At 50.2% G+C, this 67,549-nt stretch overlaps 2 protein-coding genes across 4 annotated transcripts in view; one reads left to right on the top strand and one right to left on the bottom strand.

Moving 5' to 3' along the window:
* TMEM9 (transmembrane protein 9) overlaps positions 1–4,454 on the bottom strand; it is an 18,550-nt gene extending 14,096 nt beyond the window's left edge. Inside the window, exons 1-3 of one of the 2 annotated variants that reach the window (XM_079106036.1) lie at positions 4,409–4,454; positions 3,803–3,904; positions 2,728–2,819 (exon numbers count right to left, since the gene is read on the bottom strand). In XM_079106036.1, the coding sequence (XP_078962162.1) occupies positions 2,728–2,819; positions 3,803–3,868 (158 nt within the window). In that variant the 5' untranslated portion in view covers positions 3,869–3,904; positions 4,409–4,454. Of the gene's footprint in view, positions 1–2,727; positions 2,820–3,802; positions 3,905–3,996; positions 4,152–4,408 lie in introns of those variants that run through there. The other variant, XM_079106037.1, reaches the window with a different exon arrangement.
* A 28,954-nt stretch (positions 4,455–33,408) lies between these two features.
* IGFN1 (immunoglobulin like and fibronectin type III domain containing 1) lies at positions 33,409–66,501 on the top strand. Of its 2 annotated transcripts, XM_079107423.1 has the most exons (25): positions 33,409–33,481; positions 35,922–35,972; positions 36,455–36,577; positions 38,037–38,176; positions 39,596–39,695; positions 40,926–40,970; positions 41,163–41,208; positions 41,800–41,977; positions 43,529–43,642; positions 45,072–45,240; positions 46,396–46,668; positions 48,020–48,071; positions 54,102–54,217; positions 54,669–54,793; positions 55,701–55,842; positions 56,201–56,500; positions 57,143–57,442; positions 57,969–58,142; positions 59,162–59,290; positions 60,784–61,086; positions 62,004–62,092; positions 63,458–63,653; positions 64,382–64,681; positions 65,355–65,681; positions 66,466–66,501. In XM_079107423.1, exons 2-25 carry the CDS (start codon positions 35,966–35,968, stop codon positions 66,477–66,479), a joined length of 3,762 nt encoding a protein of 1,253 aa, XP_078963549.1. In that variant the 5' UTR covers positions 33,409–33,481; positions 35,922–35,965; the 3' UTR covers positions 66,480–66,501. The 2 variants fall into 2 exon arrangements, with proteins under 2 accessions (XP_078963549.1, XP_078963548.1); XM_079107422.1 differs by lacking the exons at positions 33,409–33,481; positions 35,922–35,972; positions 36,455–36,577; ... (7 more) ...; positions 46,396–46,668; positions 48,020–48,071 and having other exon boundaries at positions 52,309–54,217.
* Positions 66,502–67,549: the final 1,048 nt, after the last annotated feature.

Here is a 67,549-nt window from a genome sequence, read left to right as displayed (position 1 = left end):
TCTGGGCCTCAGTTTCCTCATTTACAATGGAGGCTAAACTCCATTATACTTTCAAATTGTGGCCTTTTGGGTAGCACAGGAAACACTATGTAGGAGGGGGCAGGTGGGGTTGAGGGACTTCTCAATCAGAGTAATTCTGATTTCATGGTTTACACATTTGGTGTTTCCGTAAGAGAATTTGTTTGCAGAGGGCTGTGTTTTAACAAGTCCAAAAAGCAATGAACTAGCCAACCTACCATGTGCCTTCCTGCTCTGGAACTGTCTCCGTAAAGCATTTTGCCAGACACACCAACAGGGCAGTATGGATGGGCTTTCTTTTTTTATGCCTGTGATTTTAGACTCTCAACACTAGATGGCACAACACCAGCAACACAGGAACACCCGTGGCTAGACCATTAAGTCAAAGGACTGAGCTCTGAAGGTTCTGGTTTTACTCAGCACGCGGAAGAGAAATGGGCAAGTGCTCTTTCCACGGAGACAAAAGCAGCACCAGAATGAAAATGGGGCAGAGCTCTGAAGACCCAATCAAAGCGATTCCCACTTCTAGCCCCAGTCCTGAGGTCTAGGATCAGTGTCAAGACCATACCCAATCCCTAAGAGGCTCCAGGCAGGAGTTTGATGATTTCCAAACTGGGCCAATGTTGCTGGGTACTGGAATCCTAGACTCTTACCTCCCAGCCTTAGTTTCCACCCAGCACCCTTAATGGAACTGTCCTGAGGTTCCTGATGTAAGATTGTTCTTCAAGCAGCTCCCTAATTCCCATTTTTTAAGAGGAACAAAGAGATTGACTACCACAGCCCACAGGTCTAGACAGGATGCATCCAAGCTGCAGTTTTCAGGCAATACCATAACCCCAGGTCAAGGACAACACTACTAAAATCTGCCAGTGTCTGCGCGACCAAGGGCACGAGATGCAGCCTTGATATATAGTGTGGGGCTAAGAGAGTTCACTGGTGTTTTTATTGATGCTATTTGAACTATGACCATAATATATAAAGAGGTTACTGGGCCCCTCCCAGGCCTTCATGTCATAGGGCTTGTGAATTCATTAGGACAGCAGAAGCAGAGGAAAAGGATTAGTGCTTTGGGAGGAGCCCAAATTTTCCAGGGTTATGGTATAAGTTTGATGATAACTATCCTTGTGGCCTCTACTACAGCATAATAAATTAATAATATCAGCTAACATTTATGTAGCACTTATTACATGCTAGGTGTCATTCTAAGTACTATACTTAGTTCTGTGTGCATACACACACACACACACACTTCACACCCATACTGCCACTATTTTATAGACATGGACATCAAAGTACAGTGGAGATTAAGTAATTTGTCACATAATTAACAAGTGGCAAAGCTAAACTGAAAATCAGGAAGACCAGATCCAAAGTCCTATACATCCACCTAGATTGCTTCTCAGAAAACTACCGTCCAACCATTTCAGAGCTGGAAATTCAACCAGTTCTAAAATTCTCAAATACTGCTCTGTATCATCTATATCATAAGCACCTAAGGAACTTGAAGAAAAGGTAACTGCTGAGTCAAAATCTTGGGGTGGAGGAAGCAGGCAATCTGTAGTTTCTCAAAGCTTACCTGATGATCCCAACACAAGCAAGCAGATGCGGCACTGATATCATCCCCTCTACAAGAACCTCACCCTTTGTCTGCACAGATCCCTCCAAGGATGGGGTTTCCAAGTCCTGAATCACCTAGATTAGTAATGTTCCTTTATCATGCTCACGTCTGATGCCTGCAGCTTTCATCCACTGCTCCCAATTCTGTATCAAGAAACCACGGGCGAACCTACTTGGTCCCCATAAGCACCCAACCCCATGGGTCCCACCTCCGATAGCATGCCGGCCTTTCTCCCAGTCTTGGTCAGTCATTGAGTACCCCTGGTCCTCTCCTCTTCAGGTTAGCCCTAGTTCCTTATACCATTTCTTCAAGGACAGTGTGTGGAAAATTCCTTTCACCAAGTTGGTATCCTTTACCTGCATGAATTCTTGGTTATTTTGCTATTTATTTACTTATTTATTTTTGGTACTAGGGATTGAACCCAAGGGTACTTTACCATGAGCTACATCTCCTGTCATTTTTTTTTTTTTTATTTTGTATTTTGAGACAGGGTCTTTCTAAGTTTCTTAGGGCCTTGCTAAATTGCTGAGGCTGGCCTCAAATTTGCAATCCTGCCTCAGCTTCCCAAGCTGCTGGGACTTCAGGAGTGTACCACCACACCCAGCATTATTTCTCTTTTTAAAAGTGAGGCAGCAAGAAGTGAATTCAAGACTCTACAAGTATAATTTAAATTCTTTCTTTGAACCTCAGTCTATACAATAATAAAATGGAGAAAATACCCCTCTTATTTACTTTATAAAGTTGCTATGAGACCAGTACAGAGTAACACAAGAGTTTTTCAAAAGCACTGAACATTGTATAATATGTGGCCATAATACCTATCTCTCCCAATTTCTCTATCATTTATGCATATATCAAGAAGGATCCAAAATCAAGCAAAACAACAAAGTCTAGTCATTTAACCAGGAATCCCTCAGATGAAATGAAAGAAGCCTGGGTCCTGTAGCCAACTGGTTATACACTAGACATTCCTTTGTAAAGCTCTCCGCAGAAACAGGAGCAAGCTCATCCTCCAGTCCAAGTACCCTAGTAAATACCCATAATTTCAACTAGGTGTAGCAGCCAAGGGCGAGCCCATGGAGGTGCCTTACCAGTCCTTCTGAGACACATTCTGGTTGTAAATGTGCCCACTGATGTTTCTATAAGGTGGACAGATGCATTTGCACCGGATATCTTCAGAACTCTGGAAGAGAAAACACCTATCAGAAAGGCAGGACACCTGCCTGAGTTCAGATTCTAGCGAGGCTGCTAAATTTTAATTCCCTGTTCTGTAATGTGACTATCCATATGCTCAAGTTTAGCAAGGACAGCTTCCGTAAGAAGGATGCTATATCACAGCGTCCTTAAGACGGAAACTGTCCAGCTGGCAAACGAAACTCAGAAAGTAGCCGAGGATGCCATTCCCTAACTGGGGTGCTGGCAGGGGTGTGGCAAGCCAAGTGACAGTTTTCTTCCCTGGACCCCACGCTGTGTGCATACTTCTGTCCAATAGGCTGGGTGGCCAGCCTCTTCCCCTAATCCCATCTCTAATCTTCAATGTTAAGAATGGGGGAAAGAAAAGGGTTCACATGGGAATACTCAAGCAACCCCTCTGAAAGTTCTTCCCCTCTGGGATGGGTAAAAGACAGCATCGCATACATTTTTACTCCAATTAGGAATTCCCTGGAGGGCACAAAAATTAACCTGACTCAATTTTATTTCAAAGTCTTAGTGATCACTGGAATCTCAGATCCACAGACACACCCCAAACACAGCTGGGAATGGGAGTTATCTCAGGAGTCCATCACTTATGAGGGTCTCCCTTACAAAAGAAACTTCTGTCTGTACAGGGCTTTACACTCAACATTTTTATATAGATAGGAGACTTGATTCTCCCTGAGCAAATATGACCACTACTATTTTACCCAGGACAAAGGAAGGTATGGAAAACTTCCCCCAAACTTGCCAGAATTCCAGCACAAGTCGTTCTGATCCAGAAGCTCTGCTCGGTGCATTGCTCTCCCCCCACCCCTCCACCCTTAGGGAAGACTGCAGCTTCAGTCTGAGAGAACACCCCAAGTATGGGCCATAGAAGTGAGGGGCGGACTCCTGCAGCAGTCACCTCTGGAGAAACCCTGCAGGCGGGGTTGCAGTGCAAGGGAGAGGCTGTTGGTTCACCTCCCTCACCTTGTTGGCTTGAGCTTGGGGCACCAACAACCCCCCCACCAAGACCACCAAAGACAGAAGCTTCATGCTTATCAGGCTTGCTGAATCAGCAAGATCGGACACCTGAAAAAAAAAAAAAAAAAAGATACGATGGAGTCGGAAAGCGGCCACACCACAGCCAGCAGCTCTGCCCCTTAACCCTCTTGACAGGACACCTGAATGGGGCTCAGGACTGGGCTCCAGGATTCCAAGGCCTCTTCCAGCCGGTCGCCAAATGCGGCTTTCCGACTTTACCCAACACGCTGGCTCTCCACTGGCCACTGGTGTGCCAGGCAACGGACCTCACGAGGATACAGCCACCCGGAGCTCCCGGAGCTCCCGGATGCTCCGTCAAGGCCGGGCTCTGACCCTCGCTTCGCGACCCACCGCCCTCCGCCATCTCCGCCTCCGCCGCCTCCGCAGCTCCTCCCCGCTCAGGCCCGACGGGAACTCCAGGTGTCAAGTCTGGGAGCCCGGAACCGAAGGCGAAAGCAAGTGCCCTCGGCGCTCAGGAATCTGGGGCCGGGTTGGGACCCCCTAGACCCCCAGCGAACCCCGCGCCCCTCCCCCAACGCCGCATCCACAAACCTGCAAGCCCGCCGCAGCCGCACCAGAATCGGCTGGCCACGCCCCGGGCCAGTGTCTATTGGCTACCGGAGCGGTCGCTCAGCCCAGTCTCGCTATCACCAAGGTAACAAGACCCACCTTCGCCTCGGTTTGGAGATTCCTGCTCAAGGGAGAGGCATGCATTTCTCAAACTCGATCAAACAAGAAAAGGGAACGTCGAGCTTACGTACTAGGAACCGGAAAGGGTCTTGCTTTTCTGTGACCCGTAGAACTCTTTCCCCCAGCGCTTCTTGTGTTGTACCGCTCATCTTGCTGAAGAGAGAGCACTTTATAAACTATAAGCTAGCAATAGCAGTAATGATGAAAAGAGCTTAAGAGACCTGGCGCGGTGGCCCACCCCTGTAATCCCAGAGGCTCGGGAGGCTGAGGCAGGAGGATCATTTGAGGCCAGTCTTAACAATTTAGCGAGATCCTGTCCCAAAATAAAAAAAACAAAAAGGGCTGGGTTCAATCCCCAGTACAAAAAAGAAAAGAAAAAGAAAATATTAAGGGGCTTTGTCCACATTCACAATCTAAAATTTTTTTTAGGAATCTAAAGCTACGGCTATGCGGCAGAGACTTTCGCAGCACTGACTCGCCCCTCTACACACACATACTGCTGCACCTTGAGGAGAGAAAATGTGAGGCAATGGCAGGGGCACCCTGCGGATAGTGCACAATTGCCCCCGTAGCCTGGTCCTCTGCCTTACATGTAGGTCCTTAGGTCTGGCAAATTAGGGCAGTATGTTCAAGGACAGGCTTCAGGAGTGGAGGTGGAAGTTCCAAGCTGCTGAGGGACAGATGTGAAGGAAAGAAGAGTCCTCTGAGTCCAGGGCCCCAGACCTGGTGTGAGGTGGCCAGGGCTTTGGTTCTGGCTCTGCCATAAGCAGCTGTGTTACCCTGAAAAAGACACCTCCCCCTCTGGGTCTCAGCCTCCTTAGCTGAAATATGAGCTATTTACATTCTAAGATTCCCTTCACCTTTGGTAGGTTGGAATTTTTAAAGTGTGGATTAATATGGTTCATACTTGAGGAGCAACCATATGGTCAGAATGTTAATTTAATATAGAAAGTGATGTGTCATAGAAGAGCAGGTATTATTGTGCCAGGCACTGAGCTAGATGCTGGGGATGTAGCAGTAATCTTGTAAATCCTGTCCATGCTGTCATGGAACCTGAGGTTTATTGCAAATTGAATTAATGACAACCAATGATTCCAGTTCAAGGCGGAAAGAGCTTTGCTGGGGAAGACTGGTGAGAAAGCAAGATCAAGGGCCAGGGAGCCCTGAATGGTGGAGAAGAGATTTTGACCGGGGTAAAGAGCTACTTGAGTTGGGCCAGTGTGGTGGGCAGAATAACGCCTCCCCAGAAATGTCCACATGCTAATTCCTGGAACCTGTGAATATGTTAACCTTATGTAGCAAAAAGGGACTCTGCAGATGTGATTAAATGAAGCCCTTGGTATCCACGTGGGCCTAATCTAACCAGATGATTCCTTAAAAGAGGATTTTTTACGACCATGGAATCAGGGTCCGAGAGGTGATGTGCTGCTGGCTTTGAAGATGGAGGAAGGGGGCCCCAAGGCAAGGGTGTGGGTGCCCTAAGAAGCTGATAAAGGCAAGGAAACAGAATCTTTCTAGAACTTTTAAAAGCTTTGCAAACAACTTGATTTTAGTTGTTTCACTTGTGACCTATAGAGCTAAAAGATCATAAATTTGTGTCATTTAAGTTATAAGGTTTATGATAATTTGTTATAGCTGTAAAAGGAAATTAATAGTCAAGATGGGTGGGTGAGACTTGGGACAGATTCCAGGAGCAGGGTGATGGTGAGGAGGACAGAGGAAGTGCAGAGCTGGCCCTGGGGAAATGCATGTAGGGAAAGAGCAAATGGCCCAGCTTGGCTTCCACCCAGGGCAAATGAATAGGAAGAGAGGGCAGGAAGATGGGCCAGACATGCTTGACTTCAGAAGCAGGGATTGAGCCAGAGCCACTGGCTTAGAGCTCCCTGACAGGCTGGGGACAGGTAACCCTGAGAATGTACTCTCTCCAGCAGAGGTGGCCAAATAAAACTCTGGGACATTCTGCCCTCTCCTCTGGGACTATTAATTTCCATCCTGTCACCTTGCTCCCTATTCCCAAGTTTGGAGTGTTAGGACTGAGTCCGAAACCCATTCCTCTGGCCTGTACCTGCTTTAATCCAGCAATCTCAACTTTGACCTCGTAAGGCCAGGTCTTGGCTTCCATGCCAGAACTGAGGGTTTGGACTCCTCTTCACTCCCTGCCACCACTCTTGATGCTCCTGGACAGCTGTCATCACCCCCAAACTGTGCTTCCTCTCCCTGGAATCAACTATACACTCCTGCTTTCCCGCTAATCCCCAGCAAAGCTTATCTGTCCTGTATCCCATAGCCTTTCACTCCTACGAGATGATGAACTTCTTAAGTTTTGCATTAGCAATCATGCCTTAGCTGTGCTAAAGGATCATCCAACCAGAACTGAGAAGAAAGCCCAAGTGGTAGAATTTGGTCACTTTAAGAAACTCAGAGGGGCAGTAATTTGGGATACAGAGGAGCCTTTAGTCCATGGGTTATAGAAAGTTGCCACTCTGCCCACAGATGGCAGGTCAATTGCCTGTGTACATCCTTGAAATGGGATGAACACCCTCCTTGGATCCCTGAGCACATCTTGCTCTGACCAAAGCAGGGTTTCTCAGGCATCAGGAAGTGGGGCCACAGCGCTGAGGGCACCAGGGCCTGCTGCACAGCACCCTCCCCAGCTTGGAGTTGCCCTGGACAGGCATTCTTTGTTTTGCCCAGAATCCCCAGACTTACCTCCTCATAGACACACCATGCTCCCAACATCAACTGACTAAGTGACATTTAACCACACTTTAATTAGACAAAGCTTGTAATAAAACATTCCACCCAAAGTTTAATAAATGACAAATTCTCCCCAGTCTGCTGTGTGTATGTACACATAGGGACATAAGCAATGCATACCACACATCTAAATGTGGCCTGCCTCCGGCCAGGCTTTCTTCCAGCAAACATTCACTGGGCACTGTGGCATACGTGGGCCTAGGCACGGAGAGTTCCTTGTCTCTATTCTGTTTCTCTTGGCTCAGCTCCTACTTCTGCACATGCGCTTTGGGTGTAGACTTCATGGAACTGCGTCAATGTAGGATAATGGTTTCAATTTTCTTGACTTCATGGAATGTCTCAGGAGTTTTGTCTGTTTTTCAGCTCACGGGCGTGAGTAGAAGGCAGGATGAGACTCTGGTGAGTCCCTGAGACATAACACAAGATCAGGGCTCTAGTTTGAACTGCTCCTGTCAGAGCACCAGCCCATGGGGCCTCAGTTTCCCCCTGAAGAGATCTGTTTAGATCTCTTTTACACTCTCAAAAATTATAGAGGATCCCAAAGAACTGTTTTCATTGGTTCTATTCAACTATATTTGCACTATTTAAAATTAAAAGTGAAAGCCAGGCATGGTGATGCATGCCTATAAATCCCAGAGACTTGGGTGGCTGAGGCAAGAGGATCACAAGTTCGAGACCAGCCTCAGCAACTTAGTGAGGTCCTAAACAACTTAGAGAGACCTGACTCAAAATAAAAAATAAATAAAAGGGCTGGGGATGTGGCTTAGTGGTAGTGTTCCTGGGTTCAATACCCAATAGAGAGAGAGAGAGAGAGAGAGAGAGAGAGAGAGAGAGAGAGAGAATGAGCTAAACAATAAAAAGCTTATTCTGAAAAATAATATTAAAAGTGAGAAATTTTAAAAATCATTTATTTGTTTAGAAATAATAAATCTGTTGCATGCATAGATATCTTTCAATTTAAAAAAACTATATTTTTGAAACGAGAAAACTGAATGACAAGAGGTGCATCAATTGACATTTTCTGTAAGTCTCCTTAATGTCTGTTTGAAGAGAAGACAACTATATTCTCCTGTCTATCTGCTCCTGCATTCCATTGGTTGTGGTATCACATGTGATCTAGCTTTTGAAAAACTTCACTGTGTGTATGTAGAATGAGAGTGGAAAGCCAAAAAACTTCTTACTGTTGCTAGGAAAGTAGTTTGACCTCATGATTTCCCTGAAGGGACTCAGGAGGGTCATCAGACAACATTTCACACCATAAGGTTTTGCAGGCATGATGGCACACACCTAAAATCCCAGCAACTTGGGGGACTGAGGCAGGCAGATGGCAAATTCAAGGTCAGCCTCAGCAATTTAGCAAGGCTCCACGCAACTCAGTGAGACCCTGTCTTAAAATAAAATAAAAAATAAAAAAGGCTGGAGATGTGACTTGGTGGTTAATCCCCGCTGGGTTCAAGCTCTAGTACCAAAATAAAATAAAATATCCTAAGGTTTTTATAAGATCTATCATTTTGTGGTCTTTCTGAGAATATTCTTTTACTCTTTGGTAGTATTTGTCAAAATAAACTTCAGGAAGTACACTCCCAGGAGTACTATCATGAGATGTTGCTGAAGGTGGGATGTAAGGAAAATGTGAGTTCTCTGAATAAATTAGTTTGGAGGGCTTTCGTTTAAAGTATATCAATGGGCATATTTTGATTCTGGATTTTTTAGATGCTTCAGTGTGATAATACATATTATGAATCTCTTAAACTGTATAGCGTTTGCCAATAGTTTTGACGGCAAACTTTCTTTTAAAGAGCAACTTTCAAGACAAGTGTACTAGGAACCCACTTTGAGAAATATTGCTCCAGTGGCTGCTCACTCCTTTTCCTGAGTATTAACAGATCAATTTCCATTATTTGGAATGAGCTTTTTCTCTAAACAAAATTTTTCGTTGGTCCATTTAGTGCAAGTTTCGTTGGTCCATTTAGTGCAGAGACTTTATGGTAGGCATTTCTGGGGCTAAGAGAACTGGACTCTGGAAAAACTGCATTTTGTTGAAAATTAAACAGAAAGAATATTAGTAATTATAGTAATAGTTTTATATATACTTACATTTGTTGAATGAATAAAAATTAATAATAATTACTATGTACTGAGTGCCAGGCACTTTTAAAAAATATATAATGGCTGAGTGTGATGATGCACACCTGTAATCCCAGCAACTGAGGAAGCTGAGACCGGAGGATCACAAGTTCAAGGCCAGCATCAGCAACTTGGCAAGGCCCTAAGCAACTTAATGTTAGAAATACTGAGGTGCTGCAATAAATCAAACAGCTCAGAAGCGGGTTGGCAAGGCAAAAAATTGTACTTCTGCAGAAAGGTGCACCCCAAAGGGAATCTGGGGAGCAAACACACCTGGGTGGGCAGTCTGCCAATGTTTATCCCTAAGGAAGCACTGCCTCTCATTCTGATAGGAAGAGTAGGGGGTACAATCTATGTGATTAGCTAATTTTAAATTGGTGCTGCAAGGAAAAGAGCTATAGTTTTGATCAGAGACCTGTTAGGGAATTTTTCAAATGGCTCCATTCTGACCACATGGTTTCCTAGCTGAAGATGGCTGCATTATACACGTGAATTTTAAGTTACAGTAAACATGCCTGTGTTGCATTACAGGTTTAACTTTGATAGGAAAGAAAACATAAATCTTACATTAGCGAGACCCTGTCTCTAAATAAAAAGTAAAAAGGGCTGAGGGTGTAGTTCAGTGGAGATGTAGTTCTGTAGTAGAGTGCTTGCCCAGCACCCATGAGCCCCTTGGTTTGATCGCTGTCCTCTGGCTTCTCGTCTTGCCAGGTGATCTCTCCCTTTTACATGCACTCCTGCCATGATGCCATCTGTCATGGTATGGAGCCAAGGAGTCCTTACCAGAGGTTGAATTGATGAGGTTTCCTGATCTTGGAATTTCAGCCTCCAAAACTTTGAGCTAAATAAACCTATTTTTCTTATGTATTATCCAGCCCCAGGAATTTTGCAGCATGGAAAATGGACTTAAACAGATAAATAGATCGCCTAGGTGGAAATAACACATATACAAATGTGTCTGTTTATGGTTTTCTCATTTTTTCACGGGGGTAGATAAGGTAAGGACTATGGATAATTTCTTCACTTTACGGTCCTCTCTATGAGCATGTATCACATTTTATAATTTAAAAACAAAATGTTTGTAGTTGTATATGGACAGCATGACTTTATTTTATTGGTTTATTTTTATGTGGTGCTAAGGATCGAACCCAGTGCCTCACATTGGTAGGCAAGCGCTCTGTCACTGAACTACAGCCTCAGCTCACATTTTACTGTTCTTTTTAAAGAGAAAAAAATTGTTCATTAGCATTACTCTTGGCCAGTGTTTCCCAGATGACTTATGTATGAACTTCACATATTTCCTTGTCCATCTAATTATCAGTATGTTTTCCACTCTTAAATAAATTTATTTTTTTAAACCTAGCCTTGATATGCTGGTTATAGCTGGCACTCTAATTCTGTGCTGTGAAGAAGTCATACGTAGTCTGAGCAGAGATCTTTCCCCATTGCATGATTTATTACTTATGAACATATATTAGGGACTATTTGGGAAATAGCCTGACTTGTTTCAGTACAATTTGTACAATCAGATGAATAATAACTCTTATTTTAGTTAAGCCTTGTTTTGAATGAAACTCTTTCCCTATCAACGTGGTTGGTAGCTACTGTCCCCAGGAGCCACCAGAGGCCTGGACAAAAGGGAATCCACCTGCAAGGGACCATTCAGGGCAACCTCAATTTCAAGGGTCTCATTTCAGGCCTGGCTTCCAGGACACAATCACAGTGTGAAAATTTAAGAGTTTTCCATACTTACAGATGTTTTGGGGGGTCAAACATACCTGGAGGCCTCCCAGCCTCCCAACAAACAGGAAGGGCAGGGTCCAGTGTGTTTTTCAAATAGGCTTTCTGCAGGGAGTTTTAACGGATGGGTTCAAAGCAGGCAGACATGAGTTCTAGGAGGTCACACAGTGACAGAAGCAGCCACAAGGCACATTTGCACAGGCTATGCAGGGCCTGAGGGTCATCAGAGCCAGTCAAGTAGTTGGATCTAGGTGTCCCATAGGCAAGTGGTCACCAGGGAGCACTGGTCTGAGGCGATAGCTGGATGGAACACTGTGGAACTGGGTAGAGGGGAACAACTGGAGATGTGCCAAGGGTCACTGAGCCCTGGTTCTGGTATGGGAATGTCCCACTTATGTTTAAACTGACGAGGTAGTTTACATTTTTTATGTCAAGGCAACATAAAATTATAAACATTCAACACATGTGTTAATAACTAATAACTCTGACTCTTGCCTGTCAGAAGTTACAAGGGAAAAAGAAAACCCGCTCCGGTCATGTATTTCATTTTTTCTTTAACTTTTTTTATGGAGGTGTAACAAATCTACAGTGAAGTACATAGACCCCAGAATATAGCTGGATGATCCTTTCTTTCTTCCTTCCTTCCTTCCTTCCTTCCTTCCTTCCTTCCTTCCTTCCTTCCTTCCTTCCTTCCTTCCTTCCTCTCTCTCTCTCTTTCTTTCTTTCTTTTTTTCTTTCTTTCTTTCTTTCTTTCTTTCGTTCTTTCTTTCTTTCATTCTCTCTTGCTCTCTCGCTCTCTCTTTCTCTCTCCTCTCTCTTTCTTTCTTCATTTTAATACTGTGGCTTGAACCCAGGGACACTCAAACACTGAGCCCCATCCCCAGTTCTTTTTTATATTTTATTTAGAGACAAGGTCTCACTGAGTTTGCTGAGGGTCCTGCTAAGCTGCTGAGACTGACCTTGAATTCATGATCCCCCTGCCTCAGCCACCCAAGCCGCTGGGATTACAGGTGTGCATCACCGACCCAGCTGAATTTTAAAGCATGTCAACCTTGACCTGGGAGTCAGGAGCCCTGGGTCTGTACTGGTGCTGCTGTCAAGACTCCATGAGACTTTGAGCAGGGCAGGACTCCCCCTGTGGATTTCAGTTTCCTTAACTACACAGTGAGAACATTAAACTACAAATGTGGTATGTGCATGGCAGATGATTCATGGGAGAGTCATGGAGAACATGGAAGAACATTTTTTACTTTTATAGGTATGCATTTTTCAAACATTCATGAATGTTAGCATCCAGGAAAGTGCATATATCCTATATCCTAACTGAACAGTCCAATGGGTCTTCACCTATGTATATGTTTGTGTAAGTGCAGATATAAACTGTTTCCAGTTCTCCAAAAAGCTCCCAGTCACATGTATCTGGCTCTCCCAAAGTCACCAGGATTCTGATTGCTATCAACGTAGATGGGTTTTGTCTCTTTTGGGATGTCATGTTATTAAATCAGACAAAATCTAGTCTTCATCTGTGTCTGGCTTCTTTTTTTTTTTTTTTTTTTTTCTCGAAATTATGTCAGTGAAAATTATCCATGTTGTTACAGGTAACAATAGTTCATTCATTTGCATTGCCAAATAGTATTCTGTTATATGAATATACCACAATTTACTTATCCATCCTACTGCAGGTGGACATGTAGGTTGTTCCAGTTTGGGGCTGTTGTGAACACTGCTGTTGCTGTAAATGTCCTTTTGGTGGACACATCCACGCATCTCTCTAGGTATATATGTAGGAGTAGAATTGCTGAGTGAATACGTGGAGGGATATTTTAGGGGAGAAGAATAAAGCTGGTATAAACGTTTTCAGATCCATCCAGCAGTTTCTGGCTAAAAAGGGAGTTTTTAGTGTTCTGGTAAACATAAGCCTAGAAGGAGAGTTAGAGGGTATACATGTAGGTACAAAAGTTAGATGAAGAGAGAGCACAAGCTGTGCAAAATGCAGAAACCACAAAACCAGGTTATGTGAGTAGATTGAACTGGAGGCTGCGCCTCAGTTTTCTACCTATGCAAATATAGGGGAGATGAGAAAGTGTATCTGTGGGTGTGTTGGTGGATAGGACCACCTAATGTGACAAGAAAAGCAAGGTGATCTAACTTCAGACTGACTTAGGACTTCAGACCTAGCAACTCATTTTGTCTAGAATAAGGCAGTGCTGATCCACGTAACTTTGCATCAGCAGCTGGGAGCTCTGCTGTTTCTAGGGTTACCTCATGACGACAAGACTGCATTAGGAGGCAGAGGCCAGTGTGGTGAAGGCCTCACATCCCTGCCCAATAAGGTGGGACATTGTCCTGGGAAAGAGAAATGTGGGGAGTTTGGCAGCTCTTTAGGGCCATCTGCAGGGATGCGATGTGGAAGAGGACAAGTTTGTAGTGTCTGATTCCAGAAGGCAGACACTAGCAGAGAACAGACGCTAGCAGAGAACAGACACTAGCAGAGAAATCATTCAGTTTAGTAGGAGGAAGAATGTTTCACTCGGTTATCTACAGGAAGAATGAGCTTCCTGGCTGCGACTCTGGAAATGAGGCTGCTTTGGTTATAAGCAACAGAATCTGACTTGTTAACCTATGAAAAACAAGAGTTTGTTGGAAAGAAGTGAGATGTCACATAGTTTTAAAAATGACTGAAGAACAAGGCATGGACAAGTGCTGTGGTGCACACCTGTAATCCAGCTACTTGGGAAGTTGAGGCAGAACGATCTCAACTTTGAGGCCAGACTCAGCAGCTTAGCAAGGCCCTCAGCAACTTAGTGAGACCCTGTCTCAAAATAAAATAAAAATATAAAAAGGGCTGGGGATTTATTAGCTCAGTCACAAAGCACCCCTGGGTTCAATCTCAAATTGAGAGGGAGACGGAGAGAGAGAAAGAGAGAGAGAGAGAGAGAAAGAGAGAGAGAGAGAGAGAGAAACATGAAGAGGCATCCTTGGCTGCTATTCAGTACGGTAAAGACCAGAGCAGAAGTAGTTCCAGAGACTGAACTTTGTCTCATGTCTGTCCCTTGGCAGAAAGGTCAGAACACCTTGATGGTAGGCGCAAGGTCAACCCCCAAGACGAAATTAGAAACTGTTACTAGTGGGAGGGCCAAACCACCAGTGTCCTCCACCATCTCCACCCTTTTCTCTGCCACTCAGGAGATCAAGTAGCATTGTGGGTTTTTGTTTTTGCTTTTTTATATTAAGAGACCAGGTGTCATTATGTTGCTTAGGCTGACCTCGAACTCCCTGTCTCCAGCCATCTTCTTGCCCCAGCCTCCCAAGTAGCTGGGACTGCAGGTATTGCCAGCACCCCAGCTGTAGTAGCCTTATGATAGTAGCCGTCTTCAATAGATCCTAATTTGTCTTTAAGAGTGAAAACCGCGCCCATCTGCTTGCTTAGTCTTTTACAAGTAGCAGCACATGTGACATGTCATGACTGAGTGATGAAATGCCCAATGGTGTGAGAACAGATTCTCCTAGGAGACAGACAAGCCGATGGACTTGTGCATTCAACAAACAGGTATCGGATGCCTACTATGTGTCAAGCCCTGTGCTAGACACCAAGACTCATTAAGCCAGTGCAAAAATGGAAAGGTTAAATACTTGCGGGTGTAGACTCAAAGGGCATGTGTATTGCATTTGGGTTACACGGGGTGGGGCGGGCCAGGGAGGGATTCATCTCAGGCCAAAGCGGGCCCTAGCCCCACCCGCGAGTGATCTGGCACTTTGGCTGTCCAATCCCTATCACCTCATCCCACGAGGCTCCGCCCCAGGTCCCCACCGCCCCGGGTGTTTGCAGTCCTATGGGGCAGGTGGCGCCCCCACGGTAAGGACATTTCTGTTCAGAGCCAGCAGCTGTCACCTGAGAAAGATTAAGATTCTCCCAACCAGGCGACAAGGCTTGTTGTGTCCCAGACAGGCACAGCTCAGATTCCCTCCCTGAGGCAATTAACCCGAGGAAAAATGTGACAAATCTCCCGGGGCATCCACCCTCCAGTCCCACGCCCGCTCGCTTAGGCCTTTCCCAGACTGGGGCGGAATCTGCAAGAATTTCTGAGACTGGGACCTGGTGGAGACGTCTCCTTTTTTTCTCTGGGGTCGGGAAGGAGAATTTAAGATGGGTCCGGGTGAGAGACACCCCGGGCCCCCAGTCCCTGCCAACCCTGCCCAGGCGGAAAGCAAAAAGCCAAGGTCGCTGCAGAAAGCAGGGACCCACAGCAGGAGTGAGCTGGACACACAGCGCAGGGCGCCGGCGAGGTACTGCGCCCCGAGGTCACCGCTCCGCGTCCGGTGTGGGGCGGGGCGGGAGGTTGGGTCCTGCTGATCCCAGGAGACATAGCAGCACGGAGACACTAATCCGCTGTTTTTACACATAATCACTTCACACGCGGAGATCACCTACCTCAGATTGCTCTCATAGCTGGAGGGATCTGTCAGTTTTAAAGGCTTTCAGCTCACGTTCTCCAGGTCGATCAGGACAGAGCCTCCCAGGGAGGGACCTGAGGCCTCTCACAGCCTCTTGGGTTCTAATCTCCCAGTGACCACTAGCCGTGGATCAGGGCATCTCCTTGGATCTCACCTGTTCAGTGGGTTAAACTGAACCCTAAGCATCTCTTGAAGGATAAAAGAGACTTAGAAGAGTGTGTGGAGAGCTAAAGCCTGTCAGGAGTGGAAGGGTCTCTTTGGGCTAGGAATCTCACACCCCTCTCTGGCATGCGAGTTTGCTCACCAAGGAATGCTGATTTCATTTTATAAAAAAAGTTTATAATTGATTAGAAGGAAACCAACCTAATTGCTTGGGTAGATGAGGGTAGTGGGTGGAGGGTTGGGGAAGGACCACATGGAAGGACTGCTTATTGGCAGGGATTCCCTCAGGGAATGCAGGAATAGAAAGGACTGAGACCTGGTGGTGATCTGTAAAAATTCCTGTAATCAGAACCATCAAATCTGATGATTAGAGAAGGAGGTTGGGACTCATTTTGAGCCACCTCTCATTTCACAGATAAGGAAAGTGACCTGCCCAAGGGTATATTGCTGTTGGCCAGAGGCGGCTCTGGAATTTCCTCGAGGCTTATTGAAAATCAGTTTCCTTGACCAGAACCTCAATCCTGGCTCCCCAAAGCCCCACCTCACACGAAACCAGGTTTTGCTATTCATGCCTTTCCTCTAGAGAATTAATGGGATTGTTTCCTGCTTCTGGTGAAGCCACTGTCTAAGAGCAAGTCTCTCCAGTTGGAGGAGGCAGGAGTTTCAGGGGTTAAAGAATATTCACTGGTGTGGGATTTAGCAGAGGTGAGATTTTCATGAGCACTGTGTACTCTATCAGTTTACAACATGCTGTTAATAGAGGCAATTAATCACAGCCAACTGCAGCTGGCTCAGCCTGGGACAGGGACAGCCCGCCATGTTTGGGAGGTGTACTGAAGGAAGAGCCTCCTACAGTTACCCCTGACGCCTGAAAATCTGTCCCAGGAGAGGCAACATGATGACACTGGCACATATATAGCTGGTGTCTCATTCACTCCTGCCCTGCCCACCCCAAATGTCCCAACCTGAGTAAAATGCCCAACATGGCTCTGAGTACACATTAGGTGATTAATGAATACCTGAAAAGAGACTAGATTTTGGAAGGCTCTGCCCCCAAACATCAACAAAGAGGGAGGGAGAGGTTTTGACTGCCAGCTGCAAGGCCGAAACCCAGGGTGACTAGAACCCTAACAAAGTAGAACTGCACTCAGTGACAGATGTCTGCGTGCAAGGGGGCAGTGGTGTAGGGGCAACAGCCAGGTCAGTGTGCTCAAGATGTCAGCTTGATGTCATGTCTGAGAGCTTGCTCCTCTTTCTTTGGTGTCTGATGGGGCTCATACTATCTGAGTCTTGGACATCCATAATACCTCCAATGTCCTTGGTCCTCTTGGATCTGTTATGGTCAAGACCAGGATTCTGGTGGACTAACTAGTCTGGTAGGCTTCCAACAAAATCCTAGACAGCCTAGCACTAAGGAGGTAGAAGGCCAGCCACCATGTCTCAGAGTATCCTGCCTACCATAGTATTGTACTCTCCAGCAGAACACTGACCATCTGGATCCACCATACTGTTAGATACCAGAGGAATTATCTGTTGTCATTAGCTCTCTCCTTATTTTAATCTTGAGCTTAGAGCAAGAGCAAATGAATATAAATTAGAAGGAGAGATTTAATCACTTGGATGAGTTTAGCAGTCATCATGTATGTGGAACTTACCATCTGTCAGCTACTCTTTGACATAGTGTTCAAATATTATTTCATTTAGAACTCACAAAAACACTATGAGGCAAATATTATTTTATTCACATTTTACAAGTATGGAAAGAGAAGTGCAGACAGGTTGAATTATTTAACCAAAATCATAAAGAAGGGAACTGTCAGATCTGCATTTCCAACCCATGTTATCTGGTTCCAGAGTCCATGCTCTGAGCCACCCAGAAAGGATGGACCTGGAAGAGCTTTCTAACAGTCTGGTGTCAGCCTCAGGATCCCATTCAAAGATCCCCACCCCCACCCCACTCCAGCCAGGTGTGTGCGGCCTCCCTGGAGAAGAAGGTGACAAAGTGGACTTCTGAAGGCCCTTGCAGTTGACCATCCCCAATTCCCCTGGAGTTTGCCTGCTGTCAGACTTTATTCACTTGCTTGTCTTTCTGCACCATCCAACAGGCCGGTCTGAGCTGCTTGATTGAGTTCAGCTGTTGCTGCGGAACCAGGAGTGTACAAACCCTGAAGGATTACGGTGCTGATGAGGCAGCCATCAGAAAATATCACTTGACAGGGCCTCTCTATTTCACGAGTCACGGGGCTGAGCATGGAGCCCTCTTCTTGTCCTCTAGCAGCCCTGGCCTCTCGTAGCCCAGCCCTTCTTATTTCCACCTGACCCTTCTCCCACAGCTGCCATGTGTTCATGATCCTTGTTGGACCTTCAAAGTTACCCCTCCCTGGTCTCATGCCGGCTCACATAGAGGGCTGGGGATAAGGGGTGCCCCTCCTGAGTGCCCAGCTGGCAGCTCTTCACAGAAGGTGTTCTTTGTGTTACATGTCTGTGTGTCTCAGGTTGACAATTCATGAAGCCAGTGAGGTGAAGTTTCTGGGGGCAGGTTTTCAGGAATTAATTAGGGCCCTCATGAGGATTCTCAGTACCCAGTTTAACTGGCCTGGTGCTCTGCAGATTTCTCCTATGCAGGCCCAGATGGTGAAGGACCCAGACCACGCTCATTTCTGCTGTTGTAACACAAAAGATGCCGTACATGAAACATAAATGACTGGCTGTGGCTGTTTCCAATAAAACTTTATTTACAAAAAATGACCGTGGATCAGATTTGGCCTGTGGGCCGCAGTTTGCTAGCCCCTGATAGAAACTGCTTTAGGGCTAGGGCCTGGTTGGGAACCCTAGCAGGCAGCACCACGCAGCAGTGACTGTGCAATACCCTGGCTGAGGTGCGCCTGCGCAAACCCATCCCAGTACAAATCATTAGTGGACAGAGGCCTCTGGGAAGCACTGGTTAGGGGTGAGGACTGCTGTTCTGGAATGAAGTTGTGGGGTGCTGTCTCAAGAGTGAGGAGCCCTCGGGTTTCCCAATGTTGCCTTCAGTCCTCCTGACTGCTAGACAGCTGCCTTGCTAGGGAGGGAGCCCCACCCAAAGCTTATCATGGACAAACACCTTCTCTTTGGCTGTCTGGTACCTTTCCACTCCCTGTACCCTTCCTGGCAGAGGCAGGAAGGAACCCCAAGCAAATTCCCACTAGACTGTGTATTGGCTGGATGCTTTTTTGGTCTGGTGCTGGTGCTCAACAGCATCCAGGAAGTCCTAGCCCGGGAGAAGGGGGGACTTCCAGGAATCATCTCGGATATTACAGACTTAGTTCATTTCATCTGGGACACCCCTCTCTCTTCTACCCCTAAGCCTCTGCTTAGGCTGTACTTTCTGCCTCTTCCTCCATCTTCTTCCCTTAGCTAAATTCTCCTCTCCCTGCCAACTCCTCCAGATTGCTCCCCTCCCCATAGGCTTGGCTGATGTCACTATGTGCTCCTATTATGTCCTGATAGTCCTTGACTACCACCTTTGTTTTGCTTTGTTGTAACCACTTATTTGGACTGTACCTCTGCAAACATGTGAGTTAGATTGAAATCTCTATGAGGACAAGGACCCCAGTAACTCGCACAAGATTTGTCACACAGAGGTTGCTCAATAAATGGTTATTAAATGGAGTGCATCCCATCCACGTCACCAGGAAGAACATTCCTTTAACTATTGCAGGAATGAATGTGCCCATCATGTTCCCTGTAAACTTCCTGAGACATCTAAGGAGCAAAGGCCCTTCCCTCTGGTTGTACATGAACTTTTTCTTTTCAGCTTTGGATTCTGTTCATTGAAGTGCAAACATACGTGTATCACAGTCCCTAGAGGTATTTGAATGGAGGTTGGGGTCTTGTCTTAGTGGTCTTCATTTAGGGAGGAAAGTGGTAAAAGGAATATTTTCCTAGACTCCTTCTGGAAAGGACACTGTCCCCTCTCTGCTTGGGTACCATATTATTTCTCAGTGATTTGGTTTCCCCCCTTAAAAACAGGAAGGTGCAGTGTGTGTGGCGTGTGTGGGGGTGTGAATGGGCCCTCAGCAGAGGGAACATTTCCCTCTGGAGTTTGAGCAGGGTTCCTCTTGACTGGAGAGTTTTCTAGCTCTTTATGTTCTTTGGAAAAATTCCAATTGTAGTTGGGATTAGAATTTCACACCACAGCAACTTACCTGCAGGACTGCCTGCCACCAGCTGGGGGGACATGCGTCAAGCTTGTGGCCTAGAGATTCTGATAACATCCCTCACACTCAACAACTGTATCCCCGAGAGCAAGAAAAATCTTCCAGATATCTCACTGACCTTCCCAATTCCCCAGAAAGGAGGGGAGGAACAGAGATGGGCCCTGTAGAGCCAGGGACAGTGAGGCACAAGTGGAAGCTACACAGAGAATTTGAATTTGGACTGTAGTCCACCTGTCCTGATCTCTTTTTACCCTTTTCTTTGGGGCCTGCTGTGAATGGCCAGTTAGAACCTGTGGACAGTGCTGGGTCTGTTACTGGGGAGTTACTGCCTCTTGATTTCATGGTTTTGTGCCTTTGATGGGAAAACCTTTAAGGTATTCTTGGGGGGCAACTTGAACGAACCTGCCCAGCAGCCCATGGGGGCCTGGTTATAAGCAAAGCAGTTCCTAGTCACAGCAGAGCAGGTTTATGGGGTAGTAAAAACAGATTGCAAACAAATATATCATTGTCTTTCTATTCTTGGTTCTGTGCCTGTGATCTCTTGCCTCCTTGGGTGGCCCTTGGGACAGGGACTTGTTCACCCTCGTTCTCTGACTCCAGATCCACGCCCCCTGCCACCAGGAGACCTGCCTGATAATTCTAGGTTCTTCTTCCTCCTCTCCTCACCAGAGAGTATCCCTGGTAGAAAAGCTGACAGAGCAACTAACAGACTGGGCAGCTCATTCATTGCTAGAGTAAGAGGTGCTAAATCTTCTCCGACCTGTCAAGGGCAAACGCCTGTAGGTCATTCAGTCGGGCAGGTCCGTCTCAAGTTCTGAGACTGGCCTTGCTGGGCAAGGAGCTTAAGTCCAGTCCTGAGCTAGCCACTCTCTTACCCCCCTGCCCACCCCCTCCAGTCCTTGCACAGCCATTTGATAATCATGTGATGTGCTTAATCTGTCCCTGTCTCTGCCCTTAAAGATCCCATCTCCTGGCAAAACACCCTGGGCTGAGTAATTCCTGGGCAGAACCCAGGCTGAGGTGCTGCAGGGATAGCAGAGGACGAAGGAGACACTGTCCTCTCCTTGGGGAGTTCATGAATACTGTGGACGAATTGGGCGCAGGGGTGAGGCATGCAGGTCCAATCCCTGGCCAGCTTCTGTGCATCTGTGTGATGCAGGAATGGCAGCAGATGGAGGGGAAGAAGGGAAAGGATGTGGGGTGAACTGAGTCAAGAGAACTTAGCCAGGCAAGGTTTCTGGCAGAGACTGGCCTTCCATAAGCTTTCAAGAATGTTACTTGATAGGAAGAAAGAGATCCAGATTCAGAGCAGAGTAAGTGACCTAAAAACAGGATTCAGAGGTAGTAAAGGAGGCATTCTGCAGAAGGACTAGAATAAGTCCTTGTAGGCACATCAGGCTAAAATGCAAATCCAGCACCACCTGGATTTTTTCTGTCCAGATCAGACATTGCAGGAGAATGATGAGATAAGAGAGGCTTCATGTTCCAGGGGGGACTCACCATCTCAGACTAAAGCTTCGAACAGTCAAGGATGCCCAGATCTGGTACCCAGGTGTGTGTGCTGACACATCTATGCATGCTAGATAATCAATACGGGGGTTCCTGTGAGTGAGCAGCAGGGCAAGCAAGGCATGTGTGTACAGGGATGTACAAAGAGCAAGATGAGCAGTGTGTGGGGGTGAGGGTGAGCTGCACTACAGCTGTGGCAGCCCATGAGCACGTGTGAGCCCCTGCTGAGGACAGGGGTTAGGGGGCACCAGTGATGATCGGGGTTCGGTGTAAAAAAGATCACTGGCTTATAAAGAAGGAAGTAAGGCATGTCTGTAGGAAGAGGGGCTGCCCTGTCCCTCTTCCCTGTGACCATCTCTCTTCTTATTTCTTTAGCCCAGCTATGGTCCTCTCCCTGCTTCTCCCATTATCATATCTGCAGCCTGTGCGCCCGTCCCATGAATCCTCCTCCTCCTCCTCTACCTCTGCTGACTCCCGCATAACCCTCTACCTGGACACCTGCACCCAACCACATTCACACCTACCCTGTCCCAGAACCTCCAAGCTACAAAAGGAATGGGAAGCCTGATGTAGACTTTTGACCATCAGTGCCCAGGGAAGAGCACAGACCCCCTCAGCTCCACAGTTTCCAGGATTTCTGATGTAAAGTCCATCCCCACCATGCCCGTGAAGTATGTCACTGGGTGCTCATCTCAGGGAAGCAGCTGAACCATTAGCCATGGTGCTACTCTGTGGAACAGCCCAGTCTCCATTTCCTCCACCTTCGTGCCCAGTCCCCATCTCCCCATGACTTGCTCTCTGTCATTCCTCCCTGTCTTTGACTCTGGGTTCTTTGGCCCTTCCCCTCTGCTTCCCTCCCAACTTTCCCACTGCTCCTGGACCCCTCTCTGTCTGAGTATGCAGCTCTGTCCCAGCATCAGCTCCAGCTGGTCGGAACTTATTGTGGAGTCTGAGAGCTGCTGGGTACCAGGAAAAGTGTGGGCAAGAGACCTCAGGCTCAAGGAATGCAGACACAACACACCAAGAAGATGCTCAGGTTTCATTTCCTTCCTTCACTATGATTGTTGAACTGGGCTGAGTGCAGGAAATTCATCAGTGAATAAGATAAACATCTATTCTTGCTCCATACCTCTCTCAGTCTAATGGGATAGGTAATACTAAAAAAAAATTTACACACCCATGTTTATAGCAGCACGATTCACAGCAGCTGAACTATGGAACCAGCCTAGGTGTTCGTCAATAGATGAATGGATAAAGAAAATGTGGCATATATACACAATGGAGTTTTATCCAGTCATGAAGAAGAATGAAATTATGTCATTTGCAGGAAGATGGATGAAACTGGAGACAAATTATGTGAAGTGAAATTAACCAAACTCAGAAGCTCAAGGGTCATATGTTTTCTCTTGTATGTGGCAGCTAGAGAGAAAAAAAGGAAAAGAAAGGTGGGGGTGGATCTCATGAAAATCCAAGGGAGATCAGTAAAGAGATCAAGTGGCAGGAGGCAGGGAGGGAGGGGGGAAGAGCTAGGGAGGGATATTGGCCAAATCATATTGTTGTATTGTGTGCATATATGAATATGTAACAAGGAATCTCATCAATATGTACAACTATAATGCACCAATAAAAACGTGGAAAGACAAAAAATAATTACCCAATTTTATAATGACTAACTGTGACATGCCCGAAAATCCTGCAAACTCCAACAGCACACGCATCTAGAATCCCATCTTCTCACTATCTCCACTGTGGTTCCAGGTGTTATCCTTTCTCACCTAGATTATTGTAGGGGCTCCATATGCGGTATCCTTCCTTCTACCCGTCCTTCCCTTCAGCCCAGCAGCCTAAGTGGTCCTATAGCACCTGAGACAGGTCTTGCGATCCTTCTGCTCAAAACACTGCAATGATTTTCCATGTTGTTCAGAGAAAACACCAAAGTCAATGCCATAGCCTATGACCCTGTATGACAGGTCCCCTTATCTCTCCCTTAAAATATCCTTCTATTCCCCCTTTGCTCACAGCCTCGCAACCTCCAGGTAGAAAATGTGGAATTTAAACCTGGTTTGGTCTAGTTTAAAGGTCCATGCCCCTTCCACTGATAATATTCTCTTTCCTTTTCACATAGGTAGCAATAGATGTTCAACAAGTTTAAGTCACATGACCAGGAAATGCCACAGCTAAGATTTGAACATAGGTCTGCATAACTGTAAATCCTGAGGTAGACTCCTTACCACTTCTAGAGGGCCCTAAAGTTCCTCTGGGGTAGGCCAAGGAATAATATTCTTAACAGTTCAAGGCACTTCCACTATACCAAGCCCTCTGCCATTTTCAATTTGATCTTGCTTTTAGTTTGGTTCCTTCTTAGCCCAAGGTTGGTTTCAAATGATCTCAGAAAGTAAACCAGGAAATGAAAATTTTTCTTCCTTTAAATTTTCATGCTACCCAGAATGTAAGGGCAGTTTAACATCCTCACATTTTTGTGGGGTGGCATCCAGGAGGCCTGCCTCAGAATCCTGCAGAGAAGGTACCCAGGGCTAGGGAGAGGAGAAGCCAGTGAGAGCCTTCACCTTATCCTCAGTGGAACCACCATGGGGCGGGGGACAGAAGAAAGGCCATCAGACCAGATAATCCTGAGAGAGAACCACCGGCTCAGGACACCATGCCCCTCTCTTATGGATCAGATCACACCCCGGGAAGAGGGTCCCAGAGAACCTTCTCCAGCACGGAGATGAACAGCAGAGTTACTAACCCCAGGAGGGACACAAGGCTGGAACAAGAATGGACCTCAGGTCTTCAGGTTCTCAATGCACTGTCAAGTGGTTCCTGATCAAGTTCCTTCAGGGGTCACAAATCAAGTCACCAGACAGCAAAGCCCATTTTCACCAAGGGCATTAATGAGATCCAGCAGGCTCCCGTCAATCTCTCAGGAGCAAGCATCTAATGACCTAGGCTGACAGGTGGCCCCCTGGGACCTGCTCTGAGTGAGCCCAGGGACTGCCTGGGGCACTTTCCAGAATTAACAGCAGGAAGGGTGGGAAGCATGGGAGTTTTAGGAAAGGGGAAACAGGGACCTAGAAAGAGAGGAAGGAGCACCCCGTGGGTTCCTAAAATCAGCCTGGTACAGGCTGGGCATTTGGACAAAATAGTGCCAAACAGTGTCACAGAGCTAAACAAACCAAAGGGTTTGTCACTTATCCCTATGACTTCCACTAATAGTATTCTTCCAGTGGTGGAATTCTCAATCTTTTTGTTTTTTAGCTCTCACTCTCACTCCTTTTTTTTTTTTTTTTTTGTACTGGGGACTGAACCCAGGGTACCCTACCACTGAGCTACATCCCCAGCCCTTTTCATTTTTTATTTTGAGACAGTCTCCTTAAGTCGTCCAGGCTGACCACCAACTTGAGATCCTCCTGCCTCAGCCTCCAAAATCACTGAGTTTAGAGGTGTGCACCATAGTACCTGGCTCTTTTCTTTTTCTTCAGTCTTTTCTGGTTCTGTAGGAGGAAGTTCTTTAAGGGAACTGAACAAGGTTGTGAGTGAGCTGGATTTCATTTGTTTTATAAATGGAGACAGGCTAGGTTTTGAGAGAAGAGTGTCGTCTACCTGGCTCTGTTCTCAGCTCTGCTACTGCATCAGTCAGGGCACAGTGTCGCCTAAATTCACCTCCCCCCTGTTGTCTCGGGTTCCCTATCTGCCGAAAGCAGATAAGAATCTCATCCCACAGGGTGATTGTCACACCTGTAAGAGACCAGGGAGGCAGTGACTTCTCAGCCAGGACACTTAGTTAATGACCTGGCAAAAGTCTTCATGTCCCTTTGACCTTGCTGTCCTTCACCGGACTCTGATGGCGGCACATACTTTCCAGAATGTTAAATTTAATTTTTGGAAAAGAAACTCAAAATTGATTTGGGGCCATGTTTGAGAAATTAAATGATTGAAATTAAACAATCAATAATGGTAAAGACATTTGGGGAAAGAGGAGGTCAAAGAAAACCTGTGAACTTAAAATAATAAGGTCTTACAGGGCCCCTTTTAAAAACTTGGCTTCCAGGTTTTGTAATTCCCAGTAAGTACACCCCCAAATCCCCTTGGTCCCTTTGATGGGGACCCCCTCCCTACCAAATCTTACAGAACCATAATGGGCATCTTTTCCCCCATCTTCTGGACATTATGGTAACAGATGAGTGTCCAAATGTCTCCAACCATACAATCAACAGTGGTGGAGAGACTGTTTTTGCCCCTGCCCCAAATAGTCCGATAACCTGCATGCAAATTCTCTCAGGCCCTATTCATTCAGCAGATCAATGGCAAGTACTATTCTCAACCAGTGAGCAGGATGGAATTCCTCTCTCATGAGCTTGCATTTTAAAAGGAAGAGAGAGCCAATCAACAGACACATGTCCTAAAGACGGATATGATCGTTTCAGTGACCTTAAGATAATTTCAATGACAAGAGGCATGGTTGCCAGGTACTGGAGAGTCTAAGGTCATGTGGAACCAACACGAAAAGGGGTCATCCGGACAGAGGCAACTGGAGCGCAGGCTCCTCCCTACAAACCATGTGGAAATGGTACAATTAAAGGAGATAGTAATACCAGGTGCCTTGCATAGACACCACCGTCAGTTGTCAATACATTTTTGCTCCTATCTCTGTGTCCTAGAGTGGCTGTCGGAGCTAACCACAACAGTGATGGACACTGTTTACCGGAGACCTGAGAGTGGAGATTGTGTCTCCCCAGTTAGTCAGCAGCTCCCTGAGGGGGCTCTGCTTCTGCCACCACACATGCAAGGCTATGACCCCCATTACAGGAGGAGCCTCCTGAGGCTAGGAATCGTCTTCTCCCCAGCCCTCAGAGGTCCTGGCCCTGGAATTTTAGGCAGAGGATTTTCCTCCTGGTGGTGAAGCTTCCCAAGGATGTAAGGGGTTCAGTAAGCCCCAACCAGCTGCCTGCCCAGCCCTCAGCCTGGCTTCTGTCTGTGGTGGCCTGCAGTGGCTGCGTGCTCTGGGGCCACACTACTGGTCAGGGATGGGGTTTCAGCCTGATCTTTACCACCAGCTGCATGTGGCTAGGCTGCTAGGAATTTGGAAAGTTGGTGCCAGAGGGAGGATAGCTGATCCCAGGGAAGAAGCCTGCTGGAGGCAGGGGATTGTGTCACAGGGTCTCATTCCCGGGCTCCTGATTTCAACTGGCCAGAGGAGTGAAAGTTTCAAGGGACAAGTCACGTCCTATTTAGGCCTCAATTTCCACCTCAAGTGGATCTGTCCACAAGCATCGAGCTTTCCGGAGTTCACATCCAGGTGGATGTGCAGAGGTTGCTGGCGCCTGCCCTTCCTTGAGGAGCCCCCAGTCTGGGACAGGTGGGAGACACAGCCCCTACTCTTGGGTGTGCCAGTCTAATGAAAGGAGACGGGCAGGCTCAGATTTTTTCTGCTCCAATTTAACCAATATACTATACCTTGGGGTTCTTTCTAAAACACATATGTTATTTCTCTGCCCGAAAACCTCCCAGTTTCTCACTGACTCCAAAACAAATACCAAACTCTGCCGCAAGGTACAAAAGACACTTTATAACCTTCCCCAGTGTGAGGCCCACAGGGTGGGTGGGCCGTTGATGAAGAGCCATTTCCTGCCTTGTCAAGGAATTTGACCTCCTTGAGGCTCCTTAGCGAGTACCTGTGCATTTGGCCAGGACTTGGGCTTAAGGGGAACTCCTTCTCGCAGGGGATGGGAGGGAAAGGGTAGGTACGGCTTCCGACCAACTCCTCAGCTAGGGAACTGTGGGCTCTGGAGAAGCTGCCTTAAGATGAAGGTGCTCTCTAAGTGGAGTACTGTCCCAGGGTGCCGGGAGCCAGGGAAAGGTGTAAGGGAAGGAGAGGCACATTCTGGCACTAGGACAATTCCCAGAATTCAGAAGAAGATGAAGCAGGCCTCTGGGACAGGTTGGAGACATGAACCTGAGGTGAACTAATGCAGTCAGATGAAATTGTCACTTAATCTGGGGACGATAGGAGGGCAAGGGGAGTTAGCATTCTAGACAAGAGAGAGAACAAAGTGGGGGTAGAGGCCAGCTTGCTAAGAGAACAAGGCAAGGGGTCAGTGGAAGGGTGCTAGTTGGTGGAAAGGTTTTGGGTGCACAAAGAGTTTAGATTTACTATGTACAAGCTCCTTGCATGGGACAGACAGTGGCCTCTTTTAAAAAAAAAAAATTTTTTTTGTAGTTGTATAGAATGCCTTTATTTTATTTGCTTATTTTTATGTGGTGCTAAGGATTGAACCCAATGCCTCACACATGCTAGACAAGTGCTCTGCCACTGAGCTCCAGCCCCAGCCCCAGACAGTGACCTCTTGACTCTGGAAGGAAAGATGCCACTCCAAACCAGCCAGATGGAGCCTGTTTCTAACATGAGTCTGAGTGAGGCTGGTGATCTGCTGGGGCTTCCAGGGACCAGTTCCAGGACTCAGGGCTCCGGTTCTCCCGCCCCAGTCTGCCTTGTGATGTCCTTTTTTGTTCTCCCTGGTTCTCCAAACTGCCTCGCTGCTACATACTCAGCATCCTTAGCTTCAGGAGTTTCTCCATCTGAGAAAGCAGCTTTCACCCTCGGAGTCGCTCAGACCCGGACTCAGTTAAAGGCTGGATGAGGTTCCAGAGGGCTGTCTAGATGGTTTCTCCAGCTCCCCCACCATCTCCTGCCAGAAGACACCTCTTACAGGGTGTGGGGGGAGAGATGGCAGCAGCAAGGTCATCAGGGCATGCTGCATGGGGGCGTGAGGCCAGGTGGGACCCATGCCCAACCTCATCACAGTTCTCAGGAGAGATGGGCAGGAGGGCATCTTATCCCAGTCGGCTTGCTTCCTTCTTGTTCTGGCCATAAGAGAGGAGGGACCCCTCCTCAGGACCCCTGGAGACCTTCTGCCCTCCTGGCTTCTGTCTAAGGTGAAGACAACCCTGGGGGCCAGGAGGCTGTGCTCCTTGAAGGGCTCTGACATCATGTCCCAGTGAATTATCCACAGTGTCATTGAAAGCCCACTGATGGGAATGGAAGAGGAGGACACATGGCTCATGCATTTATGAGTAGTGTGATTCTCATGCCATGCCACTGGCAGGCACCAGGAATCCACCACCAAATAAATCCCAAAGCCATCTACAAATGCATGATTACCTTGCAGGGCGTTTTGTCCCTGTGAATCAAAGTGTTGAGTGCTTCAATGTAAATATTTACTATTCAGTGATTCATCCTGCTTTATCATTTCTTCTTTAAAAACAAAAACAAAAACACCAGAGTTCTTAAAATTGCAAGTGGTCAGGTCCCTCTCAACTTCCCATAGAGCCTAATACATCTTTTGAAGATAAGGTTTATGACCTTAATAATATAGCCACAAAAGTTGCAAAATGGTAGTTCATTTCTATTTTTGAAGATTCTGAATATCTGGGCCAGGAGACACAAGTAGAGTGGAATCTGCCTGCCTGCCACTTCCCACTCCATCAGTTATCGAGTGCATAACAGTAGGGATGGCCTCCTTTGCTCTTAGCCTCTGCTGCCTTCTCTGCAGAATAGAGACAACGTGTTTCCACTTTGCAGGGGTTATGTGGGCTGAATGAGGCGACCCATACAATGAATGTCACGCAGTAGCTGGGACCGAGTTAAGTGCTGCAATTTGCTAGGATTATGGTTAACAGGCAAGTGTGGGTAAAATGACCAACTACACAAAATATGACCTTAGCAATTAGGATAGGTTTGAACCTGGTGTAGCAGGAGTGGACTGGTCACTTCCTTACCCCCTCATAGAGTCCTCTAGGGGGCAGATTTCTGGAATGACTGGGCTTTCCAGAATGACCTGGGGAGGTGAATCTGACTGCTTACCACAGGTAAGCAGGTCTCTGCTCCTTACCAGCCCCATGCCCATCTTGGAAAAGGAGGGAGCTACATTAGAACCACAGGGCACTAGTCATTAAGAGCGAAGACCTGGCATGGGACTGTTTTGTCCATATTCTTCCTCTGCCACACACTAGCTGTGTGACTTTGGGAAAGTTACAAAATTCTACATCTGAGTTTCCTGTTTTGTAAAGTGTGGCTAGTAAGCAATTCTACCTTAAGGATTCCCTGAAGGATTAAATGTGTGTGTGTATATATATATATATATTTATTTATTTATTTATTTATTTATATATATACTTATAAGACTGTCTGGCATGGAACGAGAGCTCTATGAAGGTCAAGTACTATTATTCTAATATTTTATATTTTATTGTCATTTGAGATGCCCTCTGAGGTCCTGCTCTGCTCCGATCATCTGTAAGGATCTATACTGCTTTAATAAATCATGCCTGTTATGGCCTCAACCCCAAATTGCAGTGGGGCCTCCTCCCCAGCCTTCCTTCCTTAGGGTCCAGAGGACCCCTTTCCTTAGGCCTATGGCCAGCTGGCCTGCTGGCCTAGGCCTCTTCACATTAGAGGATCGGCTCTTGACTCAGGTTTCTCAGTGGCTGAAAGCTGGCTTTGCAAGCTTGAAATTGCCCTTGGGGTCTCCAAGGTCTTCATTCCTGTGAGGCCACATGGGATTCATTACACTGCAGGTGGGGTGAGAAAGATGTGAGCTAATGCTGACTGTAGGCTGGACTGGAGACAGGAAGGCACACACGCCAAGCAGGCAGCTGGAGAGGCAGACTTGAGGGCAGCCCTGACAATGGCCCAGGAGAGGGTGTCGTTCCCCCCAACCCCAGCCCTCACAGCTCCGTCTTCCTGGGTGAGGCTGCAGTTAGAATAGTCTCACGATCTAGCCCAGCTCTCCGAAGGCATTTCCATAGAGCAGCATGTGATTTTCTTCCTTTCAGGAGAGGCCAGCTCCTTTGGTGGCAGGGTGTTTGTATGTGTGTGTTTGCACATCTTTGGTTAGGCCTACACTTTACCAACCCATTTCCCCGGCACAAGGAAATACCATCCCATGGAGAGCTGGAGCAGGACCATTTTCTCAAGGGCAATAGTAGTCTGCAAATGAATTCAAACTCTCTCCTTAGTAACTCAACATTTCTTGCTTTTCAAGTCTGTGGGACCCACTCAGCAAGTCACTGGATTGTAGGATGTTAATAATGACCAGGATCCCATCCACCCCATTCCATAGAAAGCAAGAAGGCCCCAAAGGAAGACTTCATGGGGCCTGATCCTCTTGCTTCCTACCATATAATATATTTCCTCTTGTGCGGAAGGTAGAGGTTTAACAGATTGTCACCATCTTTCCCAAAGTCACTGAGTCCTTGCTGTCAGAATTCAAGGAAGAATGAATAACACAAATCTCCTGCCCTGGGCTCTGTCCATGTGGATAGTCCCCCAATGAATGAAGGCAAGAACTTGCCCAGACTTTTCCTCCCCAAGGGCAAGTCTAACAGATGTTATAAGGCTATGCTCACCTGGAGAGGTGACAGAGAAATTTGACCACTGGCTAAACTCTGGACACCAGGAAAGATCACTGGGAAAGGGTCACAATACCCCATCTGTTGGCTTGAGTGCTAGCCAGGAAATTCTCAGCAGGGGCTGGGCACCACCTTCCACCCCTTTCTCACTGCCAATCACAGTGAGCACCGCCAGTGGCTAGGACAGGACCTTCTGAACCACAGCTTCTCACCCTCACGTGGATGCTGGACATCCAGGCATAGCTAAATATTGTTGGGCATTGCATCTTCCAGAGGATAAGGGCGAGTGAAAACTGCTTGCCCATCTCTGTTCCTTGGAGTCCTAAGATTTCAATTTCATGGCAATGAGAGGGATCTATGCATGATATGGTGCAGAGACAAGAATCACCCCAAACTTTGCTCCTCTTAAAACCTGGGAAATGGAGGCCCGGATATAGTGGATACCCTGGCTCTGGGTCTGTGGTTCATTCGTTCATTCCCGTCAGCTCCCTGGGGGCCAGGATAGGGCCTGAGATGCTACAGGGCTCTGTATGTGGCCACACCTGAGCTTCCCCTTCCACCATCCCCAGATGCTGCAGAACTGTGGTTCCCGAGGCTCCCTGGAGCACAGTGCCTGTGAACTGCCCTCCTGGGAGCCAGACTCCTGTCTCTTATGTCCATCTTTCTCCAGTCCCTTCTTCTGCAGCCAGTGAGAGCTTTTAAAAGTTGCAAATTGAATTCTGTCACCCTTCCAGCTTGCACAAACCTCAACAGCCCTTACCAGAGAGATCAAAATGCTTCAGTGACTTCCAAATCCTACCGGTCCAAACACTTGGTGCTGCTCTCTCCCTGGCTTTCCAAGCTTCCGCTCCCTGACTCTCTTGGTCCTTCAGACTCTGCAGCACAGCTTGTAACGGAGTACCTAGCATCTGTCTGCTCCACTGAAGGGTAAGCTTCGTGAAGGGAGGGCTTGGAGTTTGCTTCCCCTTGAGTTCCCAGGGCCAAACCAGTGCCTGAGTCAGATGAGGTAGGTGTTCAACACATATTTGTTGAATAAATGCGAGACCAGCCCCTGACATTCAGAAACACACAGGGGACACATAAATGCACATCACATAGAGGTTGACTTCCTCTCTCAGATCTCATGCAGAGGGAGCTCCTGTAGAATTAGCAAGGTGCTAATGAGTCTGTGGGAATATCCAGTGATGCTCCCCATTACTGCCATGGAAACATCAGCCCATTCTCCTTCTACTTCACCCAAACCCCGCTTTTCTGCAGTGCTGGAGATGGAACCAGGGTCTCATGCATGCTCCACAAATGCATTTCCACCTCCCCAGTCCTCCGATCCTATCTTTCATTCCCACCCCACCCCTTGTTTTGAGATGGTGTTATGTCTTGTGATGTTGCCCTGGCTAGAATTCCTGGACTCAAGCGTTCTCCCTGCCTAAGTTTCCCAAGTAGCTGAGACAACAGGCACCAGCTGCACAGAGACATCCCCCTGCTTCCCAACTGACTCCTTGACCAAGTTTTGCTTACAGGGGTCAACAAACCAGCTTTCTGTCCTTAAGGTGAGAGCAGACGGCTCTTCCAAAGCAGACCTTATCGCCTCATCTCCTGGGCCTTGCCTACCCTCCTTGATGCTTGAGAACCTCTATTTACAGTGATCCTGTTTCTAATTTTTAACCTCTCATCCATGCATCCTTAAAAACCCATCTATCTCACCCTAGCAGTGGTGCCCCCACCTACTCAGGCGTCTGAAGAATCACAAGTTCAAGGGCAGCCTGGCAATTTAGCAAGACACTCTCAAATTAAAAAATAATAGTAAAAAGGACAGGGGATATAATTCAGTCATAAAGTGCTCCTGGGTTCAATACCAAAAACAAAATAAAATTCACACATTTGACCCTGCCGACTTCCACCCTTACCCAGCAGGGCAGGTCACCTCTCCAATCCCTTGAAAAGACCCTGAGCAAGCTCACCTTCTCTGGAAGACCTCCTGGCTTTGTGGTTCTCAGTTGTCCCCTTTCCCTGCTGCTCTCAGGTGGAGCCTTCGGGATCACAGCTTCTGCCTGCCTGGGACAGTGACTAGCTCTCAAAGTTTGTCAACTGTTGGTTTTTTAGGGTGTGATACTCAACTTTACATATCCATGTGACTATGGTGTCAAGGGTCCCAAGGGATGAACTTAGCTGAAAATGTAAGGCTGCAGACTGAAAACACCCCTGCTAACAGGGATCGGATGAATGAGGAACCGTGGGGCAAACGTGCTGGGGCAATCTGGCTAAGGGCTTAAAGTGCTGCAGAACCAGAGCTCGATGGGCAGATGTTACAGGACCCTTTCATCTCTGACCTCCTCCCTGGCTAGGGCGTTAGCCTGGGGGCAGGAGTGGGGGGGCCCTGTCCTGCCAAGCCTGGCCAGAGGAGGAGGGAGGCGGGGTGAGTGGGAGGGGCCAGGGAGCCCAGGCGCCTGCAGTGACCTACATCTGCTCCAGCACCGCCTGTCCAGCACCAGAAGGTTCAGAGTCTCTGGCGAGGAGCAGCAGCTGGAAACAGGGAGGAGGGAGTGGACAGGAGGAGGAAGGCCAGTGGTGCTCCCAGGTAGGTGGGCACTGCACATCTGGCTGTTCACCCTGGCCAGGGAGGGCAGAGGGGCAGACAGTCAGTGGACTGTTCTCTAACTTTTCTACTTAGGAAGGGGCAGACAGTGGGCATGAGATCAGCCCCAGGAACATTCTCTGGCTTGTGGTTCACACACTGGGGTGCATACACATTGGCTTCAGTCAACCCCAAGATATTTGGAAGAGAGAATTTCAGTGAGTCCTGTCTGGGTGGTTCTGCCCTGGCTCTGAAGTTCTGGGCACTGCTTGGTTTAGAGTATGAAATGACAACCAGATTAAAATCTCACTAGCAGTCCAAAAGAGGGACCTTGGGGCTGGGACTTGTTACATCTTGATTAGTAATATGGTCAAGAAGTTGAGAGAAACCCTGTTTGGCTCTTCCTACCAATGGAGAAGTTGGGGGTGGCAGGAATCAGGATCTGCAGAACAGAACAGAACAGCAGCTAGGGCAGAGGGTGCAAGAGTGTGGGTCCTGGGGACGGGTCAGGGAGACACAGCCTAGGGGAGCAGGCTGAGAGCCTTGTTGTACTGAAGTGAGGGCACAAGTCTCTGCTTTTGCTGAGGAGAATTAAGGTTTTTCTCAAAAGTGGGATTGAATCGTGGAGGGAAGAATTTATTTCCTTCCCTGTCTCCTCCAACTGCGTCGACATTCCCCTAATCTCCAGCCACACAGATGTCTTACCGTGTGTCACTGACCTTGTACCTGATCTAGCTTATTCCTGAAGAGGACAGCGATCCAGCCGGTGGGGACATTCACTGTTAGACTCCTAAGCTCCCCAGGGTCTTGCTCCTCTGATTCTCAACTGAACCTGTAGGCAGAAGTTTAAGGGAGGGGGGCTGCCACCTGCATGATAATTCATTCATGTGTGACAAATAGCCAAGCAATCAGCTGATAGCTGATGATGAAGACGGTGGCTAACAGATCTGGGTTGAACTCAGCCTCCTCCAGTGTGGGGGTCATAGGCAGGTGCCAATGCACCCACCCCTACTAGAAAACCGTCCTGTGGGATGGATGGGATGGAGGCCGAGGCACCCCACAGTGAGGCCTGGCTGGCTGGGTCCTCCTCATTGGTGGCTTTCTCCCCACCCTCCCTCACGACTCCCTCCTGAGCGGCGGCTGTGACAGCGCCTGTGGTGTCCATGACCGCATCAGAACGCGGTTGGCGCACCAGGGCATTCCAGCACACTGGGGGGCAGCTGCCGGGCTGTGGAGGTGTTGAGCTGAGGCCAGAAGTGCCAGTGGGTGGGCATTTGTGAAATGGAAGTGGATCAGTCAGAGAGAGAAATTTGCTCTGTCATGGGCGATTCTAGATGGATGACTCTTTGGGTAGGAAATGGAATCTCCAAAGAGGAACCGCTTGGCCTTTAGCCAACCTCACAGGGGGTGGGATTGCTGGAGAATTCTCTGAAGACTCCCCCAAGTCATTCATGGCTCCCATCCCATCCCAGAGCCAACTCACCCCTTCTGTGTGGAACACCCCATTGGCCCTAACAGATGGATGCGATGGAGAGGAAATCGGAGGAATTCTGGGGGTGGAGGTTGGGAGAGGCTGGGAAACACTCTTGATCACCTGACACTATAATTCACTAGCCTCAGCGGGGAGCTGATGGATTTATGGTGATCCTGCTGACTGGGCACAGAAGAAGCTGAAGACTCACCAAGTCAGGGACACTCCTCAGCAGACCCTGAGATCTGAAGGATTCCAGATTGGTTGAGGGTGGGAGGTAAAGGGCTGCTGGACTCTGTTAGAAAATCTCAGACTTGGGGGAGGAGCCAGGAGGCAGGAGAATGTCCTGGAGAATTCACATTCCAAAGTCAAGGGAGCAAGGCCATCGACCAGCTGGAAGAATCTCAGATGAGTTTGATTCCTCAGGTTTGGGAAAGTATATCTCACCCTCTCAGTGGTCAGGGGCCTAGGTCCCACCATGGTACGCAGGCTCAGTGCTGTGCTTTCCTCTACCTGGGAACAGCACTGATTGGGCAGCAATCTGTCCTCCCTGGTGTCTCAGAAGTTGGTTTGCTAGAGACAGAATTGCAGAAAACCAAAGCTCAGCTGGGCATGGTGGCACTCGCCTGTAATCCCAGTGACTTTGGAGGCGGAGGCAGGAGGACCACATGTTCGAGGCCAGCCTCAGCAACTTAGTGAGGCCTAAGCAACTTAGAGAGACCCTGTCTCAAGACAAAAGATAAAAAGGTCTGGGAATGTGGCTCAATGGTAAAGTGCCCTGGGTTCAATCCCTAGTACCAAAAAAAGAAAAGAATAAGACAACCAAATGGCATCTAGTTGGGGTTAGACTAACTCTTGGGGGCAGCGGCTTCTCCCGGCTTCCCCCCATACGGGCTGATATACTGATGGTGTGAGACCTGTGGGCTGAGACCAGCCTGGGCCTCTGATAAGCAATTCATCTTCCACCCTCAGATATCAATTTCCACCCTCAGAGGAGCCTGAGAGGAGCCAGTGCTATGGCAGGTGAGAGAACTTACCTCCCCTCCCAGCCCCAGCCCCTGGTTGGCACTACTCACCAGGGTGGAGGTGGGAAGAAAGAGAGGCAGGAGTTTTGGGGGGACATTGTTGTCTCTTTGCTCTTCTCAGTTCAGGCTTTGCTTTGCTTTCCTGAGTAAGGGTGCAGAGTCTCCCACAGAAGCCCTTGCATCCTGAGAAGGAACCCTTTCCCACTCTCCTTTCCTCAGCTTTCCTCTGGTGACATGCTTGGGGTCTTCCCAAGCTGCTCCCTGCCACATCCTAGGGGATGGAGGGTCACCGCTGTATTTCCTCTAGAAAGTTAGAAAGCACTGTTCACAGGCAGGAGATGGGACACACCACCCTGCCCCAAAGTGGAAGCGAAAAGGAGCCTCATTCCTTGGCTGAGGGGGTGGACACTTCAGTCTGCTGAAGGACATCCAAGAGCGGGAAAGGGCAGGGCCCATCTCTCCCTCTCCCGCCTTCTCCAGGAATGCCCGTGAAGAAGTCCTCCATCCCCGGGGTGACCATCCGGCAGCTAGTGGAGGAGATCCCCCAAGGCTGCAGCACACCAGACTTCGAGCGGAAGCCCATCACCTTGGCTCTGCAGGAGGGTGAGACCTGAGGGCACTGCTCAGGGGAGGCATGACGCCTGCTCTCCTACCTCCCGGCTTGTACAGGGAGAAGGCTTGGGCACCCCCTTCCTGGGCACCCAGTCCCTGCGTCCATCACCAAATCATGTCTCCCTCCTATATTTGAGAGACTTCTGCCTGCCTGGATTCCCTGGAAGGGACAAAGAGGCTGGGGAGAAGAATGGGTAAAGGGAATGAAGTGATGTCATTATGTGCCCATGTCAGATGTATCAGAGGGACGCGGAGGAGGAAACACGGAACTGATGGGGAGCAGGAGAAGTTGCTGCCTCTTCCTGCCTGCAAGTCACAGCTGCAGAGAGTCAATCAAAATCCCTCCTCCCAACAATTATCTCCAGATAGCCACATGCCCACTGGCTCTCAGGGTAGACTCAGGGAAGACATTCTAGAAGGCCACAACAGCAAAGTGTCCAGGGTGGTGGTGGGAGGGGGTGGGAATTGGCGCACTTTGCCCAACACAGTTTCCTGCCATCAATTTTAGTTCCCAAGATGCTGGTCTGAGATTCTTCTGCTCACTTACTTCCTTTTCCTCTCTTGGCCGCATTCTTTCTACTGTCCGAGGGATGTTTTGTTCAGGCCTACGTCAGGGATGACAGACAGGCAACACAAAGGGCACATCTGCCTCAGACAGGTTTTGTTTTGGTGCGCACGTCGCTTGACATTTTCAAAATTAATTGTCAGCTTGTAGTAATTGGAAGGTAGATGCTTGTTGAGAAAGCCGATCTAGTCTCTCAATTAGTTATGCTCATCATTGGTTTGCCAGAAATTCTTACCAAGAGCAGCCCAAAGACTCATGGTACCGTACTTTATTTTTCTAATCCAAAACAAGATTTTGAGGAACTGGGGAGGGCCCTGGGACCTTCAGTTAAAATGCTTTCCACTGAGATGTTCCTGGTGGGAGGCCAAGGGGATGGTTGAGGCTCTCTTGATTCCCAGCCTCTCTTGCCTGCCATGGAGATTGGGTCTTTTCTGAGGCTGGGGTCCTGAGTTTGAGGGCCAGTGTTTCATGCCCTAAGGCCATTTGTTTCTACTTTTCTACCCCTCTTGAGAGCAGAAATGAACCGCATGGGACTTCATCCCTCCCCAAACTTGTAGGGGTCCTTGCACATCAACTGTCAAAGAGGTGCCCTTTCCACCCCAGCCCTGCTTGCCTTCCCTTCTCACCATGGACAGTCCAGTCCATCAGGGAGCACAGGTCTCTGCATTACAAAAGCCAGACCAGCATGGCACTGGGTGCCGGAAACTGCTGCTTTCCACCCATTAGCCTTGGTCCTGGTCAAGGAGACCAAGGCCTGCACCCTTCTTGCAACAAGCAGTTGAAATACCTAGAGCAGGGAGGATGACATAAATTAAAATCTCAACAAAGTATGCTGTCCCTCCACCCCAAATTTTCAGTCTCCCTACCTGCCTTTTCCTGCCATAGGGAAAAATGCCATCTTTCGGGCTGTGGTCTGCGGAGAGCCCAGACCCGAGGTGCGTTGGCAGAGCACCAAAGGAGACCTCAGCAACTCCAGCAAGTACCAGATCTCCTCCGCCCCAGGCAGCAAAGAGCACGTGCTGCAGGTAAGCGCCGTGGCTCTCCTCTGACCTCTGTCTACCCCCTCTCCTGTCCCCTTGAAAGTACTGCCTGCAACTCCCAGATAGTAAAAGATAAATTACTAATTGAACTTGGGCCCATTCAACTCATGCTCATTCCATGGTTCAAGGTTGCCTGAGCCACAGACACCTCCAGCTTAGGCTGGAGCAGAAGACACAAGCCATGGAGTCAAACTGCCTGGGTTAAAATCCCAGGCCAACCACGTTGGCCTTGGGAAGTTACCTCTTTCCACCTCTGATTCCTCATCTGTGCAATGGGATAATCATAATACTTACTTGAGGGAGTTGAGATAAGGATGAAAGTTTTATATAAAGGTCTAGCCAGGGGGCCGGGGAGATAGCTCAGCTGGTAGAGTGCTTGCCTTGCAAGCACTAAGGCCCTGAGTTCGATCCCCAGTACCCCAAAAAAGGGAAAAAAAAAAGAACTGTACCTTAAAGGTCTAGCCAGAGTCTGTCCTGTAGTGAGTACACAATCCTTGGCTTGTGATGATTCGACTTATGACTTTATACTTTATTGTAAAGTGTAACAGTGCTTTAAATTTTGAAATTTGTCCTCTGCATTTTGATCTTTTCCTGGGCTAGCAATGTACAGCCATATACTCTTGTCCCAGGCAGAGGCAGAGGACCACACCTCCCCAACAGCCATGTGATCACTATTGGGGGCGGACAAACAGCTCATAATACAGAGTGTATTGCAGTCAACAAATTACATGTTATATCCAACACTGCATTCTTAAATAGGCTTGTGTTAGATGATTTTGCCTGACTGTAGGTTAATTTAAGTATTCTGAGCATATGAAGGTGATCTGGGCTAAGCTAGGATGTTCTACAGATTAGGTGTATTCAATGCATTTTCAATTTGTGATATTTTCAATTTAGAGTGGGTTTATTGGATGTGACCCTATGGTAAGTCAAGGAACTTCTGTGCTCAATCAACCTTGGTTAATATTAGTAATATTATAGATACTAACCATGGCACATCTACTATGTGTCAGACCCTGGGCTACATTGATATTGATTAGATGATTTAATCCTAAGCATTCACTACTTTTTGAGGTATTATTATCTCCATCTTACAAGTGAAAAACTAAATTCAGAGAGGTTAGGTGACTTGCTTAATGTTCCATAGCTAGTAATACAGGACAGAGATGGGTTTTAGCCCCAGATCCATCTGACCTGCAAAGTGAACTTTTTCTGCTATCTCACATCTTTTTTTTTTTCAGATGGCAGAGCTATCCATCCCCTGTACAGGTTTTTGTTTTGGTGTCTGTATTTTCTCATAAAGACCGTGTGCTATTCATCATTGTACACCCAACACACCATCAGGTCTAGGAAATGGAGGGAGGGAAGTGATAGTCCTGTTCCCCTGCCCTTGGTTTTCTGCAGATCAACAAGCTGACAGGCGAGGACACGGACCAGTACCGCTGCATAGCAGTGAACATGTATGGAGAGGCCACATGCTCAGCGAGGCTCACTGTCATCGAAGGTGGGCTTGTCCCCTGAGCCACTCACACACTAAATGTGCATGCAAGTAAAATCTGTACTCCTGGCAGGCAGACCTCTTGCAGAGGTTGCTCAGAAGGATGCCTTTTGGATCCAGTGGAACCAGACCAGAACCTGGAAGCTGGTTTCTAGTCCCTGATCTTCTGCTAACTCCCTTCCTTTTCCATTCTGGGTCTCAGTTTCTCCATTGTACAAAGGATGCTTTGCTCAGGCCTACATCAGGGATGACAGACAGGCAACACAAAGGGTGCATCCTATCTCAGACAGGTTTTGTTTGGTGTGCATGGTGCTTGAAATTTTTGAAATCAATTTTCGTTTGTAATAGTTGGAAGGTAATTGAGAAAGCTGATTTAGTCTCTTGATTAATCATGCTTACCATTGGTTGACTTACAAGTATCAGAAATTCTTATTAAGAATAGCCCAAAATATAAGGGTAATTATGTCACATAGTTAGAAGTCCTGAGATGGAGATGGAGAGCTGGATTTCTCTGTCTTACCTCTCTACTGTCCTTAGCAGGTTGGTTTGTCACTTTGTAGTCAGAGATGGTTGCTTCAGATCCAAACTTAATCCACATCCAAGGCAGGAAGAAGAGAGAAGAGGTTGGCCCAGGTACACCTGCCTCTCTTTCTCAGGAACTCCTGAGTCTTTTGCTTATATCTCATTGGCCGGAATCATGTCATGTCTTTTGCTTACATGTCAAATGGCCATACTGCTAGCTGCAAAGGAAACTGGGAAGGCAAATATTTAGCTTTTTCAGCCTCTCCAGTGGAGGCAGGTAAAGAGGCTAATGAATGACCATGGAGCAGTGTCTGACATATTGGCTATTTGGCCCATACCCTGAAATGGCACCTCTCAAGCACAAACAGCAGCAGCCCTTTAGCTGCCCAGTTTACTGTGGTTGTCAGTGGTCATTTCACTCATTTATGCTACTTCCCTGACCCCTGTGGACATGTGAGTGGGCCTCCCCTTCACCAGGCAGTACTCAGGCAGGTTTCCCAGGATCAGGAAAAGGCTCTGGGGTGTCAAAGCTCACGTGAGATGGATCTCTACCTGCTCTGTGTTCTCGCTGGGATGTGGCTCTGCTTTAGAGGATAGCGGGTCGGTCAGGGCTCTGGGACTGAGCAATTTCTCAGGAGGACATAAACGTGTCTTTTTTCTCTCTCTCTCTGCCTGTCTACACCGACTGCCTCCCTACCTCCCTGGATGGTCCAGTTGGCTTTCGGAAGAACCGGAAAAGACAAAAGGAACCACAGGAGGGTAGGTGGATTTGGTAGAAATCTTCTTGGAGCCTTTGGGGGGCTGACGGCTCCTTGCCTAGTGTTCCTCATGTGCTCAAACCCCTCTGCACGCCTGTGGGTTATCACCAGTCCTTGGGTGAGTCACTTTCAAAAGCTTGGTAGTCCCTAGGCATCTCACCTGGGGTGGGGTCTCATCCTTCTTCTTTTCCAGACCTCAGGAAGGAGCTGATGGACTTCAGGAGGATGTTGAAAAAGAGGTGGGTCTGCACCTGCCCATGGGGGACTTCAGATACTCCCATGGTGCCCACTCGCTTCTCCCCTCTATAGCAAGCAGGGCTCAGCCCCTGCTTCCACCTCCAACAGAGGCAGGCAGCTAGACTGCCACTACCAGATGAGAGGCTGGGAAGAGCTCGGAATTGGACGCTCTGGATCCAGCTTTACCCTTTTAAAGTTCTACATCCTTGATTAGTCATCGCTTCTCTCTGGGCCCTAGCTTCCTCACTTGCAATATGGGGTGATCTACTGAAACAATATATTTTTTTAAATGTTTAGAGCAAAAGAATGATTCTATCCCACCCCCACCCCACCCAAAGATGTCTTACTCAGAAATCAACAATACAAGGAAGTAGTTAGAAACTGAGTTTCCCTGAAAGCTGGAGCTACAGAGTGAGGCTTAGCCCTCCCGGGTCCTGCTAGTCCAGACAGCCATCAGTCTCCGAGATGTGAGTCCCTTTGCTGTTTCCTCGAGTGCACACAGGGGAGCCTCCCTGGACCACTCCACGTGCCAGGACCAGGGGGTCAACACCTAGGACTCCTCCAACCTCTGACCTGCTGGCCCTGCTCCCCAGAGCCCCTCCTCCAGCTCCAGAAAAAAAGTTAGACATTGAGCAGGTGTGGCAGCTGCTGATGACAGCAGACCGGAAGGACTACGAGAGGATCTGCATGAAGTATGGCATCGTTGATTTCCGGGGCATGCTGCGCAAACTGCAGGAGATGAAGAAAGAGCGGGAGGACAAGATGGCGCAGGTACCCTCACCCTGCCCCCACTCTACATAGCTAGAGCACAGGGCCTGGAGGGGGCCTCACGCCTGCAATTGGGCTTGAAGCTGGGCATTGGGAAATCTAGTATTATCGAGGGCCTGCCTCCATCAAGTTCCCAATAAGGTTTCCTGCTAAGGACCCACGCTTCCAAGTTGGCACCCAGGCTGTAAAATCTGGTTCTGATGCTGGCTAAACTCTGGGGTTTGGGAAAAGCTAGGCCCTCTGAATCTTGGTTTCCTCTTGGGAATGGTAATTATAACTTCAGTCAGGGTCACAGTTCATTCTGCTAGGACAGTGGCATAAGTTGCTGGGAGACCAAAGAAAATACCCAGAGACAGCAAAGGGAGCATAAGGCTTCATTGAGAAATGCTTATGGGGGAAGGTTCAGTGGGGATAGGCTGACTAGTCAGCTTCTCCATCCCTCGCGGTTCTTCTCCAAGCAGTCTCCTCTCCCTCATGAGGTTTTGTCCAGTGGCAGCCTGCTGGACGAGTTCCACAATGTCCTCAGTTCTGCACCAGTCACCACTGAGGGGTGGGGGGGCTCACACATTAGGCTGCAGAAAAAGTGACATCATCGGCACAAGCTTACTTCCTTTGCTTGTACGACCAGCATCACAAGGAGCACCTGTCCTGGCGCACATGCAAGAAGTCGCTTCCTACAGATAACATACACTTTCCCTGACTCCCAGCACACAGGAGAGCAAGTCCGGGTCCTAGTCTATCTAGCGTGCCTGGCCCAGGCCTGCTCTCTTTTTTCCCTTGACTAGAGGTTCCTGGGAACTCAAGGGGCATTTCAGGGACATGGTGCCTCACTGTCTTCCTTTTCTTTAAGGATGATACACCTACCTCATAGGGTTGTTGAAAGGATGAATAAGAGAACGTATTTAAAGCAATTAATCTAGTGCCTGGCACGGAGTAAAGGCCAGTGTCAGCTGTCATCGTCATCACCAGACATGGGGTACTGCCTTTTTCTAAAGATTTCCAGGGAAGGGAATGTCACAGCTGCCATTAGTACTCTGATTCCAGCATCTTATTAACTGTATAGAAAGTTTTTTCCTGCATCTAACTTAACTAGAGTATATGTTTAATTTTTCTTTTGGAAGTGGAAATCAAGTACTTTGCATTATCATGAAAATAGTATTTTGTCACTTGGAAAATCATATTTTATCACTCAAACCTCCCACCTGGGGCTTCAGCTTTGTCCCCTCCCAGCTTTCCCACCTGCTTTAACACAGGACTCAGCACAGAGATTTGCATACAGTAGATGCTCAACTAATTTTGATTAGCTGGAAGAACAGATAAATGGAAAAGCCCTAGAATGTTCTTGGCGTGCCTGAACACCTAGTTTCCTTTCTTGATTGCCTTTCTGACCTGATTTCTCAGATTTTCCATCCATGAGGGGCTTAAGTCTCCCCACTTGTAAAAGCAGCAAATGCTTGTGCAGCTGAAACACTGCAGGCCAGGGATGAGACCAGAGTTATAAGGGTTTGGAGTGGAATCTGAGAGATTGTCCTGACTGATGTGTCTCCCCTTTAGTATGTCAATGCCATCTCCAACTTGAGGCACGTCAGGGTCTCCAAGGATGGGGTCGCCTCATTTGCCCTGGAGCTGGATCTCAAGGACTTTGAGAGCAAGATTTACTTGTACAAGGTGAGATTGGAGGGCCCATGGCAGGGCGATCTGGTGGGGATGTCACCGGTCCTGGAAAGGGAAACAATTGATCTCATGGGTTCTCCTGTGGGCACAACCAGAGCACACAGGTGGTAAAACCCTCATCCCATGGAGTTCCTGGTTGGGGTTAAGTCAAACCCTGGTGTAGATAGATGTCCACAGCTCTTCTGCTGGGCCTGACACTCTAGCTGTGTCTAATTCCACAGCCGGGGATAAACAGAGAGATCTGAGAGAGTGCGCTCTTCTCCGTCTGAGTGAGCCCCTGCTCCCAGGGACTCGTCACGTCCCTGCATGGACTTCAGAAGAAATTACCTGTCAACCTTGGAGGGGCTAGGGCAGAAGTGTGTGGTTTGGGGGGCACCCTGACATTCATTCTGTAACCAAAGTCATCCCAGCTCCATCACGTCACCGCGTGATCTCAGACAGGATACTCTTTTCCCTCACCTCAGTTTCCTAGTTGGTGAAATGGGGGTAATACAACCGCTGTCTCGTGCACACTGGAGACACTGTGCCGGATGACACCAGGCGTGATTTGCTCCTCCCCATCTCTTCCCTCACTGCTGCTTGGCTCCCGCCTGCTGCTCTGCTCCTGCTACCTGGCCTTGTCCGTCCCTTTGCTCCAGCTGCTCCCTGTGCCTGACCCGCTTTCCCCCAGCATCTATAGGCTGATTCCCTCACCTGCAGCAACACTGCTCTTGACCTTAACCACCTCACGTAACATGGCTGTGTTCCTCCAGTTCTACCCTCACCTTTTCTCCCCTCTGTTTTTTCTAGTTCTGTTTTTTTCCTAACATAAATAACTCACTCATTTATGATGTTTGTTATCCGTCTATCTCCCTCCAGGATTTTAGCATCCTGAGGCAGAAATCTGTTTTTTCTTGGTGTGTCCCAAACACCACTCAGGCACACAGTGGGCCTCTGTTGAGTGTTAACGCTTAGCAAATCTATAAGGGGCTTAGTAAAAGCAGGCATATATATGTATATAAATTACTGGGTTTTAGAGCCTTAAAGATGTTCTTTAGAAGCTCCCCTTGATAAATGGAGGAGTTCCTGGCCCTGAGGCTCCCCCGCTGCCTCTACTGCTAACCCAGTGGGGCTGCTTTGGGTGGTAACTCCTCCCAGCCTGAGCCGAATCAGCAGTCTCGTGCCTCCGCATACCCTTGTCGGCTTCCCTTCCATGGTAAGAAGCACAGCATTCCTACAGCATGTATTTCCACACACCCATTTAAGGCCCGCCAGGCCCTGCTCTCTGCCCTGCCCCTCCATGCCCTTTATAGTCCAGGACCACGTTTTTTGTGGCCTGGGCCAGAGGGAGAAAACGGCTGGTTGTAGCCAGAGTGGGGCTGGGCAGGAGGTTCTGGGGACCCACTGAGTCCCTGAACCACCCCTCTTCCTTCTCTGGTGGCAGGATGGTGAGATGATCCCCTATGGCTTTGACAACCAGACCAAGCACTGTCTGAGGCGGCTGGGGAAACGCTACCAATTCCAGATCCTGGACGTGCGGCCTGAGGATGCTGGCCTTTACCAGGTCAAGGTGGAGGATACCGTGGTCTTCTCCACAGAACTGGAGGCCAGTGGTGAGTGGTCTACAATGCGTAAATTTGAATGAGGGAGATCTTTTAGGAGTGGTGTTGATTTCAGTGGCACGTGAGGGGGTAGATGTGACACGGCCCCATTGCGAAGACAATTGGGGAAAGGGATGCACACCCAGGTATTTAAATGATGAGGCTCGGCCTTAGTCTATGCTGTCTTCTGTTCATGCTGAGCTGGCTCCACTGAGTTACAGTCATGGACACACAACATGCATGTCATGCCCCTGCCTACACATCTTCTGCAAGAGCTGGTTATTTTCTGATCACACCCAAACTGATTTCATAGCCTCTTGTCATAACTTTACTCCTTCGGGACGCATGTCTTCAGCTCCCACAACTCCTTAGTGAGCCTGGGGTAGGTGCCCTTGTGCTCTGTATAGGTCTCTTCCTTTCTGCTGCTCCTCACACCCCACAACCTGGGGTGTTGCTCATCCTTCCTCATCAAGCCTTGTTCCATACCCTCGAGGACCCGTGTCCACATCACCACACAGCACCTGACACCCCCCGGGGCTCTTGGAAGGACAAGGAGAGGCCTGGGGGAGGGAGGGAGCTTTGGGTGGATGGACCATAAAGAACATGGCTGAACAACTGAGGAAAGAGAAGGAAGTGAGGCATCCAGCAGGCTTGAGGGGCCCAGATGGCTTTCAAAAGCCTAGGAAAGACATAGTGACACAGGTCTGGGCTTCGAAGTCACCAGACCTACATGTGAATCCTAGCAGGTCACCTCTTGTCTGTGAAGTCATTTGGTTTTTTAAGCCTCCATTTCTTCACTTGCAAAAAGGAATGAATAATACCTACCTCAGAAATGGTCATAAGGATTAGCAGGTGACATCCAGAAAGCACTGGGTCTCCGTGTACTGGTTTCCTTCATGGGTCCATCTCGCTCCAGATAGAACTTCCGGGTTTAGATTTACAGAATTCCAGAGCTGAACAAGGCCTCAGAGGATCACACCCTAACTATACCCCTTATTTTACATGTGGAGGACTGATACCCTGGGTAAGGAGGTGACCCATCCCAGGTGACACAGGGAGTTTGTGGCTAAGCTGATCTGAACCCGGGTTCCTGAATCCAAGCCTCTGCATCGGGTCACACTACATCTTGCTGCCAAGCTGACATTCCCACTCCTGTTTACCCCGCAGCCATCCCCCCCAGAGTGGTGGTCCCGCTGGCTGAGGCCCACTGTGAAGAGCACGGTGACGCAGTCTTTGAATGTACCCTCTCCAACCCCTGTCCCAGTGCTGCCTGGCATTTCCAGCACCGGCCACTCCGGCTCAGTGACAAATATGAAGTATCTGTGTCACCTGATGGTCTGACCCACCGGCTGGTGGTGAGGGGGGCCCAGTTCTCAGACATGGGCCTCTATTCACTGGGTACCGGGCTCCATGCTTCTAGCGCCTGGCTGGTGGTTGGAGGTGAGTGGTCATACCTCTGTCTTTCCCCGCCTCCGCCAAGGCAAGGCCTCGCGGTCAAGGTCAGAGCAGTGGGGTTTCCTCTGGTCAGTCATTTGCTTTTGGCTCATTCCCCCACTCAGAATAAGGAAGGGTCCTTAGAGCTATCCTTTTTAAAAATTGTTTTCCTTTTCCTAACAGACACCTTTTTGGCTCCACCCCCACCCCTGCATCTACTAATGCCAGATGTATTATATCCTGTGTGTGTGTGTGTGTGTGTGTGTGTGTGTGTGTGTGTGTGTGTGCATGCACACGCATGTGTGCACGTCTTTCCATACTGGGGATCAAATCCAGGCACATTTACCACTGAGCTACATACGTCCTCAGTCCTTTTTATTTTTTATTTTGGGACATAGTCTTGCTGTTTGCTTGGAGCCTTAACAAATTTGCTGAGGCCGTCCTCAAATGTACAATCCTTCTGCCTCAGCCTCCTGAGATGCTGGGATTACAGGTGTGTGCCACCATGCCTGGGGATACAATCTGCTTCTTTATTCTTTCTTTCACTTCTTCTTCCTCCCCTTCTTTTCTTCTTCTTTTTTTTCTCTTCCCCCTTCCTCCTCCTCCCCATCCCCCTCCTCCTACACTTCCACCTCCTCCTTATTCACTTTCTTTTTTGTGGTGCTGGGGATGAAATCCATGGCCTCCTACATGCTCAGTGAGCACTCTGCCACTGAGCCACCCCCTCAGCCCTCCTTAGATCCATTCTTACTTCTGCAATGCAGTCTTCTCATGGCCAGAACAATTCTCCTCCACTGCCTCTGTTCTCCTGGGTCTCTTGAAACTACTCTGGGAACACAGACCCAAGATGGCCCTAGGGCTCTGCACAGGGCTTGAAACATTGGCCCAGGTTCGGTGTGGATGAGGAGAGTCTGGGCCAGACCAGAGAGAACCCTTACATCTCCCTTGGAACTGGAATCTGGAAAACTATAAATTGTACAGATATGAGGCAGGGGACAGGGCAAGAGGATCTTTTAAATACCATGCAACTTCTTGTGGCAGTTTGATAAGCAAATGACTTTTGGCTTATGTACTTATGTGTCATGTTATGTCATGAAGCATGTGGGGTGGAATGTGGGTACAGGGTCAGGGAGACGGAGATGGGATTTATCCAACAATCTCTGGAACATCTTGGCTTCCTTCTCAGATGGTCAGCTTGTTTTCTACTTGGGAAACTGAGGGTCGGGCAAAGGAGTCAGGTCAGGCAAAAGAGTCAGGTCAGACAGGTGCTTTGGTCTGATTTAACAGGAGTTTTGGTCTTTTCTCTTGTCTCTCTATGGGGCCATTGACCTCCCACGTGCATGATATGTCACGGAAGCTGGGAAGGATAAAGACTTGCAGACCAAAAATGCTGACCACCAACTGCAGACACCAGGAACTCAGGCCTCAGATGCAGAAGACTTGAGAGGCATCAGTGGCCAGGGAGGGAAGCCCAGGAGACAGGGCACCATGGGTGACTTTCTAGAAGGGACAGGGCCTGCTTCTGGTCTCCAACTCACAGAAGGCTCAGACAGGGGTGGCCTTGGTAGACATGGCTACTCCTCGATGGAGGATGAAGGGACAGATGACTCAGCCTGGGGCCCTGGACAGAGCAGAAAGGGCTTTCTAGAAACAGAGCAAAGTAGAGTCACTCTTCTTAGGGACAATCAGCCCCATCTAGAGGGAGACTGGGGTGGAAGCTTTCCAGAGAGGTCTCATCTACAGGGAGAAGGTCCGGAATCAGGGTTGGAGTTCATGGAAAGACAACTTGAAGGTCATGGCAGAGATGGTGAAGGAGGAAGAAGCTGGGGAACAGCAGGGGGCTGGGAGGCTGGGTCCGGTCACTCTCAGGCTGGAGGACTAGGGAGCAGCAGGGAAGGAAAGCAGCCCAGAGAGGTCAATGGCAGTCAGCTGGACATACGTGGCCAAGAACAGCTCTGGGACACTCATTTGGGACCTGGAACAGGAAAGAAAGTCCTGCAGGGACCCCAATCTGATCCTGAGAGGTCTTGGTCAAAAGGGGTGGGAAGGGAGAAAATTTTGGCTGGAGATCACCTGGATAAGATGGAGGGAGGAGATGGTCTGAGTAGGGAAAGGGGGAGAGGAGCAGCAAGGTCAGTTTGGGCTAGCAAAACTGGTCTGCAGGAAGCTGGAGACAATGGGACAGAAGGCCCTGGTGCCCTGGAGTTTCCTGGAGGAAGAAGTTTTGGCTCCAAGGCTGGAATGGGCCCTGAATCTCGGGGTTCCCAGGGAAGTGGAGATGCTGACCATTGGGAAGCTGTGGGCAACTGGGAGTCAGGGGAGTATCCAGGAAAGACATCTGGAGGCAAGTATCCTCAAGAACCATCACTATCTGGAGACAGGAAATTTCTTCTTGGAGGCAGGAGTCCTGAGGTCGAAGCTGAGGGTTCACGACAGGAGGCAGATAATCAAAGGCCAGGGAAGACTGTAGATGTGGGAAGGAGCTACCAAGCTGGCTCTGGAGGCCCAGGAGATCTTGAAGACTGGGAAGGTGGCCAACATGAACTCCAGGGAAGGGGTGGCCAGTTCACAGCTGGGGCCTTGGGCAGGACAGTGGATAGCTCCAGAAGCCTCCAGTCTCCCCATAGCTGGACAGAAGGGCAGAAGGAAGCAGGGGACCCCAGCAGAACACAGTCTAGGGGCACAGGTCTCTGGGACGACACAGGGTCCAGTCTCAGAAAGACTGGGGCCCACCTTGGACCTGGAGTGGTGGGGTCCAGTAGAGGAGAAGAGGGTATAATTGGTGCCCAGGCAGCTGGGCCAATGGAGTCTGTTCAGGGGATAGATGACAGAAGTCACAGGTTACTTAGGTCTCCAGGCCTGGGTGTTCCAAAGTCTGGGGGGACACAAGGAGATGCAGAAAGATTAAGAGATCCCAGGGCAATAGGGTCTGAATCAGAATCCTGGAATGGGTCAGGCAGCTCCAGAGAAAAAGGACCCAGAGGTGAGATGGGCTGTGAGTATGGCCCAGGAGGTAGGGGGAGAGGGGAATCTAGGAATGTCGATGGCTCCGGGTATTTTAAGGGAATAGGTCCTGGAAATAGATCTTATAGAGATAGCTCACAAGTGCCAGGGGAAATGGGGTCTGGTCATGGTACTGGTTTTAGAGTCACCTCTGGAGTACCTGTGAGAACAGAGTCTGAGGAAGGGGCTACTTATAGGCATGGCCCAGGGGAACCTGGGGAAATGTGGACTGGAAATAAAGATCATCATGGTCCTGTAGGCTATGGGTCTGGGAACAGAGCTGGTCTTAGGAATGGCTCAGGAGGACCTGATGGAATGCCCATGGATGAAGCCCAGAATTGGGGTGCACCCAGGGGCCAGGGGCAAATAGACTCTGTGGGAGGGTACTGTTCTGATGGTGGGTTAGGGGGTCCTGGGACAGTGGGGTCTGTGGGTAGAGGTGGTCTCAAGGCCTCTGGAATGGTGGAGACTATTGGGGAGGGACATGTGAAAGCAGAACCAGGGGGGTCTAGAACAACAAGGCCTTGGGGTCAGACTAGAGATTATGGGGGCCTCAGAGCCTCAGGGGCCCTGGGGACCTTTGGAGAAGGGAGTTATGAAGATGGAATGGGTCCAGGAGCCATGGAGCCAGGGTCTTTGAGAGTAGGGGGAAAAGAGGGTGATGGAGATAGGACCAGGGGCCTTGGCACCAGGGCCTCTGGAACTGGAACAGGGACTTGGGACAATTCCAGGCATCCTGAGACATTAGTTCCTCATGCTGGGGCTGCTTCTGAGAGCCCGTGGGCACATGGGCCTGGTGATATGCTGGCTTATGGGGATGGGCCTGAAATTCCCAAGTCTCAGGGGACTGGGAGCAGAACAGCTTATGGAGTAGGGTCAAAGGATCTTGGGTCTGGAAGAACAGGGCCAGGGGAGGAGTCAGGCTTTAGAGATGGCTTAGGAGGCCTCAGAGGAATGGCACCAGCAGATAAGGCAGGTTATAGGGGTGGTATTGGAGGTTCTGGGGATGTGGGATCAGGGGGTGAGGCAGGTGGAGTTGGAGGTCCTGGGGACATGGGGTCAGGCGGAAAGGTAGGTTATAGGGGTGGGGCTGGAGGTCATGGGGACTTGGGGTCAGGGGGAAAAGCAGGTTATAGGGGTGGTATTGGAGGTCCTGGGGACATGGGGTCAGAGGGTGAGGCAGGTTATAGGGGTGTTGGAGGTCCTGGGGACATGGGGTCAGCGGGCAAGGCAGGTTATGGGGGTGGGGTTGGAGGTCCTAGGGACATGGGGTCAGGAGGTAAGGCAGGTTATAGGGGTGGGGTTGGAGGTCCTGGGGACATGGGGTCAGGAGGTGAGGCAGGTTATGGGGGTGGTATTGGAGGTCCTGGGGACATGGGGTCAGTGGGCAAGGCAGGTTATGGGGGTGGGGTTGGAGGTCCTGGGGACATGGGGTCAGCGGGTAAGGCAGGTTATGGGGGTGGTATTGGAGGTCCTGGGGACGTGGGGTCAGGAGGTAAGGCAGGTTATGGGGGTGGGGTTGGAGGTCCTGGGGACATGGGGTCAGTGGGTAAGGCAGGTTACGGGGGTGGGGTTGGAGGTCCTGGGGACATGAAGTCAGGGGGTGAGGCAGGTTACAGGGGTGGGGTTGGAGGTCCTGGGGACATGGGGTCAGCGGGTAAGGCAGGTTACGGGGGTGGGGTTGGAGGTCCTGGGGACATGAAGTCAGGCGGAAAGGTAGGTTATAGGGGTGGGGTTGGAGGTCCTGGGGACATGGGGTCAGCGGGTGAGGCAGGTTATAGGGGTGGGGTTGGAGGTCCTGGGGACATGGGGTCAGCGGGTGAGGCAGGTTATAGGGGTGGGGTTGGAGGTCCTGGGGACATGGGGTCAGCGGGTGAGGCAGGTTATAGGGGTGGGGTTGGAGGTCCTGGGGACATGGGGTCAGCGGGTGAGGCAGGTTATAGGGGTGGGGTTGGAGGTCCTGGGGACATGGGGTCAACAGGAAAGGCAGGTTATAGGGGTGGGGTTGGAGGTCCTGGGGACATGGGGTCAGGGGGAAAGGCAGGTTACAGGGGTGTTGGAGATCCTGGGGACATGGGGTCAGTGGGTGAGGCAGGTTATAGGGGTGGGGTTGGAGGTCCTGGGGACATGGGGTCAGCGGGTGAGGCAGGTTATAGGGGTGGGGTTGGAGGTCCTGGGGACATGGGGTCAACAGGAAAGGCAGGTTATAGGGGTGGGGTTGGAGGTCCTGGGGACATGGGGTCAGGGGGAAAGGCAGGTTACAGGAGTGTTGGAGGTCCTGGGGACATGGGGTCAGTGGGTGAGGCAGGTTATAGGGGTGGGGTTGGAGGACCTGGGGACATGGGGTCAGCAGGTGAGGCAGGTTATAGGGGTGGGGTTGGAGGTCCTGGGGACATGGGGTCAGCGGGTGAGGCAGGTTATAGGGGTGGGGTTGGAGGTCCTGGGGACATGGGGTCAGCAGGAAAGGCAGGTTATAGGGGTGGGGTTGGAGGTCCTGGGGACATGAGGTCAGGGGGAAAGGCAGGTTACAGGGGTGTTGGAGGTCCTGGGGACATGGGGTCAGCAGGTGAGGCAGGTTATAGGGGTGGGGTTGGAGGTCCTGGGGACATGGGGTCAGCAGGTGAGGCAGGTTATAGGGGTGGGGTTGGAGGTCCTGGGGACATGGGGCCAGCAGGTGAGGCAGGTTATAGGGGTGGGGTTGGAGGTCCTAGGGACTTGGGGTCAGCGGGTGAGGCCAGTTATAGGGGTGATTTGGAGCATTCTGGGGATGCTTTGTCATGGAGTGAGGCAGGTTTTAGGGATGGTGTAAGGGGAGCTGGAAGAATGGGGTCAGGGGATGAGGGCGGTTACCGGGGAGGCTCAGGAGGATCTGCGGAGGTGGGGCCTGAGGGCGAGACGCAGTATGGAGATGGTTCCGGGAAGTTTGGAGCACCAGGCTCACTGACTGGAAGGAGACACGATGCAGGACCCAGAGACCACAAAGCCATGGGGGAGGGGGCAGGGTATTGGTCAGCATCAGAGAGTGGCACAGGCTCCAATGATGGTCCAGAAAAGGGCAGGGGAAGGGGGCTTGCACATGGGGCAGGCTCTGGGGTAGGCTCAGGGGTGCCTGGATTGCCGGGTACTGTAGATGGTGCAGCACACAGGGACAGCCCCTCCAGCCTAGGGATGCTGGGGCCACAGGGAAGGCCACGGACTCTTTCAGATGGAAGGGGCTCCAAGAACAGTCTCGGGGGCTATGGAACCTCAGGGATTCCTGAAGCCTCTGGGGCTGTTTGTTCCAAAGGAACATCAAGTGTTGGAGAGTGGCAAGATGGTTCTGGGATCCCAGGGTCTCTTGGGCACAGAGTTGCTCCTAGAGGGGAAGGTGACTCTACAGGCCAAGCAGGGGATTTGGGGACTTTTCGGTTTCTTGATGGTAGAAAGTCAGTGGAGGGTGAGATCTGGGCAGGCACAGCTTCTCTGGAGTCTGGACATGTACAGGACTTCAGGAAAGCAGGGTCAGGGACCGTGGACAAGGGCGGGGTGGCTGGCCCATGGGGAGAAGCACCCCAAGGAGGTAGGGACTCACTACCAGGAGGCAGAAGGACGGGAGCAGGTTCTGGTAGCTCACTGGGGGCAGGGCAGATTGTGGACAGCAGCTCTACACTTGGGGGAAGAGGCAAGTCAGTGTCAGGGCCTGCTGATGGGCCAGGAGTGAGCCGAGCTTGGGGCCCAGGCCGGGAAGATCAGGAGTTTGGCCAAAGCAGCACATATGCTGGGAACCAACTCCCAGGCTCCATGGCCCGCGGTTCTTGGCAGGAGAAAGATTCCCTTTTCCAGGGAACCCATGAGGGGCTAGAGGACTCTAGAGGCAGGGAACATGCACCAGGCCATGAGGCTGCTGGTGGACGTCAAGGCCCACGGTCTCTGGAGAGCAAAGGTTCAAGTTCTAGAAGGGGCGGGTCTGGTGGTGCAGAGGACTCAGGTGGCCTAGGCAAGGGGAATGCCACAGGGTGGGGGGATGGTCTTGCCCCCAAACCTGGGGAGTCCAGACTTCAGGGATCCAGAAATGGCTTAGATGATTCCTTTGGCAGAAAAGGTTCTGGAGGTAGATCAGGAAGGATCCAGGACTCAGGCTCTCAGTTAGGCCAAGGACAGCGAGGAGGAAGGGGGTCTCTTGAGGAGCAGGCGTTTTGCGGGGCTGAGAATGACAAAGGCCAAGGTCCCAGAGCCCTAAAGGAGTATGAAGGATGGGAGGCAGAAGAGTCTGGCAGGTCAGGCAGGAGGCCAGGTCTCCAAGGGAGCAGGTATCAGGCAGAGTCTGGGGTTGAGGCAGCCAAGAGGCAGGGCACAGAGGAGGCCAGAGGCAGGAGGCAGCCACCTGGAAGTGACAACGGAGAGCACCTGGGGGTGAAGAGTGAAGATGAGAGCCAGGGCACCAGACATCTCGGCAGCAGGAAAAGTGCCAAAGACAGCAGGTCGGACATCCTCGGCGAGGGGTGGAGTGCCACGCAGAGTTCCAGATCCAGATACAAGCCCAACGCTGGCGGTTTCTCCCCAAAGGCCCGAGGTAGGTATCCCATGGGATAGAGCCAAGGAGAAGCTTCCTGGACACTGGGATGCCTGGACCAGTCCCAATTCTGCCCCCAGCCCCAGGAATTCAGAGCTGCCAGCACCCCTGTTTTCAGGAACCTCTTGCAAATTCAGTAAATGTTGACTTCCTCTTTGTATAAACTGACTCCAGGATACGTGAGGCTCAGAGGCCTCCGGGGTACCTGCTCTTAAAATGCTATGACTGAAATACCAGAGTTATTGGCTTAATTTTCTGTGGGTGACCAGGACTTCCCATCTGTGTGACTCAGGGTCCCTGCAGCAGCCTAGGTCCTGATGAGAAAAGGGGGGACTTAGCTGTGTTGACACTAGTGGAGCCCAGTGGGCAGGACCATGGCAGCCCCCCAGGGTGCAGTGAAGCCCATGGCCAGGGAGGCTGGGCCTTGAGGACTCCCCATGTGTCTCTCCAGGTCCCAAGGGCTACTTCTCTCAGGGCTTGGCTGACACAGAGGTGCAGCTGGGGGAGGCCGCCACACTCTCCTGTACCCTCACCAGTGACCTGGGACCTGGTGTCTGGTTTAAGGATGGAGTCAAGGTAATGTCCCCTCACACCTTCTCTTTACCAACCAGTGTGGGTGCCTGTGGGTAGGTGGGGGGACAGGGACAAAGCAGAGATAAATTGTTCACTCTTAATTTTACTATGTACCCAGCTTGAGAGAAGCTTAAATAGCCAGCAACTTGGTGTGTTTAAAATTAAACAATCGTAAATGAAGGCGGGGCCAGCCACTCCCCCGGCATAGCCCTGGTTCTTCCACCACCCAAAATGTCTCCCCTACACCTGCGCCTACCGAGTTCCATCCATCCTTCAAGACTTCATACGAGTGCACCTTCCCATCCCAACTAAGGGGCTCTTCCGTCAGTCTTGCAGTCCCTCTGTGTTCTGTCATAGCTGTCATGTCAGGAGGAGACAGCACAGTGGTTCAGAGCACATGGCAAAGTTGCATAACTGGTTATCAGTGAGACCTGACTCCAGATACCCAGTTATGTGACTTCAGACAAGTTCCTCACTTATAAAATGGAACTAATAATACTACTTTTTTTGTGTGGGGGGGTGCTGGAGATTTAACACAGAGGGGCTTTTACCACTGAGCCACATCCCCAGCTCTCTTTATTTTTTATTTTGAGACAGGGTCTCAATAAGTTGCTTAGGGCCTTACTAACTTACTGTGGCTGGATTCAAACTTGTGATCCTTCTGCCTCAGCCCCCCAAGTCCCTGGGATTACAGGTGTGCACCACTGTGCCTGGCTAATACTACCTAGCTGAAAAGGTCATTGTGACAGTTAAATGAGGTACCAAGCACTTGCCTGAGCTAGCGCACTGTTGAGCCTATAGCGATCAATGGGCTTCCAGCAACTGCACCAGCAGAGGGCGCTGGTGAGCCAGCCTGGAGGAAAAAGTTGGGGTGGGAATGACTGTTTCCTGCTGTGGCCCTTGTCTCCAGCTCACTGCCCAGGATGGGGTCATCTTTGAACAAGATGGGCTGGTGCACAGACTCCTCATTGACCGCGTGCAGGGCACCCAGGCCGGGAGGTACACCTTTGTAGCTGGCAACCAGCAGAGCGAGGCCACCCTGACGGTCCAGGGTAAGGCCCACCCCTGTCCTTACCTGTCCTGCAGTCTCTGAAAAAGCAGATGCGCTTTACTTTGAAACCCCTGAAATGTTTGTAACCAGTCTTCAGCCTTTTCAGTCTAAGAAGATGATTTATAAAACCAACTCAAGCTCTCCCTCTTCCAGCATCTTATCTCCTTCCTTGCTAGGAAGTCCTTTGTGAGATCTCACCCTGGTCCTTCCTGCTTCAAAGCCCATTTCCCTTTTTCGTCCTCATGAGATGGGATATGGGGTTCCCCACTCGTAGCTCAACCTCCCTTCTGGGTTCTTTTCAGTTTCCAGGGACCCGGTATCTGGTCTTCTTTGACTCCCTTGCCCTGTTTTTCCTCTAGATCCTCCCATAATTGCTCCAGATGTGACAGAGAAACTGAGAGAGCCACTGGTGGTCAAGGCTGGGAAGCCAGTGACAATGAAGATCCCCTTCCAGAGCCACCTCCCTGTTCAGGCCACCTGGAGGAAGGATGGGGCCGAGGTGGTGGGCAGCAGCAGCAGGGGGGCCCGGGTGGCCCTCGGGGATGGCTACACACGGCTGTGCCTTCCCAGCGCGGGCAGAAAGGACGGTGGCCAGTACAGCGTGATGCTAAGGAGCGAGGGAGGCTCTGTGCAGGCTGAGCTCACCCTGCAAGTCCTAGGTGCCAACCCCCGCCTTCACCCCATCTGAGGCCCGAGGGTCCCAGAGATCCAGGTTCTCCCTCCCAGCCAGGGCAGGTCTGGGATGTGGTCTCTGCTGGCTCTGATCCTCTTTTGCATGCTGTTTTCCAGCCAAAGCCACCCCTACCTGTCCTCTCTCTGATCCCCATACTGGGTAGGAAGATGCAGTTTGGGTGAACAGGGGCTGGGCTCCTGCTGGGGGAGGACCTGGTTATTCTTCTGTGAACCCCAACACACTGGGTGCTAGGGAGGTTGCTGGAGTGAGACTGTGGCCCCCAGCTTGAGTGGTGCCATCAACAAAGGACTGCTGTGTCCAGGGGGCTGAGCCACCCAATGGGGCTGGCACAGGCTAAAGCATTCCATGGTACATCCATGTGTGTGTGCGTGCGTGTGTGTGTGTGTGTGTGTGTGTGTGTGTGTGTGTGTGTGTGCGCGTTGGGGAGGTGGAGACCAGGGACATCTGCCTGTCTCAGGAAATCTGTGAACCTCTGGGTAGTGCCCAAGGCTCTCTGGGCAGTCCATCCCACTGCAGGCCTGCCCACTATTGAGGGGGAAGACCAACACAGCCTCCTTCCGACTTCTCTGACCCCCTTCTCCTCCTGCTCCTCTCCGTGGGTCCCCAGACAAGCCTCAGCCTCCACAGGGCCCCTTGGAGGTGCAGGATGGCCACAGGGCTGGTGTCCGCCTCCGCTGGCGGCCCCCGAAGGACGATGGGGGCCGGGCTGTGGAGCACTACGTGGTGGAGAGGCGACAGGCTGGCAGGAGCACATGGCTGAAGGTGGGCGAACCCCCCGCTGATAGCACTACCTTCACCGACGCCGGTGTGGAGCAGGGCAGGAAGTACACCTTCCGTGTGCGAGCCGTGACCTCGGAGGGGGCTGGGGAGGCCCTGGAGTCTGCGGAGGTGCTGGTGGCTCCTGAGGGTGAGAGAATGGGCCGGGGCTGGCGGTGGGGAACACTCTTAGATCCCCATTGGGCCAGAGGGCAAGCAGTTCTGCCCCTGTGGCTAAAGGACACTGGCTTGTGCCTTAAGGCCCTTCTAAAGCCCAGTGGTGACTCCTCAACTCAGCTTGATTTGGGATCTGGCAGCCAGGTCAGGAAATAAGATTGATGGGGTCTATGGGAGTGAGAGACAGACACACAGCCTGCTCTCTCAGGGCCTGAGTAGGGGCTAGCCTCCTTCTCCATCATACAATCCTAGTCTGGAATATCGTAACAGGGAACTTGAGGCTGAGGGATCTTGAGCCTGGTTCTAGACTCTGAGACCTATCATTCCTGCCCCAGAGCAGCCAGAACAGTGTCTCAGAGCAAGCTAGTTCAGTCCCTATAGTCCCAGGAAAGAATAGGGTGTGGCCCTACTCCCAGATGCTCTGTGTCTTCTACCCCACCACCTGGATGATCTGGCACCTTGTCTCAGCCTCTGCTTGACCTTCACCTTCTCTCCCCCAGCAACCCCCGGGCCCCCTTCTACCCCGGCCATTCTGTCAGCCTCCAGTCAGGGCATCACTCTCACATGGACAGCACCTCGGGGCCCTGGCAGTGCCCACATCCTGGGCTACCTGGTTGAGAAGCGCAAGAAGGGGAGCAACACCTGGACAGCAGTCAACGACCAGCCCATGTCTGGTGAGCCAGCCTGAGGGATGCTCTTCACTGCACTGGCTCCAAGTCACCTTAGACCCCCCTTGGCATAGGAGCCTGGCATTGCCAGTCCAAATGGGATAAATAGAGTAGGTCTCATCTAGGGTGGTTTTGTTTCCTGAGGGGACATTTGGCCATATCTGGAGCCATTTTCGATTGTCACAGCTGAGTGGGGAGTAGATGATGCTGGGATCTAATGTGAAGAGGCCAGGGATCTGCTAACTGTCCTACAATAGCAAGACCTCCCCTGCTCCCCACGGAACCAGAGACCCACCTGGCAAGAAACACCACTAGTGCTGAGGTTGAGGAACCCCATTTTGCAGAAGTCCTGGGCTGGAGTCAGAGATGAAGGTGTTAGTCCTGGCCCCTCTGCTTCTGGCCTTGGCCTTGGGCAGTCCTCTTCTCTAGCTCTCAGTTTCCACAAGTAGAGAGAAGGGTCCTCTGCCCCGTTCAGTAGATTCTTAAGAACCAACTGCTTTCTGAGATCAGAAAGAACTTGGAAAAGCCACAGGGTTGGGCAGATGCTAAGGAATCCTGTGACCCTTTGCATTTCTGCATTCTGCATGCTGTGGAAGCCAAGTTTGTGGAGGAAAGAAGGGGCTCAGAGAGGGAGTCAGGAGATTGGCTTCAGGTTGCGGCTGAACCACTTAGGAGCAGAACCCTCTCAGGGCTTTATATCCCCATCTCCGGAGAGAGGGAACTAAAGGAAGGTCACCCTCCCAGTCTTACTACTGATTTGACCTCATTTAAATAAAACAGCTCTCTAAGGAAGCAGCATCTGGAGAGATTAAGGGACTTCAGCAAATTAGTGGCAGAACCAGATAGGGATTTGGGACTCCAACATCTTTTCACCTTGGAGAGAACTGAGCCACATCTGGCTGGCCAGTTGAGGAGGGATGTATTAGAGCCCCAGATTGGCCTTCTTTCGAACTTGGAAGCACTGAGCTGCATGTGAATCTCCTGGTCCCCCCAGGGTGGGACTAACGTGGGGTGTCTCTTCACAGAGAGGAAGTGCACTGTGGACGATGTGCGGCAGGGCTGTCAGTACGAGTTCCGGGTCACAGCAGTGGCCCCCTCGGGCCTTGGAGAGCCTGGGCCCCCATCTGATGCTGTCTTTGCCCGAGACCCTATGAGTGAGTAGGACATCAACCCAAGGGTGGTGGTGGGGTGGGTAGTGAGCATGAGATGGCTCTGAAGCCTGGTCGGACAGGACAGGACAGGAGGTCACAGGTAGGAGAAAATGGCCAGGAGGGCTGGAAGGTAAGGGTTAAAAGGTCACTGGGGAGCATATCTTAGGGGCCCTAAACTGAAATCAAACAAGCCCAGAAGTCAGACAGCGAGAACTAGAAGATTCCTTCCCAAGACCATGTCACTTGCTCTCTGGCCTCTGGGCAGGTCAGTCCCCAAGTTGGCTAGGTGGCAGTCTATTTGAATGAATCCATTAGGAAGAGAACATTTTATAAACTTAATTGTTGAAGGTGCATCTACATTTCAGTCCTAGGAAGGGCAGAATGTGGAACGGAGGGACAGGGGAGGAGAATTGGCTTGTGCATCTTTTCCTGGCAAATAGTCAAAATCTCTACTCTATTGACTACTCTCTATTATCAGCAATGGAAACGGAGACAGCACACGGGACAGGCGTGTGTCAGGGTAGCATCCACAAGGGTCACTACATTTCCTAGATTTGGGGGGGAGCGGTGCTGGGGATTGTACCCAGGGCCTCACACGTGCTGGACCAGTGCTCTACCACTGGGCTACATTTCTTAGATTCTTGCTACTGAGCAAAGTCTGGGCAGCATCACCAGGGAACTTACTAGAAATGCAGAATCTTAGACTTCACCTCTGACCTACTGAATCAGATCTGTGTCTTTAACAACATTCCCAGGTGATTTGTATACAAATTCAAGGTTGAGAAGCACTGCCCTAGACAAATGCTTTCCAAACTTCACTAGGAATTTATTAAGAAACACTTGGGAACTCTTCCTGTCCTGTTGCCCAGGCTGCATGCAAATCACAGTCTCTAGGGCTGCCGGTATTTTCAAGATCCCCGGGTGAGTCCAACATGTAGCCAGGCTTGAGAGCCAGAGCCCCAGACGGCTGTGCAATTTCCCTTCTACATGCACCATACCTTTCGTGTGCCCCAAACACCACCCTCCAGTGGGCAGGTAGGGCTGTTTTGTTCCTGTTTAACAGATGAAGATCAAGTCTGCACTGTGTGCCCAGAGGCAGTTCCGACTTGGCACTTCCAGTTCAGAAAAAAAGACACAGGATTCTAGTCTTCAGGGATAAAGGATCCTAAGAGGTCACCAACTAAAGTCCCCGTTTTCAAGAATTAGAGATGGCTGGGGGAAGTTGGCACGTTGGTGAACAAGGGGGATGAATTGGGGTGGGCTTTCAGGAGGAGGAGGCCTGGGATCTTTTGCACAGCAAAAGGTGGGGCAAAAAAAGTTACAGCACAAGGTGGGGCAGAGTTTGGTTTTAGGGAGGTGCTTCCGGGGCCACAGAGTAAAAGGATCCCCAAGACAAAGAAACCATTTCCCATGGGAAGGCTGATAAATGTCCACCTGAGTGGCCGCCATCAGGAGAGGCTGATGCCAGTTCTGATATTCCCATGGTGCTTATCCAGGACCCCCTGGGCATGTGCGGAATCTTCAAGTCACAGACACATCGCACACCAGCATCACCCTGAGCTGGGTGGGGCCAGATACCCAGGATGGGGATGAAGCCCAGGGATATGTGGTAGAGCTGTGTGGCTCCGACAGTCTCCAATGGAGCCCATGCCACGTGGGCACTGTGCCAGGCACCACCTTCACCATCAAGGGGCTTCGGCCCCGAGAGGGCTACTTTGTGCGGGTGACAGCAGTTAATGACGGGGGTCACGGCCAGCCCACTACCCTGGACACAGTAGTGCACGCCATGCCTGTTACTGGTGAGTGCCACCTCTTTCCCCCACCAAGCCCTGCAGGTGCTTCCTGAGAGGGGCTGCTGAGCAGCCACCATGCATGTGCTGAGCCAGGATCCCCTTCCCCAGCTTAACAAAGTCACATGTATTGACACTCCCCATGTGCAAGGCCTTGGGCAAGGCAGGCCTATTTAGAAATGATTTCTCATTACGACTTACAACAAGGTTAATATTTTTTTTATCCCCAACTTACAGAGAAGGAAATTGAGATCCCAGGTCATTTTCCCAGTGTCTCGCCATTGGGGTGAGGCAGAGCCAGGGTTTGAAACAGGTGACTCCAAGGTACAAGTGCTACTCAGCCCAGGCAGGTCCTGGTCAGGGTGGGGCATGCCCCAGCTCCCGTTATCAAAGGTGAACTGCCTTTCCTTTTGGGCCTTAGTCACTAGAAACAGCTGACCTGTCTTTGACCCAAGTTGACATTGGGCCAGCCCAACTGACCCTAGTCATCACGTGACAATATGGAGCCAAGCACGGTGAAAAGCATACAGAACCTGGAGTCCAGAATCTCAGAATCTTGTCCTGGCTCTGTTTCTAACTTGGTGTGACCCCAGGCAAGTCACCTTCTGTCTCAGATTGGTGGTTATGTCACCCATGGAACAAAAGAGCTGGATTGTTTGTCACTTTTTTCTTCGAGGCTAACCCTAACCCTCTGGGGCTTCCCTACCTCAGCTCCTGTGCCACTCCTGGCAGCATGTCCCCACCAGCTCCTGGGGCTCCCCCTCCCCACTTTCCTCTGCCCAGCACCTCTCCTTTGGAGCCCTCCAGCCTGATGGGATCTCAGCAGCAATTAGACTGGCCCAGCCTCCCCTTCTGCTCTGCCGTTGGTGACCTGGGGCTGGGGCCCAGCTGTGGAGGGAGATGACTAGTCATCTTATGTGTTCCAGTCTGCCCCAAGTTCCTCATGGACTCCAGCACAAAGGACTCACTGATGGTCAGAGCTGGGGATACCATTCGAGTGCCTGTCTCCTTTGAAGTGAGTGGATCTGGAAGGTGTGGGGAGGGAACCCAGAGTGGCTGAGACAACCACATGGCTCTGTGTTTCTTTCCTTTGTTGTTCTTTTTTGGGCTGTACTCAAATCAGGCCACAGGTAAGGAAGGAAGGAGGAGGGTCCTCCTTAGAAGCACAGCACATCCCTGGTGGCTGGGTGGCCATTCTGCAGTATACGCACCCCTCTCATGGTACCTTCTGGTACTGCACCTCCAAATTAGGTCTCTCACTTTTTCTCACCACTTGAGTCTGAATCTCAGATCTGAAGTGTGGCTAATCCTCACTTTCTGTGCAAGTCCATGACCCGTATTTGACTCAGGATCATCTTTCACCAATGCTGACACCTCCTGACTACACTACAGCACAGCAGTAGTGATTTAAAGCACAGACTGCCCGAGTTCAAATTCCAAGGTTGTCACTGACTTTGGACAAATACCTTAACCTCTCTGTGTTTCACCTTCCTCCTCTTTCAAATGGAGGTAAGGGTTGTTTCGGGGAGTCAAGGAATCAATCCACTGAAAGCATACGAACAGCCTGACATATGGCGAGCACCCAGTATGTGTTACTTTTATTCTGATCATGTTATTGTTACTGAAATCAGCATCACCTGTGTGGGAGGCTCAGCAATGGCAGAGCCGTATTCAAATGCAGCTCTGCCTTACTCTAAATTACAAGTTCTTAGCCATTAGGCACCGGAGGACATTGTAAACCGCACGGCGTGTTTACCATGTCTGATCCCTGCTCTCTGTGCTTTCCAAGTATTGGTGACTCCTTAAGCCCTTGGAATACTCCCGGGGGCTAACAATAAGTTACTGTTAGCCTCCCCCGTGTGCCCAGCACCGAGGGCCCCACAGGCAGTGGGCAGTATGGTCATTAAGCAGCTGGACTGTCTCCCCAGTCAGTTGGGGTCACCACAGTTCTAGACCAGACCGCCATCATCGCCCTCCTGCTTTCTCTCCCTATTGCAGGGATTCCCAAGTCACCCCCTACCTGGTCCTTCTCACTCCCGTCCAGCACCAGGGGACTCCAGATTTAGCGATGTTTTCCTATTCAACATCTTAGGGCCGCAGCTCAGTGCTTAGAGAATAAGACCCAGATGTCTGCGTGGGAGGGTGCTGGGGTTTTGCCTCGCCTGCCTGTCCAGCGTCCTTTCCTACCCTGCCACCCCCAGCTGCCCGCCACACACTTCATCACTTGTCACGTGCCCACCTCGACATTTCCCCTCCCAGAATGCTCTTCTCACCACTTCTGCCTTAGGCCCAGCTGGAATGTCTTCGCCTCCACACCTCCAACAAAGCTTCCACTTCTCAACCCTTCCTTCCTCTCTCCTCCCCCACCCGCCCCCCTCAGGCTGGCCCCATGCCTGAGGTGACCTGGCTGAAGGATGGCTTGACCTTGCCCAAGAGAAGTGTGGCCATCACCAAGGATGACCTCACCCAGCTTCTGATTCCTGCAGCTGGCCTCTCGGACAGTGGTCGCTACACTGTGGTGCTGAAGAACCTCCAGGGGAAGGAGGCTTCCCACGACTTCTTCATCAGGGTGGCAGGTGAGGCCGGCATGGCTCTGGGCTCCAAGTCCCGGCTGGGCCACTCACCGAGGCACGGAGATTTCACTGCCTGGGTGAAGGTCTCCGTCATTCTGCTGGGCCTGCACGTGCAAGGTGGCACGCCGTCTACCTCTCCTCTGTGCTTGAAGACAGGGAGAAGGGCAGGGGGAGGGTCTCTGAAGGGCTTTAATTGTTCTTCTGACTCAGGACCTTAGGGACAACTCAGCCACATCCCCTCCCCAGACCTGTTAGTCTTTGATTGGAGTCAATGAGCAAAGGGGGTCACCACCATTACAGCACTGGAAAGACCCCATGGAAAGAATTGTCTGGGTCCCTTGTACGGGATAAATGTCGCCCTCCCCTGAAGTAACTCTCAGGCAGTCCCTGTCCTGGAGGAGTCCCTGGATATTCGGAAATGATGAAACAGATGAATGGAGGGAGCCTGTAACTTGATTTCGTGAAAGCCCTGCCCATGTCCTACGTCATTTTACCTAAAAACTCATGTGAATTAAAACTTATTCTTTTGGAGAAGGTTTTCCACCCTTTACAGATAACTATACACCCCTGACCAAGCGCCCTCTGGTTCCAGTTATCTGCCTGGCAAGATTACAACCCCAGGACCTCCAGAAGACTTGGGGGCTCTGTGGGGGATGAGACCAGAGGCCCTGCTGGGTCCCCTGCAGCGCATGCTCCCTCTACCCTGTCTCCCACTGCCCTGTCTCCCATAGCACGCCCACAGGCACCCGGGCCCATCCACCTGCAGGAGAATGTGCCTGGGACGGTGACGGTCCAGTGGGAACCCTCTCCAGACGAGGTCCAGGGTCCTCCCCTGCACTACACAGTGTTGATGCGCTCCTCATCACAAGGCGCCTGGCGCCAGGTAGCTGACCGCATCCATACCAACCACTTCACCCTCCTGGGCGTCCTTCCTGGTCATGAGTACCACTTCCGAGTAGTGGCCAAGAATGAGCTGGGAGCCAGCAGACCCTCAGACACCAGCGAGCCATGGTGCCTCCCCAGGCAGCGAGGTGAGGATCCCCTGGAGAGGAAGAATTTAGCTAGCTAGGCTCTGTGCTTAGGCCACCAACTCTAGGGTAATGGAGTGGCATCCATGGCAGAGATGGCTGAGCACCTGTCCAAATGAGCTGGACCCTGGGGCCAACCAGAGCCAAAGTCATGGCTTGGTACTCCCAGATCCTGCCTGATGCCACCTCTACTGGTGTTCCTTGTGTTCTGACTGGGGGAGGGTTCTACATCTGTGGGGAGAACAAGTTGGCTTGTGAGTGTTTGTTTGGGTGTCTGGGGTGCCTTTGGGTGGATTCTCAAAGCCAAGTCCAGCCATAAGTTTAGAAGTTAACATGTAACTGAAAGCAAAGTGTATTTTACAATCAAATAGATGTGAGCCTTAAAAGAGGTCACTAGAAAAAGATTATAAAATCAGATGGATGATTTAATTTCTATAAAATACAAAAAGATCTTCACCAAAATATTTCTTCACCAAAATATTAGCTGGAGTCATAGATAAGTAGAGATTATGGTTGGTTCTTACTCCTTTGGATTCTCTGGGTTCTGATCTGTGCACAGAGAATGTGTTCTGGCTCAGGCAATGCAGATCAGCACCGTGAACCTTCTATAGACTCGGCCCAGACAGGCCTTCCTCACTTTCTGATCCTGATCCCCGTCGCCCCGGTTTCCATGCAGGCAAATTCACCGTGAAGGCTCGCAGCTACCGGGAACCAGATCTGAGCCAGAAGCCCCGGTTTCTGGTGGGCCTGCGGACCCACCTGCTGCCTCCAGGCTGCGAGTGTTGCATGACCTGTGCGGTGCAGGGCTCTCCCCGGCCCCACGTCACCTGGTTCAAGAATGGTCAGAGCCTGGAAGGACACCCCACAGCGTACAGCACCGACATGCTGGGCGTGTGCTCCCTCGTCATCCCCAGCGTCTCCCCTGAGGACAGTGGCATGTACAAGGCTGTGGCTGAGAACCCGCTGGGCCAGGCTGTCAGCACTGCCACCCTCATCGTCACAGGTAAGGGTGGCTGCTCTGGCAGTGGGCCATGCTGGCAGGGGAGCAGGAAGGGAGGCCTGCCTGCAGGGAGCCCTCCAGGGCTGTCCCCTCTAGAGTGTCTTGGCTGGGGTCAGGAGACAGGCTTCTCTCCCTAACTCTGTGTGAACGGGCCCTCCTAGGCCTGGACTTGCCCATTTGGACGACATGAGCATTTCTTGACTTCAGTGGCTACATGCTACCTCCCTGGGCATCCCGGGTAGCCTTCCACATGCTTCTGGATGACAGATGAGAGGCTTCATCTCTGTGACCATTCATAAATACGTCCAGATCAGGACATTTAGTGCCCACAGGGCCATACTATAGTCTCCAGTAGAGCAAATAGTATTTATTATAAGAAAACATTTTTTTCCCAATAGTACATATCTTATATTTTGAATAGAAAAAATAAATAATAAGTCCTAAACATTTTCAGTTATTCAGAATTGACCTTTGTGCAAAAATAACCCTTCAGCACTAGATCCGAGCATCTCTTCATGGCATCTGTGCAGAGCCACTTAGGAAGCCACTCTCAAATGCCCCAGCTTGTGGATACACATGGTTCCAGAAAGAAGCGGGCATTTGGGGGTGGTTAGAGTGGCCCAGAGGGCTAGCTCAGACAGCATGTGGTGGTTGTGGACTTGACCCTGTGCCCACTGCGGCCGAACCCTCAGAGCTAAGCCCCATGCTGTATTGCCTTCACCACTGGACAGGGGTGGGATGGGCAGCTTCCCCTTCTCAACCAGCTGGAATATCCTGTGTCTTGCAGAATCCAGCTCCTAGCCTCGCCTTACCCTGGGATGGCTTCACCACTGACACCCACACTGGCCTGGGGAGCCAGTCCTGAAGGATGGAGTCCATGTCCTGAGACTCAAGAAGACAGGAGTGAGGGCCTTCTGGGGAGGCTTGGCCAGCAGGACATGGAGTCCCTGGGGAAGAAAAAGAAGGGTACAGGAGGTGGACCCCAAATAGTCACTGAAAAGGATGACAGCAAATCTCCCAGACCTTGCCCATGAACTTTTCTTTCTTCTCCACTTCTGGAGAGCTGGAGAGAACCCACCTGCCAGATGCTCCTTGTTTGCTAGGTTGGGCCCCTTGGAGGGGTGGCAGGAACAGCCGAGCCTCTGTGGCAACAAGGGAGGAAAGGGTAAGAGAAGTCAGTGCCCTGGGAGAGGATAAGGGCATCAAGGGCATGTTGGGGCATGGGGGGGCACCTTCTGTACGTTCCTTCATTAAAAAAATCTAAGGAATCTTTTTCTTTTTTTCCCCCCAGTGCTGGGGATTGAACCTAGGGCCTTATGCTTTCGAGGCAAGCGCTCTACCAACTGAGCTATATCCCCAGCCCCCAAAAATCTAAGAAATTTTTGCAATTTAACTTGGATTTTGTGTGTTGTAGGAATGATTTCAAAGCAAAGGTTTTATGTATACCAGGCTTCTACTGGGAGACTGGGTGAGCTTTGGTTCAAGGGAAGAATGAGGTCAGAGCTGGGGTTTCCTGCAGCACAGGCCTGCACAGTTAATAGCAAGGGTAGAAAAGCCGAGAAAGGTTAGAGGCTCTATGTGGCAGAGGCCTCCCTTCTCCTGGCCTGTGCCTCCCGCACGCTTCCATCGTGCAAACGTCCTGGGAGCAGCAGGACTGGAGCCCTCCCTGGGCACAGAACTCAAATGCCTGTCCCCCCAGTCACAGCAACAGTCTGGGCTGGGGAGAATCTTAGCCCAGGATCTGCAATGTGGGCCCCTGACAGAGGGAATGAGTCCATTAGGTGCGTGAAGACGTGACCGTCACTCAAGGCCCTGTGAGGCTTCCCCACCTTCTCTGTAGCCCCACTGCTCTGTGTCACAGTGGTTCAGGG

The sequence above is a fragment of the Sciurus vulgaris genome (assembly GCF_902686455.1).
Source record: "Sciurus vulgaris genome assembly, chromosome: 12".
Lineage (NCBI taxonomy): Eukaryota > Metazoa > Chordata > Mammalia > Rodentia > Sciuridae > Sciurus > Sciurus vulgaris.
The sequence above is the reverse complement of the archived record's forward strand: the minus strand, read 5'-3'. Positions and strand labels throughout refer to the sequence as shown.

Excerpts from the sequence above, each read along its gene's own strand:
- IGFN1 (XM_079107422.1), top strand. The coding sequence starts at position 52,327 with ATGGGGCCAGCAGGTGAGGCAGGTTATAGGGGTGGGGTTGGAGGTCCT. Across the intron at positions 56,501-57,142 it reads GCTCACCCTGCAAGTCCTAG|ACAAGCCTCAGCCTCCACAG; the intron begins GTGCCAACCCCC and ends GTGGGTCCCCAG. Across the intron at positions 61,087-62,003 it reads GCACGCCATGCCTGTTACTG|TCTGCCCCAAGTTCCTCATG; the intron begins GTGAGTGCCACC and ends TATGTGTTCCAG.